The sequence below is a fragment of the Lytechinus variegatus genome, chromosome 14 (genome assembly GCF_018143015.1).
Source record: "Lytechinus variegatus isolate NC3 chromosome 14, Lvar_3.0, whole genome shotgun sequence".
Classification (NCBI taxonomy): Eukaryota; Metazoa; Echinodermata; class Echinoidea; order Temnopleuroida; family Toxopneustidae; genus Lytechinus; species Lytechinus variegatus.
In genome coordinates this window covers 29,811,177-29,883,265 of record NC_054753.1, presented here as the reverse complement: position 1 = coordinate 29,883,265, position 72,089 = coordinate 29,811,177, and the positions used below count along the sequence as shown (strand labels likewise).

The 72,089-nt window shown below is 36.4% G+C and overlaps 4 protein-coding genes across 6 annotated transcripts; 3 read left to right on the top strand and 1 right to left on the bottom strand.

The window, feature by feature from the left end:
- Positions 1–2,340: 2,340 nt before the first annotated feature.
- LOC121427300 lies at positions 2,341–4,768 on the top strand (the record flags this gene model as incomplete). The annotated part of the gene is made up of 3 exons (XM_041623638.1): positions 2,341–2,584; positions 3,094–3,309; positions 3,894–4,768. Coding segments are annotated over 3 exons (1,113 nt in total), but the record flags the coding sequence as incomplete, so codon positions are not given.
- A 4,746-nt stretch (positions 4,769–9,514) lies between these two features.
- Positions 9,515–30,324, bottom strand: LOC121427767 (lysosomal amino acid transporter 1 homolog). Of its 3 annotated transcripts, none has more exons than XM_041624319.1 (8): positions 30,156–30,324; positions 28,496–28,752; positions 25,811–25,940; positions 23,992–24,091; positions 22,446–22,684; positions 12,437–12,523; positions 11,789–11,959; positions 9,515–9,786 (listed from the first exon to the last, which is right to left on the bottom strand). In XM_041624319.1, the coding sequence occupies exons 2-8, from the start codon at positions 28,714–28,716 to the stop codon at positions 9,685–9,687; spliced, it is 1,050 nt and encodes a 349-aa protein (XP_041480253.1). In that variant the 5' UTR covers positions 28,717–28,752; positions 30,156–30,324; the 3' UTR covers positions 9,515–9,684. The 3 variants fall into 3 exon arrangements, with proteins under 3 accessions (XP_041480253.1, XP_041480254.1, XP_041480252.1); XM_041624320.1 differs by lacking the exon at positions 30,156–30,324 and adding an exon at positions 29,941–30,056 and having other exon boundaries at positions 28,496–28,756; XM_041624318.1 differs by lacking the exon at positions 30,156–30,324 and adding an exon at positions 29,941–30,056.
- A 5,280-nt stretch (positions 30,325–35,604) lies between these two features.
- Positions 35,605–48,719, top strand: LOC121427459 (coiled-coil domain-containing protein 63-like). The gene is made up of 12 exons (XM_041623858.1): positions 35,605–35,694; positions 37,288–37,411; positions 37,981–38,080; positions 39,700–39,830; positions 40,100–40,281; positions 40,765–40,878; positions 41,519–41,774; positions 42,412–42,629; positions 43,281–43,449; positions 45,531–45,706; positions 46,656–46,832; positions 47,762–48,719. The coding sequence occupies exons 2-12, from the start codon at positions 37,339–37,341 to the stop codon at positions 47,876–47,878; spliced, it is 1,713 nt and encodes a 570-aa protein (XP_041479792.1). The 5' UTR covers positions 35,605–35,694; positions 37,288–37,338; the 3' UTR covers positions 47,879–48,719.
- Positions 48,720–54,001: 5,282 nt separating this feature from the next.
- LOC121427299 (C-type mannose receptor 2-like) lies at positions 54,002–59,456 on the top strand. Its single transcript, XM_041623637.1, has 5 exons — positions 54,002–54,071; positions 55,363–55,749; positions 56,842–57,015; positions 58,388–58,609; positions 59,109–59,456. Exons 1-5 carry the CDS (start codon positions 54,002–54,004, stop codon positions 59,342–59,344), a joined length of 1,089 nt encoding a protein of 362 aa, XP_041479571.1. The 3' UTR covers positions 59,345–59,456.
- The last annotated feature ends 12,633 nt before the right edge of the window (positions 59,457–72,089 follow it).

Genomic DNA, 72,089 nt, shown 5'->3' with positions numbered 1-72,089 from the left:
TGAGACAATGCCGATGGTCAACAGGACGAAACGAGACGAAGGTCTTCTATGTGAAGGAGACTCCAAGGAGAATGTCTCCTGTGAACACATGACAGAATGTTGGAAGAAGATGCACCCCGTCATCATAGGTTGGTCTACCACCCCCCCCCCCCCTCCCCTTTCGCCCCTTCCTACTGAGAGCTAGCATGTGGTGCATCGAGGATTGACTGTAGCCCCCCCCCCCCAAAAAAAAGAGAATTGTGGGGACGTAGAGATAAATCTGAAATGAAAATAGATTGTTTGCAACCCTCCTTTCACAATTTCCAGTGTTCTGTGACGCGATTCTCACTGCAATGAAGAGATCTGCAAAGGTCATTAGTCATCTGAAATAACATTGTATACGCCACTATGATCCCTAGAGGATGATGCTTTGGTTTGTATAGTTTGTATCGCTGATTTTTTTTTTTTTTTAAGATCCTCGATCGCGAGGGAAATACAAAGAAAATTATTTCTCTCCTCTGTTTCTTTTGCTCTGTCTCCCCTTTTCTTGTGTCTATTCTGTCTTTTCTCTCATCATGCTTAATCCCCCCCCCCCCCCCCGATTCTATCGATCTTCACGACGCATAATTGCTTTGTAAAACGTTTAAGCAGATTTAAGATGGCGTAAAGATATGAATAATTATGTTTAATGTCAAAGAGAAGATGTGGAACAAATTAGAGGAAGCTAGAGGCACACACTACCAAGGTATTTGTTTGAACAGCTACGCCAAAACAAAGTAAACAGAAGGAGCCAAGCAGTATAGTTGAAAAAGGTTCTTTCGTTAGCCAGGACACACATGAAAGTGTAAGCAAGCGTCGAAAGTTAAGATAATGAAGAGTGTTTGAAGTCTGAACAGATCTGTCATTATCCATGTTACATGTCTTCTCTAAAAATTTTCAATAATCTGTTTTGCGTACAGATTATTGTCTTTGAATATTAGTAAAGACGAAGTTTGAGTCTGTATTTTTTTTATTATCTACTTGTACCCTGAAGAAGGATCTTGGGCGGAATGGTCCTCCTGGTCCACCTGTGACAATAGATGTGGTGTCGGCAACCAGACCCGGTCTCGACTCTGTGGTTCGAACCACACGGAATCAAATTCAATCCACCCCGTCAACCACCTCTGTAACGGATCCGCTGAAGAACGAAAAGAGTGTCAGGAATATGACTTTGATGAATGCTCCCTCCATGATATATTTATTCCCGGTAAGGAGCCTAACACTACAGATTAGCCTAAGACGCAGTTCGGGGTGCCGGTATTCCGTAATTTTTACTTTCAAATATAATGTACCTTATTTCAACTTAGATTTTAAGACCATTGTTTTCTCCCTTGGGTGGTCAATTTAGCCTACCCCTCTCAGATCTAAACTTGGCGGTCTCAAACGTGTAATTATGGTCAAAGGCGTTGGTACATGTGCAGTATCTCCATTTTCTTTATTTATCAAAGATATTATTACATTAATCATATTTTTTATTTTATATCCTTTGCATTGTTTGAATTCTATTCTCATATAAATAGCAAATTATTTGTTTTGACTGTGTGACTGACCAGTGAGGCTATTTTGTTATTTTGAATGTTCTATTCTATGATATGAATATTCACTGATTGCTGACCCACTATCAAAATTTGTCTTGAATCCACAGGAGAATGGACGGAGTGGTCGGACTGGACAAAGTGCCTTGATGTTTGCAAGGGATACCGTCACAGACTGAGATCATGCAATCCTCTGAATGAGACAATGCCGATGGTCAACAGGACGAAACGAGACGAAGGTCTTCTGTGTGAAGGAGACTCCAAGGAGAATGTCTCCTGTGAACACATGACAGAATGTTGGAAGAAGATGCACACCGTCATCATAGGTTGGTCTAACACCCCCCCCTCCCTTTCGCCCCTTCCTCCTGAGAGCTAGCATGTGGTGCATCGAGGATTGACTGTAGCCCCCCCCCAAAAAAAAAAAAAAAAAATAGAGATAAATATTAAATGAAAATAGATTGTTTCCAACCCTCCATTCACGATTTCCAGTGTTCTGTGACGCGATTGTCACTGCAATGAAGAGATCTGCAAAGGTCATTAGTCATCTGATATAACATTGTATACGCCATTATGATCCCTAGAGGATGACGCTTTGATTTGTATAGTTTGTATCGCTGAATTTGTTTATTTTTAATTTAAAGATCCTCGATCCCCAGGGAAATACATAACAAAATCTATTTCTCTTCCGTCTCTTTTCCTCTGTCTCCCCATTTTCTTGTATCTATTCTGTCTTTTCTCACATCATGCTTAATCTCCCCTCCCCCTTTTTTTTCTTTCACATTTAATTACATTTCCTGTATCTCCATCCCACCATTCAGCATCCTGGACAACGTGGTCACGGTGGTCCCGATGCGACAACAGATGCGGTGTTGGGAATCAAACCCGATCTCGACGATGTCAGTTGACAAATCAAACAGTAACCATGGAAATCCATCATAGTAACCACTCCTGCTTTGGCGATGCCGGTGAGAGAAGAACGTGTAGCGAGTATGACTTTGACGAATGCACACTTCACCACCTTTTCGTGCCAGGTATGAATTGAATGAATAGCTGTATCGATGTATCACAATTGTATTAAAAACATTTAGAATATTTTTTTTACAAACTTAAACAAATGAAATCATGTACGGATAAGGCAGTTGCTTATTGCAGAATTGAGACTGAAGAAATTGAGAGTGAAATAAGAAAGACATTGATTTTAACATTTTTTATGATCATTACTAATACCATGGTCACATCTGTTCTACGGCGGCCGTACGGCGAGTCGAAAACAGCCGTTTTATCAATTTTGATTCAAACCACCTACATGACCTATATGTACATGTAGTTGGATAAAAATGGTAAAACGGCTGTTTTCGACTCGCCGTACGGCCGCCGTAGAACAAATGTGACCATGGCATTAGATTATGTTGATGGGAGCTAACAAATATTTGATTTAGGTCATCCCCCATGGCTTTTGAAGATAGACCGAGCGAGTGGAAGATTGAGTAAAATTACTTGTTAAATTATCTGAAGAGAGGATGTCAAATTACAATCACAGGTTCGTGGAGCGAATGGAGCAGTTGGTCGGAGTGTTCAGATAACTGTACTGGACATCGAAATCGACATCGATTGTGCCATCCCTTGAAAGAGCATCCGTCAATAACTACGAGGATGAAACGAGACCGTGGTCTCCTCTGTGAGGGTAATTCGACACAGAATTCGTCATGTGTATCAAGCGGCTGTGAAGGGATTCTCAATACATCAATAATCACAGGTACGATGCATACCCTTGTGCTAATTGATTTGTAACATAGCTTACCCGTCAAAAAGAGTCACGTTGCATATTCAAGAAACGTCTAAATAGGCACCTTGAGAAATCTAGGCAGTTTGTTCTCCTTAATTTAGCATCATTTTTCTCTATTCTTGACATACTAACATTCATTTATTGATACACGATTTATTAATTGGGCATGGAAAAATCCGATGTGAAATCCCATATTGCAATGGGCACGATTTGTTTCAAAGAAGAACAATATTCTATCCTCCACAGATTCCACATCATGTGTACATACAAAAATAAACACATATCTCTTGTGTCTACTCAAATAAAATATGCTTAGCTTGTTTTTCAACAACATCTCTCAGTCTGATATGTGTCCCTTTACACTCATGTTTATCCTGTTGTTTCTCTACAATTTGAGTCCCTTTATATAAACAATATCTTATTTAGTTTCCGAATCTATGATTATAGGATTTAGGCCTGGGGTTTTTTTCGATTATGGACATATGTCAGATTTAGCGTTACCATGGGCCAACAATTCAGAAAATAACACTGATTTAATTTTGTATCTATTGTAGCACATGACGAACACCACCACCATCATCATCATCATGAAGAGGGACAGGGCACGAGTTCAGCTGTCATTCTATTACTATCTATGATTGGATTTATCCTGGTCGTCGTCGCAATCATATGGTACTTCGTAACGTCACATCAAAGACGACGAAAGAAGCCCTATCGGACGAATCGAGGCAACAGCACCCAGAGCGTCTTCCAAACCAAACGATCTTCGAGCGGAGAAAGTCGCCAGTCTTCGTCAACAAGATCGTTTCTTAGCTGGCGAAGCAAGAGCCAGGAGTCCGCCAGGTTTTCCGATCAGCAGTCAGAGGAGTCTGCAAGGCTCCTAGACGATGAGCAGATGCCTCCAGAGACATCTCCCTTCCGTCCGTACCGGCAACCATCGCGATCGACCAAGGATGATATCTCTGCGGAATGGCTCTGGCCTTGGGAGACGGAAGGTGATGATTGGGCTGCATTGGACTTTGAGGCAGACACTGCTTCTACTATGCACTTTGATGTTTACATGGAGGTGGATGAATCGGAAGAACCGCGGATTGCTTCACCCGAACGTGCTCCCTCAGCAGTTGGTGAATCGACCGAAGATCTACAAGAGTCTACAGAGAACAAGATGGTTGAATTGGAGAAATCAGCCGAGGCCTGGTTTGATTGAATTGATAATCCATTTCCAAAAACATCTAGGATACAATAGAGCATGGCAATAGAGTCGCAATGCATTATATTCCTATCTGAACCATACTCTAGCTGTAGACTGCTATGACGATCAGTCAAATTTTCTTGCTTCATTGAATAGGCTGGATAGAGTAGATGATAGGATGTCTTCGAGCTTTGTTTCCTTATCAGAGTTGACAATGTATTGATCACACCTGCTCTGCAATCGGATGTTACGAAGGTCTATGAGAGTATGGATGGCAAAAAAATGCCAATGTAGCGAATTCAGGAAATTCGCCAGTACTCATTAAATTTTAGAGGAAGTTAATGAACAGATTCCTGTTTCCACTCCACGACATCTACTAGTGAGGTTAACAAAATCACGATTCTTTCTATTTAAGATGGTTTGTCTATATTTTTCCCCCGATACTTGCTCAAGATTTCATAACTTGTAGTCCTTTTTAATATATGACTACGAATGAATAGACTAATTAATCAAAAAGGACATTCTGATACAATTTCTTTGTTGGTCATTAATATAGTACCTAAATACATTACAATGGATTGGCATGTTGCTGATATTAAGGAAACAAAATACTACGAATAAATGAACTTTAAAGTTACTACTGTGTTGGGAAACAGGACAGATTCTTGTATGGTTTGAAAAAATATTTTTTATTTTGTTTTTGTCTTTTCCATCATTAAAATTCATTTTACCAGATACCAGTCCACTTTCATTAGATAATACAATCTCTCATCTTCTTGCTCCTCTTCTTCTCTCTCCTCTCTTTCTCTCTCCAGCCCCCTCTACTCTCCCACTTCAGATCACATCAAACAAATCAATCAAAGATTAAAGATGAGTTGTCTCATCACAACCATGTACCGCTGGGCAATACCAAAAATGATCAACTTTTGTACATCCAACCAACATTTTCGTCTCCATCCTCTTACTTTACTCCATGAACTCATACGAAGTTGACAACTATAGTGACAAATCGTTGAAAGGACGGTGTTACAAATAAAGGGCCATATGGTATGGCCCTGCTGTGATCAAGTGAATAACTCATTAATTAGTTTTCTTTCACACGAAACATAACTGAAAGCAGCAAAACAGTTGTTTAAATAAAATATTTTTGGTTTAATTCTTTATATCATTAAATAATGAAATATAGATTCTGTATATAAGCCCCTGCACCGTAGGTATTGACAGCAATTGCACTGGCAGTGCAGTAAAGCATTGTAATATAGATAAGTCCATCATCTACATCAAGAATGTGAAAAATAACAACGCAATAATTCAGTACAAGATTCCTCAATATTTTGGACTTTTTCAAATTAGCAGTGATTAGTCACAGTTAACCACAACATTATTTTCATAATGATAATTCAGGTAAGATATTTCATTTGCGTAAGGTACAAAATCAATATTTTTAAGTACAATTGGTGGCAAACATGTAATTTTTCTTTGTTACTATATTTTTTTCGCCAACTAGGCATGTGACTCCTGTCTCCTTATCATAACAGGGGCCGTTTCATAAAGAGTTACAACTTTGTCATCATGGCAACTACCATGGTAACTTTGATTTTGATTGGCTGCTGAGCCCGTTGCCATGGTAGTTGCCATAAGGGCTAAAGCCTGTCTAAGACTATGCAATCTTGTGCAACGCAATTTTTCAAGAAATCGCACTTTGCATTTAAATATAAAAGTTCCAAGAAGTAAAATTATTTTATTTCTAAGTTTGGCATATTGTTAGGAAAACTAAAACCACCTTTTTACTTTGGGGCAAGACCTATGGTCAGAGTAAAGTCCAAATCGGCTTCAAGTCGAACCCGATGATGACGTCATTGCGATTTGGAATTGTATTTGTTTAGGGAGGCTCTAACAGGATCGAATTTTGATTTCAGTACCAGTAGTCCTACCACTATTCTGAACTCTGATTCGTAATATTTTATTGGTTTGAATATCCATATAGAATGTTTTTCCTTAATTTGACATTCGGATCACAACAGATCGCATAGTGTGAGACAGGCTTTAGTTAAAACAATTGCAACTCTTTATGAAATGTGCCCATGGATATCATATTTGCAGCCATTTGCCACCCTAACGGCAACACTTTATAACATGTTCTTTGATAAGTTGCACCTATTCTTCATGTCTCTGTGTACCTAAAGACACACTCATTTAACCAACCGATTGTATGGTGCTAAATATATATCATATCATAATTTTTTTTCTTCAATATTGTATACATGTATGTGCAAAAAGCCTGTACTTTTGGAAGAGGCAAATGCCCTATGATATGAATATACACTAAAAATGTACAAATATTACAACACTGACCAGTACAAAAATTATTGTATCAATACTGCATTGAAATTCACACACTTTCTCTTTCAAAATGTTCAGCTATTTATCGTTGATGTTTGAACAGACGCCTTAAAAAGGGATGTGGTACGAGATATTTCTTTCTCACACTTCCCCCCTAACTTTTTTCCCCTTTTTCTTGTTCTACATGTATCATTCATCTCCTCCCTCTTCTTCTCTTTTTATTTTTACATCTTCTTCTTCCTCCTCCTCCTTCTTCTTCTTCTCCTCCTCCTCCTCCTCTTCTCCATTTTCACAAAATTTCTTTTTACTACATTCCCTCCTCTCCATCCTTTTCTCTTTCCTTCATACTAATGTATGAAATATAAATTCCTATTCCTATTTTGTCATAATTCCTACAGCATTTTTTATTTTCTTATTAAGATTCCTCAATAATTAAATACATGTATATTCCTTCATTAAAACTACTGTTTAGTAAAGATAAACATTACATCTTGGATAAATATTTCTACATCATCATAACATATTACAAAAACTAACTGGAATGCATTATTAATGGTAACCCTACCTCAAGTATATAAATTATTATTTTGCACTTGCTCCTACATGTACCAATACCATTCCACTCTCAACATACATGTCAACATGTATGTTTACATTTTTTTTCGGAATGTCACTTTACTATGCCTTCCATATATGAGGTTGTTCCATAAAGCTGTTGGTATGTTAGGCATGTCAGTACACATGACTGGTGACCTCATCCTTGTGCTAATTGATATGCTTTGAAGTGAAATTTCCCCTTTCAACATAATGGGAGTGCATTTTCTGTGACCCTTGACAACTTTGAACAATACTGAAGTCACATGGGCATCATTGGGAGTAGATTGTATGCTGGCCCATGACTTTGCAAAAAGCATTGGAAAGACCTGTAACAGAGACATCTCACTTTAGGGTACCCACGAGAAATTCCTTGGCAAAGCCTGCTTATCCTCTGGCAACATTCAGGCTAGGGAGAGTGAGGCTATGAATTTGCTATGAGGCAATTGCCAGTGTCATTACATATTGTCCGCTGGTTATAAATCATGTTCTACTATGCATGATTTAATATTCATATCCGAATCACTGGCGGATCCGGGGGGGGGGGCATGGGTTGACTGTGCCCTTTAAAGAGGCACAATTCAAATTTGTAATGTAGAAGTGCTGTAAAAACAGAAGCCCCCCCTTTTGAAAGTGAAGACACTTTTTTTTTCGCTTGTCAATTTCTTTCATGGACGAAATGTCCTTACTTTTGGGGTTGAAAACCTTTTTTTCTTTGTTTGCTTGTCCAATTATTGAGGATGAAATGTCCTTATTTTGGGGTTGAAAACTTTTTTTTTTTTTAATTGTCAAATTTTTCCTCCAGAAAATATGCCCCCTCCCCCTTTCGGAAAATCCTGGATCTGCCCCTGATCCTAATGCTGTCAAATTCTGTATTAAAACACACTATGTATCAATTATTGTGCTACACTCCTAGTCAAGATGAATGAGTACCAGGTAGCTAAAGCTGTAAGATGATGTTTCACAAGAATCTATGTAAGAGTCGTACTGAAATGCCTAGTTGCGTGTGGGATAAAAGGCATAACCGCATTGGTCAGATCATGTCTAGAGGACGCGTACTACTGCGTATTGATCAATAAGATTGCGCGTTGCATATCATGTACGGGTGAAAATTTAAGTGCGAATTTAGTCATAATTAGACCTTCGTGAAACATCCCCTGGAGTAATAATAACAGTGTGTCTCAGAAAAGACTATATTATCTAGAAAGGCAGCCCTTTATAAATACATTTTATTAATTGATGTTGATTTTGGAAGACCGTGAAAATCAGTCAAACCTAGCTCTAAAACATAATTGGGGTTTACAAACATGTAAAAAGCCATTCTCACTCCCAATGCAGCTGTCAATATTGGACTGGAAATTCCCAAACAGGGGTCCGTTGCAGAAAAAGTTACACAAGTCTAAATATCAATTGCAAATCCCCAATGCGCGCTGTTAATTGGTTGAAAATCAAGTTGCGCAAGATTTTTAGAGTTGCGATTGATTGCAACTCTTTCTGGAACGGGCCCCAGGTCAACTTCTCATTTGAGACAACTCAACCCCGCCAATATATGAGGTGCCGAGTTGTCCATCAAAAAGCCTTTCCCTGACCCTATGGTAAGATTGATAACAGAATCCAAGAAGTTAATTGAAATCATAGTAGAAAACATTACAATTAATTCAGATTCCATACAAACATTTCGTCACACGCACCACGAACCGTCCTCTCTGCGCACTTGGATGCGAAAGTTATTTTGCAGAGAACGCATTTAAAAACAGGTTTTTTAAAACAAGCAATAAGTGCACCTACAAGGAGAGCAAATCATTTACCGGTGTCTTTGTTCGATAGTTCAGGTTCCAAAGTTTCATCCCGTATCTTTACATTTTCTTGAAGTGAATTATTTATGCCGCAGTGGGCATCGTAACAGAGGACGATTCGTGGTGAAATCGCGAGGCGCAATAGCACACTGTATCTGCGCAGAGAGGACGGTTCCTGGTGCGTGCGACGATATGTCAACAAAATAGTGAACCCATAATGGACAACTCGTCACCAAATTTTTTGGCAGGGCCGAGTTGTCGCAATTCTTGAGTTAGCTGGCACCCACCAAACAGCCATCATTTCTTTAGACTTTCCTATGCAGACAAGCCTAGAGGTCATGTTACTGAATATTTGTAGGCTTGTAGCATCCTTTCAGCTCTCATGGGATACAGGCAGTAGGCAGATAATAAGGGCATTCCTCATAATGCTCCATTGAGAAGCTTTCGTGTATCCTCCTCTTCATCAGCTGCTCTGAGACTAGCTGATCGGCAATACCTGAAGCGAGCAAACTGAGTAAGCATCTGATAGAAGGTCAGTCAAGGAAATACAATGATCAGATCAGTAGAAACAGAGAAGTAACTTCAACAAAACCAAGAAGGATACAGAATCATATTTCCAAGACAGAATTTACCCCTTTATAGTAAAAGTTACCAACTACAAGTTTCATAAAGTTCACCAATTGAAATATAGTGACACAGAATTGTTTATAGAACCCAAGTAGGCTGAAAAGATAGTGGCAGGTGGCATTTTGCCCCAGCTCCTTCCTCCCCCCCCTCAGAAAAAAAAAGAGCAAATTTTTTTTCAATTCTACAAGGTCAGACAGACTGTTTGGGGTTAACTACTACGTGATGATCAGAGGGAAAGGCAAGGCAGATCATAGTACACAAACATGTGGAACGCCTCTGGCAGTCTCGCCTGCATTACGCGATTTGATATACATTGTACATGTAGCAGCAGTGCTGACTTTAAAAACAGACATTGAATAATCATTCACACAAGAAAAAAATTCATATGATCATAAAATACTATGTTCATTGACCCAAAATGACCTTTGATCATGATCATTGGATCTAAGATGTGTGCAAAAAAACATTTTTACTTGATTACCCTTATGTCTATGTTTCATGAACTAGATCCATAAACTTTCTAAGTTATGATGCCAATCGACAAATACCCCCAAACACGACCAAAGTTTATTGACCCGTTATGACCTTTGACCTTGGTCATGTAACCTGAAACTCCTGCAGGATGTTCAGTGATACTTGATTACTCCTATGTCCTGAAGAAATTGAAATTCAACAAATACCCCTAATATGCCCCAAGTTCACTGACCTTAAAGGACCTTTGTTTCAGGTCATGTGACCTGAAACTCAGGTAGGATGTTCAGTACTACTTCAAAACCCTTTTGTGTAAGATTTGTGAACTAGGTCCATACACTTGTGATGATATTTCAAAAACATAACCTTGGTTAAGATTTCGATATTGATTCCCCCAACATGGTCCAAGTTCATTGACCCTAAATGACCATTGGCCTTGATCATGTGACCTGAAACCAATGCAAAATGTTCAGTATTACACGATAACCCTTATGTAAAGGTTTCATGAACTAGGTCCATATACTTTCTTAGTTATGATGTCATTTAAAAGACTCAAACTTATGTTAAGATTTGATGTTGACACTGACGCCATCGGAAAAGCGGCACCTATATAGTCTTGCTTTGCTATGCAGGCAAGACAAAAATCTAGATGATAGGGCCCCCCCACTCATAAAATAGGCTAATCGCTGTTATCATGAATATCTGAACTTTTAGCAAAGGTCAAAGTACTATAGCACTTATAAGACACATATTTGACAAGCCAATATTTACTCTTGTATTGACATTGATATCTGTATACAAAGCTAATGGCCAAGGCCTACGTGCACGAGATACATTGCAGAAAATAGGAATCTTGATATCAATTTATCAATGAAAATCTATAGGTTATTTGATATTTTGTTGAATAGGACATATATTGGATCTGTCAGTGGGAGTTTATCATGTCAAACTGCAAAGATTAAGAATTCTACAGAAGTCAATGCCATCATGCAATGTAGGTTAAAGAGGGTACCATTATACACTGATCCAAATTTATTTAAATATCACTGCTAATGCCCATTGATCTGAATCGATTTATAAACCAAGAAATGGAATTTTGATGCTCACAAGTAATAATACAAATACAACGTATATAAATTATGCAAAAATCATGATAATTAATGTATCCAATCATATGAGCAAAATGATGGTTCGATCAAATCAATAAATTTTCCTACAATTGAATTGAATGCTTCAGTGCACCATCCAAAACTTAAAACTTGCCTTTGATTTTTTTTTTTGCACCACCTTGAATGCAACCTAAAATAATTCCTGTAACCTTACATGCAGATACATGCAGAGAGAGAGAGCACTATGAAGGGCAAAATGATATCTTTGACATTTATTACAGAATTAAGTTAGCCATCTTTTGATGATAAAAGGATACAATACAGTCGAATAAGAGTGTCCCAAGACTGCCGACAAGCCAGGGTAAATGCCTGATGAGAAAGACTATCGACGTATCCTCCATGAGCACCGATGCACCATAGAAGACATTACCGGTCACCGTTAAGATGAACATCAAGATGGATACGCCCTCTACCGACTGTCTTCGATACTGTGGGAGGCAACGATTGGAGATTACATTGTAAAAGTACTGGAATACATTAACGAATAGGATAGTCAACCAGTGTTACTTCTAGTACACATGCATACTTTATAGAGACCCTGACCGGACCCCAGTGAAACTGACATATCACATACCAGTTGACAGTTTATTATATATAACTACAAAACAATGCAAGGTTGACATATGTTGACCTCTTGCATGATGGGTATTTTGCACCCCTCCCCCCCAAAAAAAAACAACAACAACACCACAGCAGCAACAATGTGTCATTTTTCTAACTTTCCCAAAAGTTTGTCCCTACTTGAGAAGTTTGGAAACATTTCGTACATGTATATAAATTAAAGTTCACGGATTGTACACATTTGACATTTTGAATGGCTTTACAATAAGACCTACCGATCTCTAAGACATCACAACTAAAAATTAGCTCAAAAATACCAACCACAGCAAGCAAATCACACTTACATTCTGTACCAGTTGAGGTATCCTAGATCCCACATAGAATACACCCGACAGACAGCCACACACGTACCCAAAAATATCTATTGAATCCTGGAAGAATGAATGGAAGAGAACAGATAAGGGATTATTCAACAATGTAAGTTTATGAATCCTTTTTCAGATCCAACACAGAATGCAAATGATTATGTAATAATAATAATCCGCTTTTATATAGCGCTTAATCCATCGGAACGACGTTTCTAAGTGCTTTACAGATATATTATTACCCCGGTCATCGGATTCAATTATGTACTCCCACATAGAATCCAATGATCATTGTAAAAAAATGGGAGAAATAAGCAAAAGTAAAGAATTATAAAGAGAGATAAAATACAAGTTACTTGATATTAGATGTCAGTAAATCTTTAATGAAGTTGATGTATTCATGAACTTTGATAGCTTTCAATGCAAACAAGTGGAATGCCTCTGGCCGTCTCCCCTGCATCACGCAATTCAACATAGCAGCAGTGCTCACTTTGAATACTACTCTAACTCGCACAAGATGTTTAGTGATACTTGGTTACTCTCATTTCCACGTTTCATGAACTAGACCAATACACTTACAGAGATTCAACAAATACCCCCAATGTGGCCAAAGTTCTTTGAACTTGATCATGTGACCTGAAACTTGCACAGGATATTCAGTGATACTTGATTACGCTTACATGTATGTCCAAGTTTCACAAGTCAGATCAATAAACATGCAAAGTTATGATGGTAATTCAACAGATACCCTCATTATGGCCAAAGTTCATTGACCTTTGACCTTGATCATGTGACCTAAAATGCGCACAGGATGTTCAGTGATACTTGATTACTCTTATGTCCAAGTTTTATGAACTAGACCAACATACTTTCAAAGTTATGATGGTAATTCAACAAATACCCCCAATTCGGCCAAAGTTTATTGACCCTAAATGATCTTTGACCTTGATCATGTGACCTGAAACTTGCACAGGATGTTCAGTGATACTTGATTACTATTATGTCCAAGTTTCATGAATCAGATCCAAAAACTTTCAAAGTTTTGATTGTAATTCAATAGATACCCCCAAATCGGCCAAAGTTCATTGACCCCAAATGACCTTTGACCTTGGTCATGTGACGTGAAACTCATGCAGGATGTTTGGTGATACTTGATTAACCTTATGTCCAAGTTTAATGACCTAGGTCCATATATTTCCTAAGTTATGATGACATTTCAAAAACTTAACCTCAGGTTAAGATTTTGATGTTGATTCCCCCAACATGGTCTAAGTTCATTGACCCTAAATGACCTTTGACCTTGGTCATGTGACATGAAACTCTAATAGGATGTTCAGTAATACTTGATTAACCTTATGGCCAAGTTTCATGAACTAGGTCCATATACTTTCTAAGTTATGATGTCATTTCAAAAACTTAACCTCAGGTTAAGATTTGATGTTGACGCCGCCGCCGTCGGAAAAGCGGCGCCTATAGTCTCACTCTGCTATGCAGGTGAGACAAAAATATGATTTTGCAATCGACTATGCCACCGGAATGGGGCAAAGTCAGATGACTACCGGTACACTACTAGCTTAAGTTCCAGCTAGGAAATGTTTGTTTGTTTGGTATATTATGTTGTTCTTGTTCTATAAAATGATCCTTTTTCTAGTTCTTGCTTTGCTTGCTTGATTACAATTCCAGCCCCCCCCCCTTATTTTTTCTTAATCCTGTATCCTGCTCTGATACACACTTCACATAATAAACTTTCACTTTCTAAATACCGCTACCCTCAGATCTTGCGTGCCTAACAGCTGAATTAAAAGTACTTACAAGCAAGTGGTTATATTGATTCATTGACAACTACTGAAGATGAATATATGCTTCCTTTATTTTTCATGTGATCTCTTTACGATTGTTCTAGAAAAAAGACACTTTCTCGTTCTTTAGTAGTATGATGCTTTACAGAAGACAAAAGGCATGATGAAGGACTCTTGTTTCTGAATAGATATTTTGGTGAGAATTCAAGAAATCCTTTCCTAGAAAAAAGTATGTACATATTCTAAAGTTTTATTGAAATCATATTTGTTATCATTTATGTATCTTTTGAAAAATACTACTACTAACAATAAAACAAACATGCTTATAATAGCACATATCACTGCCAAGTGTGTCCCCAAGTGGGCTAAATTGGATATTATTACCCTGGCCTTAGCCCCGCAGCCTTTTATAGCGCGTTAGCATTTCAAGGAATAAATTCATGCCAGTCACCCATTTACTTCACCTGGGTCGAGTGCAGCACAATGTGGATAAATTTCTTGCCGAAGGGAATAATGCCATGGCTGGGATTCCACCCCATGGCCCTCTGTTTCAAAGTCAGAAGACTAAATCAACTGGGCCACAACGCTCCACACTTGGTATACTATTAACATCCCAAAGAACAATTTTCACATGGCTCACAAATGCATTAAAGGGGAAGTTCACCCTGAAGAGAACTTTGTTGTAAAAATAGCAGAAAAAATAGTAAAAAATATTGGTGAAGGTTTGAGGAAAATCCGTTAAACAGTAAGAAAGTTATTAGAGTTCAAAGTTTTGGATTTGTGACGTCATACACGAGCAGCTGCCCCATGTGTTATGTAATATAAAATGCATGAATTTCAAATTTTGTATGGTTCCTGATGACTGAATTTTGTTTTCTTTTCATGATCAGGTGTGAATTGATTTGTCTATAGATATACAAAAGGTACAGTGAACACCATTTTCAATTTTCTGAGAAAATGACATTTCTTTTATATTTTACCATTCGCTATGTAGGAATGCTGCTGTGACATCACAAATCAAATAATTGAAATTCTAATAACTTTTTAATTATTTGATGAATTTTTCTCAAACCTTCGGCAATATTTGTATTACTTTTTCTGCTATTTTTACAATAAACTTTTTGTCAGGGTGAACTTCCCCTTTAACAAAGGTTTTGCAAGGCCCCGAGTCTACATGTAAATGGCAAAGTCTAACATTTGTATTTCATGCGACAATAGGGTGCAAAACGTGCATTTTAAAATTAAGGGACATTTGTTACTTTTACGTGCTTCCACATAGGGATGCCAGTTGGGATTGATCAGAGGGCCTGAAAATCACCTAGAATACAATATTTTTTACACAAAAATGCTAAAAATATAGCCTGAAAATAAATTGCCAGAGCCTGAATTCAGGATTTTGCCTGAAAACTGGCATCCCTCAAAACTGGCATCCCTGTTCCACAACACTAATGTTGAGATTTTTACCAAAAAGGCGGACAAAGTTCTCTAATGCAGTCTTGCTATTACATGTATCTTCCCCATATTCTAAAAATGTACCAAGAAATTCTGGATTCTCCACAATCCTGTGTGTCCCTCAACTATTTGTTTTTTCTTTCTTTCACAACTAAAACCCTTCAAAATCTTCAATTACTCAGACTAAAACACTTGAAGCAACATCCTATTCATATTCATACAGTTTTACTTTCATTGATTTGAGTGATTTTGTAAAGAGGATATGCTTCATGAAGTCAAGGGTATCAAATTATAGTTCATTACTAACATGTATTATAGTACATTATGATGTTGTAAAATCCGGCAGGTAATTTTAAATTGCTGAAACAAGGCCAAGTTTGCATAAAACGGGTAAACTTCATCTTCCCTCCCTCATTTGTTTAAAGCATGAATAAATTGTAAGACTCTTTTATAATGAATGCTGTAGTGTTGTTAACACTGTACTTCAATAGCTAAATCAAGGTGTACATCTACATGTACATGTGCCTAACAGCAGGGTTGGCGGATTTAAATCACGTTGATTTAAATCGTGATTTAAATCGCGATTTAAATCACCATGATTTTTTTTTTTAAATCATTGATTTAAATCACTTCCATTGAAAAATGTACAAATCATGGACAAAGTATTTGTTCAATGCAGTTTTAATTCTTCAAGTCAACTGAAAAACTTTGAATTAACTTTGTATCAATAAAAGATCAACAAAGTCTTCATATCTACTTAAAACAAATTAAAATCAAATTAATAAAATCAGGTAATTCCTTAAAAACTACAGATGTATGTTGTCAATAGGTACTCATTTTTTGTAAATTATGTCGAGTTTTTCTTCTGAAATTTTACATTCTTTGTCAGTTATTATTAGTCAATTTCTTTCTTAACATAAAGTTTTCACATAATCCAAAGACTTTTCAGAGAGCAGTTTGTAAAAAAAAAATATATAATATATAAGTCAATGAGAAAAGGTTTGTTGGCAGTTTTCCAGTTTTGATCCTTCGCCTACACATAACTACATGTACTTCTGTCATGTAAAATAAAAAAAATGATACCTGCATGTAATCAACATATTTAACATGCCTCTTATTTCGTATTGTTACATTTATCATACATTTGATGTTTTAAATAACATAATTATAAAAATCACATTAACATAATGTAGTACAGTCATAATTTGACTGTTGAGAAAAGCTTTCTCTTATAAACCTTTTAAATCACTGCAGCCCATTTTATGTTCAGTGCTACAAATAATGGAAGTTTTGTTTCTGCATGTAATAATGGAAAGAGCTCTATAACAACAATTTGCAAAACTCAGAATAAACATTTAACACTGCATTTTAATGTTAAGATGCAGGCACTTCAGTTACAATCATTGGCAGTTGTAAGCTGTGTCTCATTATAATAAAATACTTCTTTTTGTAATACATATGTTGTAATTTAAGCAGTTTTGCAGTTTTTATCCTTTAAGTTAAAAGTAAGTAGATTCTTTTTCATACTTCATGGATCAAACAGATTTTTTTGTAGAGAATATGGGAATAAAAATTGTAGATTAATGTAAAAAAAAATCACAGTAACAGAATGTAGTATAGTCACCCTTTGACTAAGCTATCTCCTATATTGTTCTCTAAAACTGAGAGTTTTTTTTCTATATCTGTAGCAAGAGAAGAGCTTTTTATCAAAAATATCCTAAACATATACTGTTGTAGTCTCTCTTTGACTATTGTAAAGCTGTGACTAATTGAAAAAAATCATTGATTTGAATTATTTCTCTTACAATATACATGAATACTAGTAATTGGCAAAGGGTTTGTTGGCAGTTTTGATAAGGGATTTTTTCTCTTGGATTTTTTAAATATTTGAATGAAAAATCCCAGAGGGGAATTTTCTCTTCTCACTGGGAATTCCCTCATAGGCCTATGTATGATAGAATTAAGTTCAGATACATGATTCCTCAAATTTATTTTTAATTGTCCATTTTTACTGGATTTTAATTACAAAATATGTGGTTAAGAACAATATTAGGGGTGAAATGTATAACATCAATATTGATGTCATTGTAAGAATAAGGGGGGATAAGTACCCTTTTTTTCAAAGGAACTTTTAAAAAGTAAAAAAAATCTTATTTAAATCAAATAAATCCGATTTTTTTTGTTTTTTAAAAAAAATCAAAAAAATCGCCAACCCTGCCTAACAGTACATGTATGCCTCCTTGGTAAATGTTGGGTGAGACTCTGACACTTTTTCAACCAGAATCAGACCCTGTGATCTGTAATTGTGTTCATGTAAATGTTTCTCTTTCCTTCATTGAGTGGGTTTACATGTACATGGATATTGTTTTACAGTTATGTTTAAGTCATTGGTTGATCCACCTCGTATGTAAATAATACCTTAGTCACATTTGCTCTATGGCAAGTCCAAAAAAAAACATACCCTAAATACGTTTGACCCTGCAATTGACCATTGACCAATCTTTCAATACTACCTTTTTTTTTCTAAATCGGTGTTTTTGATATCCTTAACAAGTGCACGCGCAGCCCAGGTCCAAAACTGGAAAAAAACACCCCTTTAAATGCATGTGAACAACAATATATTTGATTGCCCCCTCCCCCCCCCCCCCCCCCCCCCCCCGGTTTCACCATGGCTAACACTGCATTTAACATTACGATCATAAATTCTTTGTGAAACTGGCCCGAGCAAATCAGAATCCTTGTACGTTCATGGTCAAGTGTATAGTGCACATTTCAGGCAAGCTGATTGCTGGCACCATCTCAATTGGCATAAGATACAGCTCTTCACATTGTTTTACAGTATACAAATAATGAATGTTTATGAGTGCAATGGCCAGAATACATGTACTTCATGACTTGAAAGATGAAAAGATCCATTCAATGAGGCGTAGCGGAGTTGATTTGATCATTCATTTAATCTTTAACTGAATGAAGTATTCTGTCTATTGCATGAATGAAGGAGCATTCATTATTTGGTTTATATGACACTTCAAACTATATTAGTTTTCACAGGAAATTTATCAGTTTTGATGCAAAATATGTTCATGCAGTGTGAGCTCGGTCTGTTGATTGTCGCGTATGTCGCGTACAATGTCCGCATGCAATTAACAAAATCATATGGATCCAAAATTGCACAATGAATAGATCCTAAATTGAACAGTCAATGAGGTCATTGTAAAATGGTCCGAATGATCGATATCAAACAACTAATCAAATTGAGGATATACATGTAGGTGTCATATAATTAAAGGTCAAGTCCACCCCAGAAAAATGTTGATTTGAATGAATAGAGAAAAATCAAAGTAGCAAAACGCTAAAAATTTCATCAAAATCAGATGTAAAATAAGAGAGTTATGACACTTTAAAGTTTTGCTTATTTTTCACAAAACAGTGATACAGGCTGTATGCACAACTCAAATGACAAAGTTGATGATGTCCCTCACTCACTATTTGTTTCATTTTTTATTTCATTTTTTTATACATTTGACAATGAGGACCAACTTGACTGAATCATTTAGTATTAAACAATGCTCATTCCACATGTTCAGGGAGGAATAAATCGTTGTTTCACTAGACAAGGTGGAGAAAAATAGAATATTCCCTATTTCATATAATAAAATACAAAAGAAATAGTGAGTGGATGATGTCATCAGTCTCCTCATTTGCATACCAATCAGGATGTGCATATAACTATTTTGTGAAATTAAGCAAAACTTTAAAATGTCATAACTTTCTTAATATTTTACATCCGATTTTGATGAAATTTTCAGTGTTTATATGTTTGTTGGATTTTTCTCTTTTTATTTAAATCAACTTTTCGTTGGGGTGGACTTGTTCTTTAAAAATAACTGGTGTAAACTAATATTAATGGATGATAATGCAATGCAAGTTGGATGGCTGAAGAAAAAACGTCATCATCATCATTGTTAACTAGTATGGGATGAAGGCATGAGCCTTGACTCCCGCTTGCTTCTTGTGGGGCTATTGTTGTTGGAGATTAGTCCTATGAGCTTGTGTGAGGTTTCATCAGTTTCAAGAACCACCAAAACTGTCAATTTTGACTTACATATTACAAATGAAGGGAATTACTATTTTGTCCTGTGTTTTCGCCTAATACTACCCATATCTGATCATGGCCAAAATCCAAATAATAACCCTCACATCCAGAGTTCTTCCGAGGACATACATATATGTATATGCAGGTACATCCACACCTTGAGTACAAGGTCCATGTGTGTTTGCTAGGGCATTCAAACATGTGGCTTGACAATGGATATTGAGACAATGGATGTTGATATGACATATCACATGTGGGTTTGTAAACTAATGAAGATAACAAATGGGGAAATGATGACACATTCATAGGTCACCTGACTTCACACCCCTTTTTATACTGCAGACATTTTCTTACCACTGTACATGCACATATTCAACTTAATTTTACTCTCTTTTTACCCTTTCATTTCTTACATGAGGTTCTGAAGGATTTATAATGGTGTTCATGACTAACTTCATGTTAATGGTCAGTTTGGGTCCAGGTTGTCCTTAACCCTTCCCCCCCCCTGAAGTTTCCTTTTTGTCTACGGTTCTCATTTCACACTCCTTACATTATAGGCCTATGCATTTATGATACTTTTTTTTAGTGTTATGAGTGAGTGTATACATGTACATGTATATATATTCAAATGTTTCATTATAATTACATATACATTATCTTATTTTTGTTTGTAAATCTGTAAACAGTCACATTTATGAGTCTCCTACAATGTAACTGCTTTGGATTGTGTACATGCACAGTATGTTTGATAGTTTTATTGTAATCACAGGGAGGTCGGGGTTCAAACCCCAGCCACGTCGGACCAAAAGATATTAAAAGATGGGAGTTGATGCTACCCTGTTTGGCGTTCCAACGATATAAAGGGATAGAGCCTTGTTTATCTGGCCCTGCACAGTGGCTGCCGGGCCCACGATCAATTGGGCAAAGCAAATTTTTGGAGTATTTATTTCATGACTACCGTATTTGGATTTTCATCTATAAAATAAAATCAACATATATTCATTTAATATAGGTTTATAGAGCTTCTGTGGTCCTAGATACAATACATGTAGGCCCTGTCATAGTAAATCATAAAGAACCATTAAAGGGATGGTCCATGCTGGAGATATATATATATATCTCAATAAATGAGTAAAATTCACTAAGCAAAATGCTGAAAATTTGATCAAAATTGGATAACAAATAACAAAGACATTGAATTTTAAAGATTTGCATTTTTTCGGTGAAACAGTTCTAAAATGTCTTTATGAATATTCAATATAATGTAGGTGGGCTGATGATGTCATATCCCCACTTGTTCTTTTGTACATTTTATTATATGAAATTAGGTTTATTCAAAAATTTTCTACTAAGAACTACAGTATTACAATCGGATTGACATCTGATCAAGTGTGCATTAGTTAATATTTACTGCTGCAACTTATTTCATCATAATGGAGACACATCATTTACACATGTACATGTATAAACACAATGACACATTTATGATTTCATGTTATAACATAAGAAAAAGGAGAGTGGAGATGTGATGTCATCAGCCCACCTAATGAATATTCATGACGGTGTGCATGTAACTCCTTTTATAAAATATTGATAATCTTTACATTCAATAACTTTGTTATCTGAATTTGATGAAATTTTCAGGATTTTGCTTTGTGAATTTTACTCTACTTATTGAGATATAAATATCTCCGGCCTGGACCATCTCTTTAAAAAGATAGCTGTCAGCTCTTCAAGACCTATTTTCAAAAGGAAATCCTACAGTATACAGTACTTTGTTAGCTTTGGTTTAATCCCAAACTTTTGTTTCCATGTACATGTAATAGCTTGCTCTAATAGGGCTTCCTATTCCTTATTAGAATAATGAAATTTTGTTTTTCTATGTGTTTTGTAATTTAAATTGTATGTAATAAATTCCTTGTGTTGGGTTAAAAAAAAGAGGAAAAAAATCTATATATATGAATGAGTTCCGGTGGAAAAATCAATTTCTACCATTACACATGTCTCATTATATTTTTTTCCTGAATTGGTAATGACTCTTTACTTCCTGCAATTTGACCACCTATTATACATATCAAGTACAAAATAGATCTATAGTGTACTTTATTTCTTCTAAATGCCTTTGTTACTATCAGCTGATAAGATGAAGGTAAAAGGGAAATGACATATTACTTCCTCTGGAATGACCTGAGCAGACAAATGGTACCGACATGCAACTGGTTTCCTTGTAATTTACATGTCATGTGAGAATGTGTCGGAATATCGATCTAGATATTGATAATCATATCTCCTTCAAACCCAATACAGAGAATAAAGAAAAGGCACTAAAATAATCAATAAGTTGTTTATCATATTTTTTTTTTCAAATGCAAGGCAAGACAATGAATGAATGAATGAATGAATGAATGAAAATAAAATGAAATGAAAATAAGCAAATAAAGGAATAAACAACCAAAAATATAAATATATCAATAAAAACAATTTTGAATAACTAAATGCAAAACAATAACACAATATATATATTACCTACAATGAAAAGAAAGCACATGGGCATTGCACAAAGTGAGGATAAAAACAAGTGGCAACTCACTAGTAAATCATATTAAATTTCCAACCGAATGTACTCTAAGTTCATACTCACAATGAAAACACAATATTGCGTCTGCTTGTAGTACAATAAGCATGATATATCGGTACTGTTGCCGTTGGTGACCGACAGGAGAGACCTGCCCACAGAGCTCGACCTGTAAGATGACCCTTGACCTTGTTGCCATGGTAACGAGATAAGCAGTGAGGTTGAGAGGAGGAAAGTACAGCAGTAGATAATGTGAGAATGATCTTGATTCCCGTTTTGGATGGATGGACGAGCTTGCGATGAATCTAGGGAGAAGAATGAAGACATTTAAATTTTATTTGTTCAAAATAATGGAGATTTTATTTTAAAAAGGTACATGTAAATAAGCACAAAAAAAAATTGAGCAATATTTATAAATAACAAGTGGAGTATCTCTGGCAGTCTCGCCTGCATTATGCAATTCAAAATAGCAGCAGTGTTGACTTTGAAAATAACTATAAAATAATTATTCAAAAAAACACCATTCATGTAACAATATGCTTCTAGCGAATAGGCATGAGTGCGATGGTACGAGATTTCGCATGAGGTGAAAGAAAGTTGCTCTATTCAACGAGGCGTTAGCCGAGTTGAATAGAGCGTTTCTTTCACCGAATGCGAAATCTCGCACCATTGCACGAATAACAATATTCGCTATTTGTGTTGTACAACGCCTCGGTAATTTCTAGCGAAAATATGAAAAAACAAGAGTTTTTCCCTGCAGTAATCTATGAAAAGGGAGCAAAAATATCGAAAGCGAAAAGCAAAATCCCACAAGCCGGGCCCACAAGCGCGCATGATCTTGGACAGCATTGCGCATTTAGCCAGCGGGCTGTACGCGCATTGTCACCTTATTCAATGAAATCGCATTGTGACGTCACCTCCTAAAGCCGTGCAATGGTACATTTTGGACGGTACATGTAGGATGGTACGTCTTGTGTGCAACGGTACGAATGTGTGACATTCAGCCTCCCATTTGATCGCGTACAACAAGCTAAGTAGGCGTTGTACAATATGCTTCTACGTTCATTGACCCTAACGTTTCACCTTGATCAAGTGACCTAGTTTTCAGCAAATAAAAATTGAAGACTGTCTGTAAACTTACTGAGAATTGACTGATATCTCATCTCCAAAGCACTGCTTTCTATCAATGATACATGTAATGTACATGTATCTTATTTGGACCATAAAATAAAGGAAGCGAAGCCAAAAGTTAATGTAATCAGCGGCTGCAGTATCAGGAGGGGGGTGTGGAAGATGGCTGGGTGGGCTTCAGCCCTCCCCCAAAAAAACTTTTTTCAAACCATGTACAAAAACGTAAAATAAGACCATCTGACTGTAAGATTTTGCAAGGCCAGCCCATCCCCCTCCCTTTTAAAATCGTTCCACGGCCCTTGGTAAATAGCTTAATACCATACAGATGACATACATGAATGTACATGAACATTATAAAATACAGATGAAAAATTCATCAGTGTAAAAATGTCAACCGAGACAGAACTACTCATGAAAATAATGAACAGGGACCCATAAATCACATTCAACGATATCAGACAGAGCTTGTCCACATTCATACCTAAAACGTGGACCTTCTTCTTTTTATTCTTGACATAATAATATGTGAACTGTGAAATGATGAGGGCGTCCATGATCAAGTAGTAAACGGCAGTCGCAAACTGAAAAGAAAAAGAACAACTTATCAAGGAAACTTTCTTACATGTACATCATCTTGAATGCTTTTAGAGAAAAAACGTAAACATTTCTGACACGCCCCCCCAAAAAAAAAAAAATAAGGTTCTTAATGTACATAATGTACAAAAAAAGTTTGTTTTTTATTTACATCAGGCTTATTTAACAATTTAGTACAAATTCCAAAATAGAAGCATCACTCCTATTTTGCTACTCCCAGGATATTAAAGACAAGTATAAAGGAGGTGTACATGTAGCTCTAGACACTGGGGCCATTTCATGAAGATAGTCAGTTACATGTACGCACAACATTACACATGACTAGAGTACCTTCTTGTGCTAAGTGTGAGATAAAATGTAAATTTCCTCTGTCCACGCCTTAAATTTATTTTTATGACAAGTTACATGTATCTTTTAAAGGCATTTTTTACATACAGTATCATACAGGGCATTAACACCCTCCAATGCCAGCATTCATAAGCTTATTTTTTATGTCATAAGCTTATTTATTTATATAATTTGGTCATACTTGTATCTTTCTCACAGCTTTGATCTCAGAAAGAGTTCCATATGCACCTAGCCAGGTGGCTCCTAGAGAGTAAAAATCATGAACGGAGCCAGGGATTCCCTCCCATCCATCTGCATGTACCAGAAAAAAAAACCTGAAACTTTTGCCCCCAAGATTTCTACTTTCCTTCTATAAAAAAGATCTAGCCTTAAATTATATAAGTGGGAAACAACTTCATTTTCGACATTTCTACGGCATCGATTTCATTTTCAAACACGATTACATAAAAATAATGAGGAAAAATATTATGAAAAGACGGGGGAGACTTGCCCAATGTTTACCGGTACACCGCCATCTTGTTTCTTATTGTTCTTTGCCAACGTTGCGGACGCTTGGGAGCGAAAGTTTCATGGTTTTTTGGCGGTACACGCAGATGAATGGTATGGAATCCCTGTCTCCGTTGAGAGTAAGTAAATTAATTTACTCTCTACATGTAGGACGCTTGGGAGCGAAAGTTTCAGGGTTTTTTGGCGGTACACGCAGATGAATGGGATGGAATCCCTGTCTCCGTTGAGAGTAAGTAAATTAATTTACTCTCTAGGAGCTTGGGAGCGAAAGTTTCAGGGTTTTTTGGCGGTACACGCAGATGAATGGGATGGAATCCCTGTCTCCGTTGAGAGTAAGTAAATTAATTTACTCTCTAGGAGCCTCCTGGCTATATGCAAACAACAAAAGATTGTTGAGACTTCCGGTTCGTTCACTTCAGACTTTTCTATCATTTTTTTACTGTTGCTGTTTTACCTTAGTCGGGACTCGAAATCATCTCGTTTTATCTGCAGTCAAGACCTCTTCCAGCTATGCTAGCGAGAAGCGCTCATACCGGAAGGGGTATTTTAACGATTATCAGCAGATAGTTCGACTAGTCTTGACTCACAGACCCTTTACTGACTAAATAAACCGATGTCTATGGACAATTACACGCACTAGATCCTGCTCGAAATTTGACGGAATAAAGCCATATAGTGGTATGTATTTATAATTTCCACTCCCCGATCATACATGTTATGTTCTATATTAGGGCTAGATATATTAATCTGAACCTTCTCCATGTTTTTATTTCCAATTTTGTGCATATGGAACTCTTGCCACGATCTCCAAGGGAAAAGTTTTAAATTCTTAGCATGGCTATGATATTTACCTGTGTTGGAAGTTGAGAAGTCAGAATACACCCTACAAGATTAGCTAAATCACCAAACATCCAGAGAATGAGGAAAGCCGGGGCGATCGCTTCGTCCATTTTACCTCGTTTGTAGTTCTCATAGAATTGCCTGGATTGGAGAGTGATTGTTAACAAATCTTAATAGAACCAAGAGAATGAACTAAAGAAAAAGTAGATTTTTAACATTTTACCATCTTTTAGGATATTTGTCAAAAAAATAAACATAAAATATCCGTTCCAAATATATGTACATCATATAGCTCACATGGTTGTCCTAGAGGGCACACGTACATTACTTTCTGAATCATCAGGCTCAACAAATGAAATTGGAATACCTGACAGATTCATTTAAGTGCTAGTCATTTATCGTCATCACTGACAATTACCTACCTCAAGAGAAGTTCGTGCAGGCTCACTATGCTCCACCTACCCGAATTTCGGGACGGTGAACTCGATCGGATATTCCGAGTGACAAAGGTGGGATCAAAAAGTGGTTTGTAAAAATTAAAGAAAAAAATATAACGAGAAAGAAAAATACCTTAATTTCTTACTCTTCACCCTTATTTCACTCTGTGTCCATCCTCCGGTTATCCACAAAATTGGTGATTTGGGGCCAGTATCAAATTCCTCACACGTATTATTCACGGCCGATTTCAAAATATTGCATGCAATCGATCGCAGGTCAAACAGCATAAATATTTATATTATAATTGGATGGCTCAGAAATATTCCAAGAGTTTGGGAAAATATTCTAAGAATCAGTGGAATAGGTAGGGGAAGGCGGGGTAAGTTGAGCATAGGGGCAAGTTGAGCCACCAGCCCCAGGCCAATAACGAATAAGTCAGACATTGTGGTGGTGTCATGTATTGATGACCCATAGCATAACCCCTAACCCCACCACATTGTTTTCAACTTTGAAACAAAAAGTAGTTTTTTAGAGGGAAAAATATGAATTTCAGCCCAAAAAGTAAAAAAGAGTGTGAAATAGATAAGTGCTTTATAAACACACACATCTTTAAATATAATAGAGACATGATAACAACATTATTAGTCCAGGTATGGATCTTCATTCTTGTCATAGTCTTTTATATGATGGATGCATAATAAATGTGTGGATACAAAATTATCACACTAAGTTCGGACTGGGGTAAGTTGAGCCAAACAGCATGGGGCAAGTTGAGCCATGGTAATTCCTATGGTAATGTATCTTAAAAAACAAACAAACCATAAAAATCGATTGAAATGCTGGCTGAAAGGAGCAAATTTACATGACTGCTCTTTTCCTTTTAAAGGATGTTGGTATTTATAGAGAATTAGCAAGTGAAAAGACTTTAAAGAAAAAATTGACATGCTGGTTCTCCCCTCATACATTTTGTACATAGTTTTTGTGGCTCAACTTACCCCAGAAGGTGGCTCAAACTTACCCCATATATGGGGCAAGTTGAGCCATTTGACATCGTTTTTTTCAAAGGTCACGATGACTTTCAGTGTGGGGATAGAAAGTTATATATAGGTGGAAAATATTTCAGAAGAATTAAATTTCAAGGCAAGGTACTTATTTCGACAAGATTATTAATCATATCAATTCTAACATGCAAAAAGCAAAAACTGTCACAACTTACCCCGCCTTCCCCTACATGTAGTTGGAGCGTAGTGTAGTGGTAGTGAAGTGGAGCCTGCACGAACTTCATCAGAGGTAACAATTACCAGGCTTCCACCATAACTATCATCATTATCATCACCATTCTTTACAACATAATTTTTTTCCCTCATCATCGGTATCATCATTGTCACCGTCACTATCATCACAATTATCAATATCACTTCCATTATCATCATCGTCATCACTGACAAGTGACAACCCCACCACCTCATCATTATCATCATCACCACTTCCTCCTCATCATATAATAATTACCATCCTCATCATCATCATCAAGTATCATTATCCTCATCACAATGATCAATAGCCTCATGCCCTCATCATAATCCTCAGTCATAACCACCATCTGGATACATGTCATGTACCGTAAACCCACCTTCATTATGATCTTAATCATTATCAATGATTTTTTAACATCGTCTTCACCAAAAACATGTACCCACCACCATATTAATTATCATCAATCGAAGCATTTTCTTCATCATCATAATCCGCACTACCTTCACCATCACGGCAATCATGATCAGGATCAGTTTATCATGATTATAGGCACTCATTCAATGAACAAGGTTATGATATAACCTTGTTCTTAGTTACATCTCTATGTGTGGCAAAATAAGGTTGACAATGTTTGGCTTACTATTTTCTCTTTTTCTTTTGGACAAATGCTTGATTTTTTTACACTGTCAGTTTCCATTAAAAAAAAATTTAAAAAATTACTGCCATATTACTTTCTACCAACAGAGGGCGTATAGAAAAATATGCCCAAAATTCAAGTTTTTGAGCGCTCTGGTCAATACAAAAATTATTCTATGTTACTAATGAAAATTGAATTCCAACTGTATGGAAATTAATAATTTTGGTAATAAAAGTGAAATTTTAGTGATTTTTTTTAAGTGTGTGCTCAATACAGCATTGGCATACCATAGTCCTACCTGTAGAGTCCCCACAGGCAGGATGGTAGCAGTGAGGCAGTGAACCAGTGATTATATGCTACTCACGGGAACATGACAATAATCCAGCAAATAATCTGTAGGAGTCCTAGGATGAACCCTGTGTACTCGACAGCATCCGTCACGCATTCATGGAACCCATTCCAAATCCAAGGTACGTAGCCAGGCTCGGCAGTACAGTTGACATGTCTCTGGCCATAGTCGTAGAGCTCATAGTTGGATCCTTTCGCAACGGAAAGAAGCTTCATCGGCGAGAGGTGGATTGCCATCTTCTTTGATCTTTCTTAACGCTGCACTGCAAGAATCTGCCAAATCGAAAAAAACATTTGGATAGAATTGTTATGGTGAATACAAATACCTAGACTATGAAGTCTACATTCAAGCATTGTGACTAAGCTACAAAAAGATAGTCAAGTCCTAGGACTCGTCTAACAACAAGCTCGTCTGTTCAGAGGCCTCAATCCTGGGGGGCAGGAGGGCGATCACCCCACCAATGAAAATATTGGGGGGGGCAAACATATCGTTCCCCCCCATGATTCCTCATGTGCAAAAAATAAAACAAGATTGTAATGTTACACAGAAATCCGCAAGCGAGATTGAGATACACAACTCGTTCTTTATTTTATAACGTGTTCAAAAGTTCCGTTTTTCAGATTGGAATATATCAGCTCGCGCTTCGCGCCCGCAGCATTTCTGTAGCAAATAAAAACCCATATTTTTCATGATTAAATAGGTGAATAGAATGTCCCGTTTTCAGTTCTAAACCTCAAAAGAACTCCCGCTGCGATTTGCAATAATCTTTTGTTGGATATATATCATGTTCTTTATTAAAACATCCATTAAACTGTCTTTTTTTTTAATCGAAATATCATAATTTTCAGCTTGTGCTTCGCGCACGCATCTATTGTTTTCTAGATACCCATCTTAATCACTGGTACCAAAAATGCTTAGAATATCAAGCTTTCAGGTCAGAATATAAAGAAATTTCACCTCGCTCTCAGCACTTGCATTATCTGTGTAATGACTAAGTGAGATATGTATCCTCCTCTGAGTTTATATATACTAAAAAATTTCAGCTACATGTACATGTAGATTGGTTTATAGACAGCTGGCAGCCGTCTGTTTCGAGGAGTTTTTTAACATGTACCGTAATTTTTTTATTTCTCCTCATACACAGTATTTGGTGAGTGAAGTCAACGGAGTTCAGCTGAACAACCAACATAACAGAGACTGAAGCTTTAATTGGTCTAATTGGTTTATTTAATACTTGAATAAGAATAGTGCCAACTGGTGCTAATGCAGTTTTGCTCCAGCCAACTACGAGCAAATTTCATTAATTTTCCAACCAGTATTTGTTCACAAATGTCATACTATTTACAGACAGTATTTTTGAGAGCACTGGCAGTGCATGGCTATGGCAAGTGGAAAAATTTGCTCGAAGTCGGCTGGTATGAAACTGCATTAGCGCCGTGGCAGTGCCAAATTTTTCTCACTGAAAATTAACAAATTAATGGAGATCCAACTGCTGCAGCTGCACTAAGCACGGCTCAGCTCAGTAAGGGCCGGGCCGGTCTTCCGTGTTCCTCGCAGCTGCACTGCCACACTCCCACAGACCGGCGACTGCACTGCCACTCGCTTGCCGCTTTCCAAGACCCCGTCCCCAAGACTGTCAAGATTAGAATGAGGTTCCTGAATTTGATTAACGTACTAAATCATTGAATTCCCTGTGCACTTGACCAAAGTCGCTCGGTCGTTGGAAAAGTGATGGTTACGCCGATCCTTTATCCCGAATTCATCTATTTCAAACAAATCACAATAGACTTAATCTCCAAGATTTGTGCAGAATGCAGTTAAGGAGGGAGCAATCATGAATCACAATCGCTTTTGTGTACACTGCACTGACTGCTGTACTGTATAACCAAATCAATATCATGTGACCATGATTTGGTCACGAGATCAAAAAGCTGATTGACTAGGCCTAGTCTAAAGTCAAAACCCGGTATGGTTGAATCTATTTGTTGTTCTATTTAATGAAATCACAGCTGGATTTCACTCAAAAGAATTTAGCTTATAACGAAAAAAAGTGCCAAACAAAAAAAATAGTGATTGGGAATATTTCATCAGCTCCCTCGATATGCCAACCAGTGAGGATGGGGGTATTTAATGTAGGCCTATATGATAATAAAGTATTAGTTTTTTTAGGCCCGTACCATGCATAGCTGTTGTATTTCTATTTTTAACTATAATAGTAAAACTTTTAGATATCATAACTTTCTACCACTGGCAGATCCAGGGGGGCATCCCTCGAGATACAATTAAAATTTATATTGTAACAATGCAGTTAAAATACAAGTGTAGTACCCCACCCCCCCCCCCCCCCCTGGAAAGTGATGAAATGTCCTTAATTTTTGGCCCGTTAAAATAAAAAAAACAAATATTTTTCCATGGGAATTGTGCCCCCGCCCCTCCTTGGAAAATCCTGGATCCCCCTTTGCTTTAATTCTACATCCGATTTTTATGCCATCCTCATATATGCTTGTTGAATTGTCCTCTCTTTTTCTTATTTCAAGTCAACTTTGACTTGAGTAAAAATATAGATAAGCCAGAGGTAATCGGCCGGGAAAGAAAGGAAAATGCAAAGTATTGTGGTCCATCAGCAAGGTTACACCCGGGTTACTCACACTATAGTTGGACTCGATCCTTTAATTGTGACCGGGGGCGGATCCAGCTTTCGCCAATAGGGGAGCCGACAAATATTTTCATCAACATTTTTCTCGATTGGCCGCTATAAATCTATTTTTTAGGGAGTAGTCCTAACTAAAGACTGAAGCAGTGGCGTAACTACGGGGGGCATGGGGGGCACGTGCCCCCCTCCCTCCCCCAATCGGCTGGCCAAAAAAAAAACGAGGAAAAGGAGAAAAAGAGGGAGAAAGAAAGAAAAACGTAGTGGGGGATAAAGAAATTATTGTTTACTATTATACTATGTTATAATATATATCATATTATATTACATAAGAAATGTTTTTCATAACTTTATGAAACAAAATTTGCTTAGGGCCAATGTGTTCATCATTCCTGGTGCTCGCATTGTCCGTTTAATTCCGGTGTATTAAAACATCCCGCTTTCAAGTCAATATACACCAAATAGGCCTATAGTTCCAGCTATCATCGTTTCATGTCGTAGCATGATATTATGCTTCTTTATAATGATTACCTAACGCAATTGCTCCCTTTTAATGTCTGAATATAACACATTTCCAATCCGTACTTACGTTCGAGTTAGTGGATTGGTATATATGTTAGCTCTTCATGAATTCTAAAAAACAATTCTTAAAATGTCAATTTTTCTAGTCTGAATATCGAAAATTTTCAGCTCGCGCTTCGCGCTCGCATCATTTGTATGTTGAAATACATATGGTCTTAGTTAATTCCTACGAGCAAACATTAGAATGCCCCTCTTAAAGTTTGAATTTTTAAATTTATTAGCTTGCGCTTCGCGCTCGCAATATTTGATTAGTGATATACGTATCATGTTCATGATTACCATTACTACAAAAAGTGTTTAAATGTAATTCTAACAAAAGAAGTATGCACTTGGTGCTCGCATTTGATGGCTGTGGTGAGATACGTATGCTCTTCATGAATTTCTAAAAAAAAAATCCTGTCCCTGTTTGGGGATCAATATATGCAAACAAAAATCAGCTCGCGCTTCGCGCTCGCATTGTTTGTTTAGTGAGACAGGTATGTATCATGGTGGTAAAAAAACTAGCTTATTATCTCTTTTTTAGGACTGAATATAAACAATTTCAGCTCGCGCTTGGCGCTCGCATTAATTGATCAGTGAGACACATATCCGCTTAATGACACAATCCTTAAAATTTATCTTTTAGGTCAGTATAGGCTTATACCTGGCAATTGAGCGCGCTTTGCGCGCCCACTTAATGACTCAAAATTTTTGCTGGTGCCCCCCCCCCCCATGCCGTGACCCACGGTACGCCACTGGACTGAAGTTTTAGTTTTGATTGTTATAAACAAGATAAGGTATCTCATTTGGTCTTAATATATATTGTGATCGAGCGTGAAGCGCGAGCTCAAATTCTTTGATGTCCTTAGACTTGAAGATTCTGAGCAGTTTTTATAATCATGAACAAAGATAAGTATCCAACTTATCAATACGGGCGCGAAGCGCGAGCCGAAAATTCAATATAGTTACGTAGAAAGGGACTGAGTTAAGATCGACTGTTTTCAGTGATTAATGAAGAGGATACAAGAATCACCAATTAAATAACGAGAGTGCGCAGCGCGAGCTCAAATTTTTTTATATTCCGACCTGAAAACTGGTCAGTCTAATAAGCGCGTTTTTATTTAAACAAAGAACAAGCTGCATGTGTGTCTAAAGCAATTGAATGCGAGCACGAAGCACGAGCTTAAATTTTTGATATACTGACATGATAAAGGGGCATTTTGAGAAATTTTGGTAAGAATTTCCAAAGAGGTTAAGTATCTCACAAATAAAACAATGCAAGCGCGCAGCGCGAGCTGAAAATTTTGATATATATGAAATCTTGATATGCGAGCTAAAATATTGTGTGCAAATTGATTTCAGAACTGTGCCATTTAATCCTCTTGAATGGGATTCATTTCACAGGCAATTGATGCGAGTGCGAAGAGCGAATGATTTTTTTTAATATAAAGTCTATTTTCCAATTCTTCCCCTTGTTTCCTTTCGGGGTAGAGGCTGTAAATTACATTGGGTATAATACATCTTTCTTACTTTTCTTTCTGTTTTTCATAGTTTCTATCAAGTAAAAGAGTACACTTTTTCTGCAGGTTGCAAAAAAATAGTGGGCGGGGCCGGCTCGGCCCCTTCCTGGATCCGCACCTGATTACGACATTGGGCAAGATTCATGAAAGGTCAAGCTGTTTTACCCGACAGTGTCCATAACAGTTAGAGCAGACACATGGGCCCTGTCTCACAATAAGAATTACTACTGATCCAATCAATTAACCTTAACTATAGGACAGCCACCAACGTCAACATCTAAAATGCAGACTAATTGCCCAAAATATTTTCTAGATATGACATGTTTTCTTGACAATTTCAGTATGCTTTACTTTTCAAATTTGATATACAATAACATATTGATCGATAGAGGGGTGATCGGATCAATCGTAACTCTTTGTAAGACGAGGACCTAGTCTTTGTGCTTATACCACAGCCAATTAAAACCAAGACAAGTTGTCTGATCAGGGCCCCGTCTTACAAAGAATGATCCGATCAATCGTAATTATGAAAAGGCAGCAATGGTAACATCTAAAATGCATGTTCAAGATATTTTCTGGAAAATGATGTATATCATATTCAGACATTTATTGTCTTCTTGACAATCATTCAGGCTTCTCTTTGTTTTCAAATGATATTGAGCCAATTAATTTCCTTTATTATGACATTGATGGAAGTTTCCATATACTTGACATTGATTGGATCAATCGTAACCACTTGTGTACTTACGGGGGCCCCTGACGAGTCACAACCCATGCAAGGAACCTATCCCCCCCCCCCCAATGCTTTGTCTCCTCCGGGTCACGGTCCGCTACTGCCCCCCCCCCCCCCGACGAGAAGTTGACTTTTTTCTTTGTTTTTGCTTGTCAATATTTTTTCTATCACGAAATCCTTTATTTGTGGTTGAACACCTTTTTTTTTGCGAACGATTTTGCCCCCCCCCCCTGTGGAAAATCCTAGTTACGCTACTGATCGTAACTCTGTGTAAGACGGGGCCCTGTGGGTATGACAGACAGTTAGGCCTATAATATTAAAGCGTTCAAAGAGACCTATTCAAAGATCGAGGAACTTTTAAATTAATCAGGACCCTGTCTTACAGGAAATTGCACAATCTCCTTAAAATAAACAAAGAGAATTAAACTTAATCTTCAAGAGAATGATGAATGTATACATCACAATATCCAGAAAAAGATTTGAATATTAATAATAATAATAGGCATAATGTACGCGCCATCTATTTAGAAACAATCTTTTCCCGCGAGGCACGTTATAGATTTGTAATTATTATTAACCCCTGGCTTAAGCTCGAGCTGCCTTTCGGCGCTCGTGCATTCGCAAGAAATTCATCCTGCCGGGTATACCATTCACCTCACCTGGGTCGAGTGCAGTGCAGCACAGCGTGGATACATTTCTTGCTGAAGAAAACGGCATGCCATGGCGATCTAGGATTCGAATCGTCGACCGTCATGTTTAGTGTCAGAACCAATAGACCACGAGCTGCCAGCTGCAGGCATTGTCGAAAGTTGGTGGACCGGAACAGCACATTGTCTTGAGATATATGTGAATAATTATGTAGTTTTCCAGAGTCCAGGAGAGCGTGTACATTTTAGTTGGGGGGGGGGGGTCAAAGCCAAAATGGGCATTTTGCTACAAACGGATATTTTCACCATTTATTATCATCTTCCTGAAGTAGTTGTGTGTTTTGTAGTATTTAAGTTGAACAAAACATTTTGAAGTGATTGATTCTGATTGCCTGTAATATTTTTTTTCGAGTGGAAAAAAATCAAATCTAAATTAGCTAAAAGGGCACTCATTTTTTCTAGATGAAGCACGAGCTCTAACTTTTGGACATTCCGAGCAGTTGAAATGAAAAAAATGAGAAGGGACCAACTGTAGAATTAACGTGAGCGCGAAGTGCAAGCTGACGTTTAATTTCAACGTCCTGACCAGCAAATCTTTCTGAGGAAAATTTTGACCCCCCCCCCCCCCCCCCCCCCCCCCGTTTTCAACGACAATTAATTTAAGGATATTGGGTACCCGAACAAAAATTGACAAGCAAAAAAAGAAAACTGGAAAGAAAGAAAAGATCTTCAATTTCAAAACTGTTTTCATGGCATTTTTACTTTACACATTTTTAATTTTGCTTCACTAAAGGGGGGGGGCACGCGCCCCCTGTGTACCCCCCCCCCTGGATCCGCGCCTGATAATGATATACTAGTAACACAAAGTTAGAGTCGGCCTGCCAGTGATTTTACGTCAAGCAGCGGCGCGCGCGGCAGCCCATTCCCAGCCGACAGTACCGTACCGGCCGTAGAGAGCGCATTTGTCGCCAAGGAAACGTCGTCGTATACAATTTACACAACAACAATTCGGCACTGCACACTGTTGTGCTGCTGTACTGTTAATTTTCGCTGGCTGAGCTGAAGTGCGTTGCGTTTACTGCAATTCGACATCGAAACTAAAGGTGAGTACACATACTTAGGCCCTATGTATTGATAATTCAGGAATACTGTACGGGCATTCGTATGATACACTTTTGTTTGAAAAAATATTTTAGTGTTTTAATGCTGATTTTCTACATAACTTTAGAAATGAAGCAGCAGTGGCTCGAAATTTTCCCAGTGTATGTGCAGTCCCAGGTATTCACTTTAACGTTGTGTGGGAGTTCCGTCATGTGCGAGTAACTTAAGTTAAGTTAAACTTCCCGAAATTAGAACACTTAATGAAATTGAAACTGAAATGAAAATTTTAAACGAAAATGAGTCTGATTCCATCCTAAGTAAATTAACTCAATGTATGAACATTTTGAAATGATTCTCCATTAAAATGTTCTTTTTGAAAGCAAATGATGAAAACATTTTTTTTTTCAAAATCTTGGAAGGTGGAGGGGGGGGGGGGAGATGGATATGGGTTGAGAACTAGAGACTATGACTATGTCATATTGAATTATTTTTATTTGACATCCCTCCTCTGGGGCCAGGCGAGATTGACCCTCCCCATTAAACATTAATCATGGTTTGCTGCACTTGTTCACTGCATGCTACCATCTGGCCTGTGGAGAATCTACAGGTAGGACTATGGTATGCCAATGCTAGAGCACACACTCTAAAAAAATCATTAAAATATCACTTTTGTGACCAAAATTACTAATTTTCATACAGTTTTAATTTATTTATCATTAGTAATGTGGGAATAATTTTTTTATTCACCAGAGCACTCAAAAACTTGAATTTTGGGCATATTTTTGTGTACGCCCTCTATTGGTGGAAAGTAATATGGCAAGAAAATTTTCATTTTTTGATCTCTATTTTTAATTAAGAAAAAATGATATAAAGAATCAAATTTAAATAAGAGCCAAGCAGTATGAATTAACAGGTTTAATGGAAACTGTCAGTGTAAAAAAATCAAGCATTTGCCCCAAAGAAAAAGAGAAAATAAGCCAAACATTGCCACCCTTATTTTGTCACACATGAAGATATAACTGAGAACAAGGTTATATTATAACCTTGTTCATTGAATGAGTGGTTTGTTGGACCATCGCATAGACCTATCAAATTTATGCATGCAAAAAATGAATGGAGGCTATGGTAAAAATTAGGCTGATCTACTTCATCAGTGATGAAAATTCAGAGCCCAGCTGAGGCTGAGGCAACTGAAAATCAACTGAGAGAGCTGCCTACTCGTGAATTTTGTATTTTTTTTTGGCTTGTCAAAGAAATTAATGCCAAGAAAAATAATCTAGATGATAGATCTATCTAACGTTCAGATTCTAACGTTACATGTTGGTCTAGTAGTGGTGGAAATCTTTTTTTCATTTTGCTTTAGTTATTTATATTAGTTTGTCAAAACTAAAATTAAAAATGCGAAGATGTAGTCGATAGATCTATGTATTAATTATTAAATACAAATTTTGCACTGAGTATAAATGAGACTGCAATGGTGAAATATCCAAGTCAGAGTGATTTGATTTGATCTACATGTACACAATGATGTATGACTATATGACTCTATGTGATGGAATTAAATAACAAATTATTTCAATGTTTTGTCTTTTCAGGACTTTTGAAAATATTTGTGGAGCTTGAATAAATTCAATTAGACTGACATCATGCCTCGTGGTGCCCCTCGATCTGCGAGCCGTCGCTCAGACATCAGCGATGTTGATGCTGATCAACAGTTGGGTAAGAATAATAGTTCATTTATTTCTTTTTTTTGGGGGGTGAAAGCTGAAAACTTTTATTGCATTGGATCCTTTTACTGTATTCTTCTCGAATTCCAAGAGAGAACTTGTCATCTTTCCCATGACTGGAGTTCCCTTTGATATTTGATTCACCTTATATAAATATCTGTAATATTTATTGATACCATGAAGTTAAAAGAAGTAGTGATAACAGAATTTTCTGCACTAAGAAACAAACATGAAGATATTAATTAGCATTATGAAACACAGTTGCAATAATGTATGGTGCTGCCTGGTGCACTATAAATCCTGTAATACATATTTTCTAGATTTAATGAAGCTAGAAAAATCATATTAGAATTTTCTACAATAAGAAACGTGATTAAAATTCTACAATAAGAAACGTGATTACAATTCTACAATAAGTAACATCATTAAATTGATTAGCATTAAGAAACAGAAAAAAAAATACAATAAAAATGCATGGTGTACTATTAATCATGTTTATATTACTATATGATTATGAAGGATCTTAATGAAATAGATTTTCATTTGTTGGTGTGTTTTTAGCTGAATCTGAGCTGAGCAAGCTTCAGCGGCAGTACCGTATCATGGAAGGCGATCGCAATGCTTACAACATTGAATCCCAAGACCTTATAAGGCGCCAACTGTAAGTGATCTCACTCTTTCTTTTTCTTTTTTTTATTAAAGATTTTATTGCTTTAAAATCAAATCACATTGTACATGAATAATAGCAGCAATATAATAAATCATATACATCAGTAGAAAATGTTTTACAATTCAGCAAGAACATCTTGTGGATTTTTTAATGGATTCCATTCATCAAGGTAAACTGAAAGTCTTACTGCGATTGCCTGCTCTACGTACTTTTTCTATTAACAAAATGTCATTTTGAAAGTGTTTGTAGACCAGCATTTTTTCATCATATTTTAGTTTATATATATAGAATGTTGCATAAAATATTATGGTATTGATAAAGACTATATTTTCCATTTGATTCCAAAACAAATATCTCACTCTTGCTGTTTTCATGTATGTTTGAACGTTTATGATCTGGGATGGAGGGTGTCGCATCATTACCTCAAGAAAAGCACCCTTAATGGAATTGCACATCCATCATTTGCTATAAAACTACATGTAGAAGGAGGAATTCCATCTCACATGCTTTGCATTGCATTTGAACACCTTACTAGCGTTTTCTGCTCAGTTTCTTACTACTTGTCTGTGTCTGATTTTGTCTAAATGCTATACCTGTATAATCAGTTGTCTATTTCTTTTTTCATTCTTGTTTGACAAACTTTGATATTATCTAATAGGATGAAATTGAAAATATGAATGAGGCTATGACATCATCAACTTGTTCATTATATATTCATGAAGACAGTAGCACTGTTTCACAGAAATATTGCAAAGCTTTAAAATGTAATGTCTTTCTTATTCCTTGTCCGATTCTCATGAAATTTTAATTTTTTTGTTTGTCTGATTTTACTGTTTGAAATCATATGATCCTCAGCCTGGAGTACCCGCTTTAAATCTTAACACTTTTAATGAAAGTTGTTTTAATATTAATGCAATTTAAAATCCCGGTAGCCAAGGAGAAGTTGATGAAAGATGTCATACTGTTCAAAAGTCGGTCTAAAATGTCAAATTACAATTGACAGTATACATTGCTTACTCTACTCAAGGTTCCCACCGTCATGGAAAATCTTCGAAAAAATTGTGGTCAGGGAAAAGTCTTGGAATTGCATTTACCTCTTGGCTATGGCAGCTTTCCAGTGTGTTGTGTCTCACAACTCTCATACTCTGTGATTATACTCTGCTACATGTATTATAATTGGTGTTCATTAGGGGAGGTGGAGGGTGGAGGCCATCATAACGTGTCTGATTTGGAAACCATGCCGGAGAAGAAGTCATGGAAAGCAGCAATTCAGTCATGGAATTCTGTTTTCAAAATTTGTGTGGGAACCCTGTGTAACGTAAAGTGTATGAGCCATGTTTTTAGGCCAAGATTCATCCCATTATCAGTATTGTGGAGCCTTGTGGCCCAGTGGATTAGTCTTCGGACTTTGAAACCCAGGTGAGGTAAATGGGTACCGGTAGGAAGTAATTCCTTAAGAAGCTGTGTGCGCTATGAACGCCTAGCTTAGCCGGGTAATATAGGAGCGCCTTGAGCACCTAACAAGGTGGATATGTGCGCAATATAAATATCCTATATTATTATTATTTAGTATTGACCATAAATCTGTATAATGAATTTTGCATTTACAGTAATGAGATCAAGACTTTGGAAGCAGAGAAAGAGGAGTTGATGAAAGATTTCAAATTATCCGACAGCCAGACCAACCAGTCAAGAGATGGAGGCAATGTTGATAAGCTTAATGCCCTTCTGGATGAAAGAGGTGATTATATTTTTTTGCATGAAATAAAATTTACACAAAAAAAGTTTCAAACAACTTACATTTACCCCCCCCCCCATCCTTAAATTTGATGTGTTAATTCATATAATTGTGTTTGTTCTAAGATATATCATTATATTTTTGTTAGAAATTAATGGATTTGAATTTGAGTATATTGGTCAAAGCAAAGTCCCGGAAAGTCGGTACTACGCAATGCATCATTCACCATGTTATCATGTTGCATAACATTTTCTTTTATCAACCCTACTCAGATAATTTCATGCAGCAAGTGAAGGACGAGAAGGATAAGCAGGCGGAACTGGACACCAAGATCCGCAAGAAGGAGAAGGATATTCGTGAGCAGCACAAGTGCATGGGAGGTGTGCATGCGAGTCAACATCATACGCAGAAAACCATCAAAGCTATCAGAGTCAAGGAGAACAGATTGCACCAGGTGAGGGCAGCAAACATTTGTTAAATAACATTTTTTTTTATCATCGAAAAGCCTCATCTGATGGTTGGATGTTAGAGACAAGTTTTTTTTTGTTTATGGAATTGAGAAAATTAGGTAGATTATCTTGTGAGATTGTTGCCTACTTTGTGACCGTAGTCTAGTTTAAATGGCTACTGTTGTGATTGGCTGGACATGATTGTGTTTGAGTGCCACAACCTTGTCTTTGACCAATACCTGCAAATCAGAAGCTAATCAGAGCAGTTGATGTCTGATGAAGCCAACATCAGTATTTTTAAGAGGTGAAACATTTTCCCTTTTCAGTGCCTGTTAGTCTGTTGCTTTGATTCAGATATAGATTTCTTTAAATAGGTACTTGTCACATTTTGATAATGGTGATGACTATTAAAGTGATGGTAATGATTACTGAAATATAGACATCACAATGACAACCTGTTTTTATCCACTGCATATTGTGTTTGATAGGCCAATGAGAAGTTCAATGCCATGCTGACGGAGAATGCCAGCCTTCGTGAGGAGATCGACAGCTTTAGAGTGGAGCGTACTCGTTATGAAAACATCCGCAAGAAGCTTGACAAGGTAAGGATATTCTGTCATGATTTTGAAATGAAACTTAGCTGTCTCTGATATGTTTAGTCTAGGGGCCAGAGATAAAAAGGTGCAGAGGCACCATCCCCCCCCCCTCTGATTTTTCAAAGTAGTAAAAAAAAGGGGGACTGAAGAGTAGAAACCATAAAATTTTAGTCTTCTAACTCTATAGTCCCACTCAAATCAACTGTTGAGGGTACTGGCCGAGTGGATTAGTCTCCGGACTCTGAAACAGAGGGTCGTGGGTTCAAATCCCAACCATGGCGTTAATTTCCTTCAGCAAGAAATTGATCCACAATGTGCTGCAATCAACCCAGGTGATGTAAATGGGTACCTGGTAGGAATTTATTCCTTGAAACGCAGCGCGCGTAACAGCTGCACTGCTACAGCCAGGGTAATTATGCTGCATATACTGTAGAGCGCTTAGAGACTTCTGACAAAGTAAGTATTATGCACTATATAAGCAAGTATAATTGTTATTATTATTGAGAAAAGTAATTTGGAAGAAACCAATTAAAGCTATTTATGTCGGTAAGTGGACGGAGATTCTGTCATTTGAATATAAAACCTGAACCTTCATGAATCTGGATTTTACATATATTATCCATTCCCCTCATTTGACCTTCCATAGGAGAAGTCTGACTTGAGACAGGAGATTGGCGAGGTGATTGACCAGTCGACCCAGGCCTACGACTCCAGGGACGAAGCCCAGGCCAAGATGATCCTCCTGAAGGAGAAAGCCGATAAGGACATGGCCCAGCATCAGCAGGAGATGAAGGAGCTCCAGCGGATCATCGACCACGACAAGAAGCTCCGGGAGTTCATGAACATCAAGGGCAAGGAGAGGGAAGAGGATGACTACCTCAAGGCATGGAGACAGAAGAAAGGTTAGTTCATCCACTGCTTCAAAGCATGAACACAGGCATGATGTTTTCCCAACGAAAATCAGAATTCCAATATTTTTTTGATTGTTTTTCGTTTTAGATTAATTTATTTATTTACCTAAAATCCTTTAATTGCCCAAGAACATTCTCATGCTGTTTTTCACTGCTTTTTTAAAGTCAAATGATTAAACTATTATGCAGACTCACCTTGGAAAATCACTTTCGATTTTTTTACTATGCAAGAGCTTGTAACTCTGACTGAGGCGCCTCGGACTTCGACAGGGACTTAGTGACCCTTGGCTTTTTTAAAGATTTTTTTTCAGAGGGAATATCATGTCTGCATGAAGAAATATAAGATAATACTTTTTGGGGGAAATATGAATGCAAGAATAACAACATTATCACCAGAATATACCAAGTAAATATAATGATCATACATGTAGTTATTAGCAGAAGATTCTATATTTGCTTAACAAATAGAAACAAAAAATTGACTGAAGGGAAAAGAAGAGAATAATAATTCGCATAATTTAGCCCTTTAATATACAATTATTTAGATTCATTTCATCAGTTGTTAGATTTTGTAATCATTTTGTTTTTGATAGAGTGCAATAATAAAGTCCCTTTTTGCTATCTCTAGAATTGGAAGCTGCAGACAAGCGTCGCCGTGAGCGACAGGAAGACTCTATCGAGGCGTACGAGGCTGCCTTTGAGCGCATCTCGGAGATCACCAAGGAGGATGACCTGGCTCTCTTGGTCAACAAGTTCATTGAGACGGAGGACAGGAACTTTGCTCTCTTCAACTTCGTCAATGAGAAGAACAATGAGATGGAGATGCTTTCGGACCAGATTGAAGAGGTATGTCATTTTCTTTTTTTTTTGGGGGGGGGGGGGAGATAATCCAGGGGGTTGTTTCAGGAGGAATTGCTCTTAAACACACCTCAGAAAATATTGTTGCAGCAGAGAAAAGGAGTGTGTATAAACATGTCTTAGAAATACATGTTATACGCAAGACCTAATTGCATGCCTCAGATTGAAATTCAAGTGTTGTTTTAATTTTTGTTGGTTATGTTTGATCAAAATACTTTTGCTGACAGGCCTCCTGAGATAATCATGTATTTTGTTTTAGGTAAAATTTAATTTACCTTAAGTAGAATAATGTTGAATAAAATGAATCATATTGAATTTGAAAATTTATCTGTTTAATTAATTGTGTACATTTGTATAATGCAGTACTTTTAAATCAGAATGATATATTCATAATCTTTAAGGACTGTTCCATAAAAACCTATGTAATCAAATTAAATAATGTTCATGTACTCATAAAATAAACAATGTTTTGTTTACATTACTGTGTAAACTCAGAAAAAAATGGATGCTTCAATACACTTCAATGAAATGATTATGATTGCAGTACATGTATTTGCTACTATAATGCTGATATATAATAGGCATGCAATATACAAACTCTTATTTTTCTTATGTCTATCATTGTCTTGTTTTGATTAGATTAAGGCAGAGATGCGCGAGTTTGAACACCAAGGATCTGAGATGGAAGCCGAGCGTAAGGCAATCTTGAAGGACCTAGAGGAGAGGCAGGTTGCTGCCACCAAGAATGCCGATGAAAATGATGCCAAGGCAAAGAGTGTTAACAAGATCTTAGACCAGCTCAAAGGAGGTAATATGCTTTCCTAAATAGACCTGGGGCCCGTTGCAGAAAGAGTTGCAATCAATCGCAACTCTGAAAATCAGGCGCAACTTGATTTTCAACCAATCAACAGCACGCATTTGGGACTTGCAATTGATTTTTTGACTTGCGTTTAAACGCAACTCTTTCTTCAACGGGCCCCAGTTCGTAGTTACTTCATGATCAATTTTGGCTCTGTCAAATGACCTTTCATTTCTTTCATTATGATAGGCAGATTTCAAAGCAAGATATTACGTAAGCTTGCCTTACATAGCAGGATGAAGAAATAGAATAGAGCAGGTGACTAGAATAGCACACCAATGAACACTTAGTGAAGGTATTTGTTGCATTCCTACTTTGATTGCATATCATAGCATGTTGCACAATGTACTTGGCAAAATGTGAAATACCAGTCGTTCGTGGATGCACTGTTGTTTTGAGGGAATGTAATGAAAACCACAATTCGAAAGAATATATGAATAATCTAGACATCAAAGTTGGTGCTCATCTCATTAGATTTTAGACCACCATGTCACTTTAGTACAAATAACCTTCCTCTGATCATGCGTAGCTAATCTTTCGATCATACACAGTAAGGAAGTATGAACTGGCTTATTGTCTGATATTTCATTTCAATGCCGTAAAATGGTCTACCTTTTGTATGTCCGAACCCCATTGTCTGCTTTCTTTTTTCAGTCGTGATGAATTTAAAACCTAAAATTTTCATATGAACTAGGAAGCAGAAAGATTATTTCAAGAAGGTTTCTACGTGTTTGGGTGCCTGTTGTAAAAAAAAAGAAGAAATAAAGAAATAAATATTCAAAATGTATCAATATATTCATAATGATCTGAGCAGTGTGCACTTATTATGATCTCTGTAGATATGCAAATGTTCATTGTGCCCTTTGGAGAGCTGCCAAGTAGTACTGATTTTCCGTATTTAGTACTGAAAATAGAGAAGAATACTAATTTCTAAAGTTTCAGTTTATGTGTTGACCTATGGTACTCCTGTGAAAATACTAATTTCCTCACCAAAATACTGATTTTCAGCCTGAAATGTTCTTGTTCAGAATGGCAGGTCTGCCTTTGTGGGCCAAAAAAAAAAAACGCTCAAATTGGAAACATATGCAGTATCCAATTAGACCAGCTGGAGCTAGGTATTGCATTTTAATTCACACTTCCAAGTGATTGATTGTTCATCCTTCTTTGAGAGTAACTGTTCTTTGCCTCTGTCAAAAAAGATAGAGCACTCATCCGAGCAGAGTTTGACCTTCTATAAGGAAAATAATCGCCCAAGCCGAAGCAGTTTTTCAGACCAGGGGCCCGTCTTACAAAGAATGATGATTGATCCGATCAACCTCAACTATATGGAAAGCCATCCACATCATAATTTTTTTCTGCAAGAAATTTGCACAATGTCATTTTGTAAAGAAGAGAAGCTCACTATGGCTGTAATAGTATACATCATATCTGGAAAACATGTTAAATAAACATGCATTTTGTATGTTGTCTTTGCTGGCTTTCCATAGTTGCAGTTGATCGGATCAATCACAACTCTGTGTAAGACTGGCCCCATATGCAGCAAACCATGCGTTATTTTCATCTTTTCATTCACATTTTGCCCAAGTGGAACATATCTATATGGTCCCGGGAGATTTGACATACCAATAGGCATTATGACAGTCAGTATGTGTTTATGAATGATTGAATTTATTATTTGTATTATCCATTTCAACGATAATACCAATTTACAAGTTTACAGACAATCAGTTATGCATACATAGAAAAGCAAGGATAATAGGAACCAGAAAATATCATGAATGCTAGTCAAGTCTGGCCCCTTCTAGTCTAGATAGATAGAAACAAGTTTCTTAACTTTTTATTTAAGAATAAACAATCTTGAGTCTACTAAATATACTCTACTTACGTGCCCTTTGAGCATTATATGCATTTTCTCTTATTCCGTTCATACAATTTCATTCTGTTAAAGTGATTTATGATTCTGATAGTTGATTTTATATATCATGCGCATCTCAGCTCATACCATAGTACACCCTCACCTTCTCTCACAGGTGTGAACTCACTATTCACCAAGACGAACTGCGACAGTTCAATGATCACCAGTATGCTCGGCAGTGCAGCGGGAGTTACTGACGATACCATCATGCAGTATCTTGGGTTGGTTGAACAGAGGACCAACGAACTCCTCACTGTCAGCATCTACCAAGATGGCAAGAATGCTGATCAGGTATGCCTTCAACGTCTTATTACGCCCATCATATTTGGTTTCATGACATTAGCTCGGGCTATAATTGCTCCGATGAAGAATCTGCATGTTAAGCCAGACATGAAACCTATCTTCCAAAATTAAATAAACACTAATCCTTATCTACACATCATTCTGAAACAAAAACTCCCAATCCTTACTTAAAACCTATGCCCTCTGGGATAGGAAGTCCGGAGCAAATGTTGTGTCACCTGTGTGCCATATGATACCGAGTTACTGTTACAAAAAAGTACTATTTCTTATGAAAATACTTCAGAAATATCAGAAAAAGTATGAAAGATTATTAAAAAAGATGACTTTGGGATGGAAAAAGGGCTAAAAGACCACCATAGTAGAAACATATATGATACCAAATATGTATTATGTACCTAATGAGTCTGCTCAAGATGGAGTGCCTGACTTACGTGGTGAGAATGGGTGGGTGTTCCATAAAGTTGTTTGTTAAGTAAATGCACAACATTACACACAACTAGAACATGCTGGAACAAGGCCAACACTGACATCAGGCAATCTGCTCATGATGCTGGTATTGTCTGTTAACACATGATGTTAATCATTTTAAAGGAATGTTAATTTCCCATGTGAAATAAAGGTATATGTGTGGAAATGTGTTTGTGTTCTGTTTCTTTAATATTATAATTATTTTCTATCATTTTATTGAATGCAGAAAGATTTTCCATCAAATATACATGTTTATTGGGGCTTTTTTTAATATTGAAATTTGTGTTTATATGATTTTCAAACAGAATAAAATAAGTTTAATGGTGACATTGAATTTGATATAATATAATCATACAAACCTGAGATATGTTCATATTTGTACCATGAGTAAACATAACATCAATTTATATGCAGATATCTAAATTAGATATGAATGAATAATAAGAGCATTTTTTTTACCATTTGACAGGTTGAGTCCAAGGTACCAGGCCTTCTTGGTAAGGGCCCCATCGCAGCTCCTGCTCAGCTCAACATTCTACCGCCCTCTACAGGCGACGAGTATGACAGCGATCAAGGATCTGAAATGAGCGACGATGATAATAGACCGCTCACGCAAAATGAACTCAAGCAGAAGATCATGAAAGGGGTATGTCACTGCTTCTCAAATCCCCCCCCCCCCACTTGTGTCAAGATAATATAATACCCTCCACTGGCCTAAAACCCACAATAATACACTAAAAAAAAAAAATTATTCCATTCAGATTTTAAAAGCAGATCTATTGGTACAGTGACTGAAGATAATGTTAGATGTTGTGTTACCTCTCCCCGCCCCTCCCTTGCTGAAATCTCTACTTAAAACTGAAATGCAAACATAATTTTAGGATAGTATTCGTATTGCATGTGACACTGCACATCAATAGGGGTTATTGATATCAGTGTCATAACAATTCAAAACATTAGAAATCAGATTAACTATTCATTGTGGGTTGAATATTTTTTATAATAGAAATTGGATGTTGGAACTGGTGATGAGAAATTCAAGTAATTCAGGCGGCATACTTAATTGGCTGTAGCACAGCCAATCAAAATTTTGAGATGCTTTTGTGATGGAAAGTTTGGAATGTATGGATGTGAATTCTAACTTGGTCTAATTCCACTCTGTCAAATATTTTTTTTGTCTTATCTCACATTGGCTTATTTCCTTTTGCAAAAAATATAGTTCATCAATTAAGCATTTTGTGTTCAATTCTTAGACTCTTTGCCATTTTGTCATCTTTGTGAAATCTTAGTTGAAAAACTGATAATTCTGATAACTGACACAAAAAATGTACATGCGGGACAATGTATTAAACTTGCTTGGAAAAATACCCGTCATTTTTTGAAAGTTTGTGCTTATTTTGCCCAATTCTCAGCAATCGCACATTATTTTTTCCAGTGCCAATTTTTTTTTGTTTATACATACTTGGGTAGTCATTTTACTGGATTTTGGTTTGAACTCATTTTGAGATCGTTACCACAACTGGTATTTTTCTTTAACCACTTACAATGTATTACTCCTCATTTGTTTACAAACAGGTTCTGAAGCGAGAGGAAGCCGCCAAGAAGAAGGGCTTTCAGTATGACCTGTCAGGAGCCAAGGAGTTAAAGCAAAAACAAGCCATCCCAGACAAGAAGAGAGGGCCCAAACATTAAGAGTATAGTTTGTATTAAACATGAATATGGAGATGATTTATATATTGCACACTTGGTCTTCTAGCTGATGGTCTAATTCTTAGATCGTCCAAGGCCCTCCGCACAACTTACGACTGGTCCCCAGTCTGATTTGGAGCAAATTGCATTTTGCTTATTCCATAATCGGGTCGCAGACCGATCATAACGTACGATGGCCTTAAATTGATCATGGCTTACCCTAGTCCCTTTATTTTCAATTTTGGTCCAACTTAGTTCAACTGTATCACTTCTCATTTAGTCTAATGCCTAAAATGGTCTAATTTCCATCCCGTCTACTAGTTATTTTGCACCTTGTCTGATGAAATGTTGGTTGAAGAGCAAGTTCATCTAATCAGACAGATTTATGGAGTGTTGGAAGAAACTTGCAATCACTTGCAAGTCAATTTTGGATGCCAAAATGAATCATAACTCCCTGGAACTTAATTGCAGGTTTGCACTCAATTGCTGGTGTGCTTTTTTAAACAAGAAGTTTGTTTACTCTAATTTATTTACTCTATCGCTTGTGAGTTTGCAACAAATATTTGCAGTTTATGTCAAATATTTTCGTTTAACACACCATAAGTGATGTTAGAGCAAGTGGATGTTAGACGAAATGGGTGTACCCTTACTAGAAATTAGAAAAATTGGTAAATAGGCTGAATGGCAATTAGACCAAATGGTTGGTTGGGTAGACAAACTAGGAATAGACAATATGATGGATGAGATGAAATGGGTAGTAGACAACAGTGGAAGTAGACCAAGTGGCAATTTACCTTTTAAAGGCGACCGCACACCTTACGATTGGTCGGCGACCCGGTTTCAGAATAAAATGTAGAAGATTTTTATGCTAATATTGAGACTTGGAATATCTTACTGTGTAATGTTCTAAATCATCGTACGGATACCTGTGTTCATATCTGTGACTATGCTATCATCCTTCTTAGAAAAAAGCAAATTTAATGTCTAGTCATGATGACGTTATAGCAGTCGTACAATTGGCTACGATTTGAAACTAATTTGGTCTTTTACTCCAAAAGAAAGGCTTGTAATCTTTCAAAATGGTTATATTAGTATTCTTTCAATTTATTTTAACCTCAAATAAAATGACATGTTCCATTCACATTTTCAGAAAATGAGCGAAATGCGATTTGTTTAAAAATCGGATCGCGAACAGTGGTAAGGTGTGCGATGGCCTTATTATATTTAAGGTAGGCATCCTACATGTTTTTTAGGTTTCAAATGAATAAAATGGTATTATCAAGGTAGAATCTTATATCAGATTTAAGGTAAATAAAATAGGACTAATATATTTCCTTGTAAGAAAGGGGGTGGGTGTATCACAAGAGTTAATCAAGACTCGACCATAAAATGATGATAATAATATGCAACATTTATATAGCGCTTAATACAAGACATAAGTGATTCAGCCCCAACCCCCCACTTACATGGGCCAGTCTCATAAAAATTTGCAATGATTCAAATTGGGATCGGTCTCAAGTTGTGTAAAGAAGAGATAGTGGAGCGTTGTGGCCCAGTGGATTAGTCTTCTGACTTGGAAACAAAGGGTCATGGCGTAATTTCCTTCAGCGAGAAATTTTTTCACATTGTGCTGCACTCAACCCATGTGGGGTGGATGGGTACCCGGCAGGATTAATTCCTTGAATGCATGAGTGCTGAAAGGCAGCTCATGCTAAAGCCGGGGTTATACTAATAATAACGCGCCTCGGAATATAATATTTCTAGATAGATGTCGCTATATAAATGCCTATTATTATAGTATTTGATATTAACTCAATTTGAGAATGATTTGAATTCATATGTTGCAAATCTTTGTGTAACTGTGCCCCGAAGTCCAATAAAAAAAATAAGACTTAAAAGACACTCTATCAAATGCCAGAGCCACTTACGTCTTGCGGGAATCTGCAAGGTTTTTCATTTCAAGTCATCACAGTCCCCATTGACAAAATAATGGAGACTGCAGGAAAGCTGCAATGAATCGATGCGTAGACTCAGTAAGGCTTCTTTTGTTTTTTTTTTATAGTCTTTCCATGATTAAAACTGAGATTTATAAGATGTAGATACCCTTAGCCATTTTTCATAACAATAAATCCTTCAGCTTTGTAATTAAAACGTAACAAACTATGGTTCCAGAATTGTATTCTCTAAATTATTAAGTTGTTTCTTATTCATAAATGTATGTACGATATATATTTATCATTGTTCAAAAGAGAAATTTCTTATTCATTTTGTTTGATTATGTATTCCATTTTTGCTTTTATCATGATTACTTTTGTACAAAACTTTAATGACTGTGTTGAATTGACATTTTTAGAATGTTTGAATTGTCAAAATCATTTCATCACCAAATTCATGTGTTATTAAAAAGTTGTACATACCATAATTCTACTTTGAATATTTCATGTGTGTGTTGTATCAATGCCTAAGGGCCCAGTCTTCCAAGTCTCCCTGATTATGAGGGAGACTGAAAATTGAGCGACTTTATTTTAGTGATTTGAATTAAATTTATTGATAAACTTCATTCACTTGACAATAATATTTTTTTTTACAATAATAATAATAATAATAATTAGACCATTTATATAGCGCAGTCACTATGTAAATATACTCTACTGCGCTGTAGTGTAACAGAGCTCCCAACAATGCTACTGCTCAAACAAATTAAACAATTATGCATATAATACAATTAACCAAAAACTTCTGAAAAAAGATGGGTCTTCAATAAATGTTTGAAGATGGTAACAGTTGGTGCTTTTCGTATTTCCAGGGGTAATTTGTTCCAAAGCTTTGGAGCAGCACAACTGAAAGCACGATCCCCAAGAGTTACTTTTGTTCTCAAGTGAGGTAGCTTTAGAAGCAGCTTATCCTGTGTACTTCTTAAGTTATATGCATATGAATGTGACCTAAATGATATTAACAAGTAATTCGGAGCTTGACCATTCAGTGCTTTGTAAACAAGCAAAAGTATCTGAAATGCAATTCTCTGCCTTATTGGCAACCAATGAAATTGAATCAGAACAGGTGTAATACAATAATAATACAATAATAACATGACCAAAAAAAGATAATTATAACAGTAAATTGTATAATTGGTAAATCAGTAATACATCAATAATTGCAATACAATTTCCAAAGATTTCCAATTAATTGAAGAAAAAATTCTACATCTATGTACAAAAAGAAATAAAGGACTGAAATTTAACATAATGAAAGTATGTAATAACCTATAATGCAATTTACATGTATAATCAGAGAGAAAGAGAGAGATAGGGAGATAGATTAATAGATAGAGAGAGAGGGGGAGAAAGAAAGAGAAAATAAAATAAGGAGATCTTGTAAAGTTGAGTAAAAACGAAAAGTTAAGGGATAGGGTAATGTACGGACCCATAACCACCCCCCACCCCCTAACTCATAGGGGCGCTTATGCAGTCCTAAGCGCCCTAGATTGAACAAAAATGAAATCAAATTCTAAAAATATATCTCATTGAATATTTTGAACGACCGCAATTCTATATCTGAATATCTACGGTTGAATTGCCTTGGATTCGATTCGTAAGGCCCTAACCCTCAATTCCAAGGCCATAGGCCTTTAAAAATTGGCCGGGCCCTAAGGCACCTTTAGATAGCGGTAAAGCATTAAAGCACGACAACGCTCTCAAAAAATATGGCCACTGACTCCTTATTTTATTCGAAGATTTTTTGATCTATTAATGAGCTGATCCATCAATTACATTGCTTGTATGCCGTGTCACTTTTCTCAACTCTGAAAAGAAAGGGGGCAGAAAAGTGCATAAAGCGAATACATGATTATTATGTATCATGTTTGAACAAAATTAGGGATAATCGGTGGAGTTCCCTTTTTTAAGGAGGACATATCATAAACATCCTCGCCGACCGAATTTTATCAGATTTAATGAGGTAAATAAGAGCATGAATATATATTTTTAAGTATGTGTAGTACACTTTTTAGCATGCAATTGCCCCCTAAATTCCAAATTTTAATTTAAAAATTTGGCACGTTCTATTTTTCAGGAAGGGGAAAGAGAGGGGAAAGGGGGGGGAGAAGGTAGTTTGAAAGAAAACACACATGCCAATAGCGCTGTTAGTGAATGATTGATTAAAGACTATGACTACCCGCATCGATTTGGAGCGAAGAGAATGTGAATAATTGATCATTTATTGGAGAGGTTTGTTATTGTCCATTAAATAGTTTTATTTAAAGACGGTACTCTTACCTAGTGGTGAAATACGTTGTGGCATTGAAAACAAATGGAGATTTCAAAATTTAGCTAGCATTCCGTTTCTCTAGGAATGATAGAGAAATAAAATGTTTTTTGTTTAATTTAATCAGTATACGTAGGCACTGGCGGCGGAAGCCAACAAATTTAGGGGGAGGGGCCACCAAATTTTTTTGACAAGCAAAAAAAGATACAAAATAAACCCTACCGAAATTTTAGGGGGTCCAACAAATTTTTAGACAAGCAAGCAAAAAAATTATCAACCTAAATTCTAGGGGGGGAACCATACAAATTTTAGGGGGGTCCACCAAAATTTAGGGGGACGCAGGAAATTCATTGACAAGCCAAAAAAAGGTTATAAACAAAAAATTTAGGGGCAGTCCCTCCCCCCTCCTTCGTCTTTAATTCATATGTATAGGCCTTATTTATTTAATCAGAACAATTGAAGTTTCCCCACGCAAGGTCACAACGACTCTCCATTTAACTTTTACATATTGTTCTGGCTGTTTCTTTGCTTGCTTTTTTTTTGGGGGGGGGGGGTGCACGCTCCCGATATTTGTGTGTGTGATGGGGGTGTGCGTGTGAAGATGTGTGTGTTTGTCCGTGTGACCAGTGTGGTAAATAGTGTTTGTTTGTTTTTTCATTTTGTTATTGATCTAAAATGAAGGTTTGTCAATTTTGCTTGTATTTACCTATACTTATTTTAATGAAAACCTTAATTAAAAAATGTTGAAAAAAGTGTGAGTGAGATGTGTGTTCTTTTGGTCTTATTGTTTTGCAGCTCAAATATTTAGTTTTATTTGACACATATAGCCAAGAACGAACGCTTAACAGAATTCAAACTACCCAAAGATAAAGAGGGGTGGGAGGCGGCATTTATAGTGGGAAAGCGGGACTTGAAAGTGATAAAGGACAGAAAAAGAGAGAGAGAAAATAAGGAGGCAGCGACCCCCCCCCCCTCCCCTACAATCACGATATAAAATAAAGACGAGGAAGGAAGAGACAGAAAAACGTGGGTCTATTGCAAAACTACATACTGCCCAATTAGCGTGTTTGTTTGTTGTTGTTTTTTTGCAATGAGAACAAATATACACTCTTTCGCCGTTCCCTATCAATTAATAGACTGGCACATCCCCCCCCCCCCCCGGGAAGGCCTTTCGGATAAAAATCTACAAACATGTCCCTTTTCCCAGGAAAACAAAATCATTGAAGAATTCATCGAGATGTCACGTACACGCGTGATCGAAATCAATAATGACTTGTGGCAAATCGTTAATAACAAATAAGAGTTGAATAATTTATTAAATGAATTGTGTAAAAGATTGAGTGTTACCCTTTTATTTTGATATTTAGATATCTTCACCCTATTTTCATGGTTGTTATAATGCTTTGTCGTTTTTGCTAAATTTAATTTCTGACTGCGCTTATAGATCACTGTCTGTGTGAGCCTATTTTTATCTCGGAGTTCTTTTTTTTTTAGAGTGTATGGATATATTTTACTCAATCATCAATTGATACTTGAGACCTATAGTTAATTTTTAAAGAATTAGTTTAAATCAATATTTCTGAGTAACCTACGATCCGTTTATGTTTATTTTTTCCAGAAGGCACGGTAGTTCGTGTTCATTAGACACTAACCTAAAACTTTTCTCACTTACCGACATGTGTTTGATATAAAATACTTAGCATGGTTATATGGTGTAGGCTATATCGCCATTCACAAGTGACAGTATGTCTTTTCCAATTCAACCACTGATCAACGACCATTGATGGTACAGAAAACAATTTTAAGGATGGAGTTTAGTGTTTTCTTTTGTTTTGTCTGATGGCTACTGGATTCAATAAAAATATGTTTGGGTTTTCACCGCAGCTCTTGGGATTACTTTTATCACTGTCAGTATGTAGTGATGCCAACCAAGGTACGTATGAGAAAATTATTTCATATCAATCATTACTTTTACAATTATTCTCAATATTTTTTTTTCTGATTATCTTGAACGATTGATTATGCTTATTATTGTATAGGCCCCATGCAATAATTAAGTTTCATATGTTCTACGCGCCAATGATCTTCTTGTATAAACGTCATGGATGTAGGCTTTTAAACATCGATTAAGTTTTCATATTTCCATACTTAAATTATTTGAGGCGCCCGTGGGAAAAATTGATATCATATCTAAAGGGATTCTGTCCTTTGAAATGACTATTTTTCGTCTTTTTTATTTCCTTCTCCCTCATCTGCCCTCTAGCTATTTCCCTTCCTTCCTATTGTTCCTGGTACCCCTTGGGTTACTTCTCCCATGGGAGTGCTGGTTTACTGACGATATCCAGAGTAGTGGGGTGTATCCCCCCCCCATGAGCCCCTTAATTCTTGCCCTGCTTCAGCAATAGTGTATTTTAGCATCCTCTTCCCATACGCTTTCTGTAACGTTCAAAATCTATTCCCGTCAAATGACAATGGACAAATTAGAGGTCATTGTCGAAACTTGGCGGACCAGGACAGCCCGTCTTATATAATATTATTAGGATTCGGACCAGACCCCCCAAATGCCAATATGTCGTTTGTCCAGAGTCCAGGGGGCCGTTTCATCAATATTTTTGTCCGACAAGTTGTCAGATCTGACAACTTTCCTGGATTCTGATTGGTTAAAAAGCACTGTTACTATAGTAACTGTCGGATAAAACAGGACTTGTCGGATAAAACGTCCGACAAGTCCTTTCATGAAACGCTCCCGAGGAAGACACTGCTGTTTTGATTCACTGATTTTCGACAAAGGCTGTTTTGTTTGTTTGTGGAGAGTTGTGGCCTAGTGGATAAGTCTTCTGATTTTTAAAACAGAAGGTCGTGGGTTCGAATCCCAGCCATGGTGTAATTTCCTTCAGCAAGAAATGTATCCACATTGTGCTGCACTCGACCCAGGTGAGGTAAATGGGTACCCGGCAGGATTAATTCCTTGAATGCATGAGCGCTGAGAGGCAGCTCGAGCTAAAGCCGGGGTAATAATAATAAGAACAACGCGCCTCGGAATAGAATATTTCTAGATAGATGGCGCTATATGAATGTTTATTATTATTATTATTATTATTATTATTGTTGTTTTGAAGGGCTTTTGACAAAATATTCTCTGCGTTATATAAAGGGGTGTGCGAAGTGATTGCTAAAATATTGACAACTAAAATGGTTTTCCTATGTTGTTTTCTTCCATACAGCCTGTCCCACCGGTTTTTCCCGACATAGCTCATCCTGTTACTATATAAATACAACGTTGCTAAGTCGTGCCGATGCCCAGACGACGTGCGAGAGCTTCAAATCAAATCTGGTGACAATTACGTCACCCCAAGAAGACGCCTTCGTCCAATCCCTCGCGGTCGGTGAGGGCGTGGCGGTGGATTACTGGATCGGGATCAAAGGCAGGGACGTCGATTTTAAGTGGATGGACGGTTCACCTGTGGCGTTTGATTATTTTGACTGGGATGATCCATTTGGACCATTTAACGAGGGCACGGACTGTATTCGTTTGCGAGATTTCACGGCTCTCTGGAACGACATCTTCTGCGATCATCATCATCGATCAATATGCGAAGGATCTGTTGGAGGTACAGTAGCAAGGCTGCAGTAGGAGATTTTAGCTCCGCGACGCACAACGGAATCAAGAACGCAGTAAATGTATTTAAAATGCCCGTCAAAAAACGAAGATTGGCTTGGAAGTCTAGGTCAAGAATTGGTAAAATGGAACTGCGGTTTTGTCATAAGCTTCTGAGCTAAAGAAAAATTGCAAACAGGACCTTATGTCGTTTGTCCAGACTCCAGGGCGAAGCTGCTGTGTTGATTCACCAATTTTAGTCAAAGACTTCTTGATGGTCCTTTGTCATGAAGGAAATTTCAGAAATATGAGAACTCGAATTATTTCACCTTACAAAATATGATTTTGAATTTAGACTTAGGCAGATAATGCGATATTATACACAATAACATAAACATGATAAAAAAAAGAAATGCACATATCAAATAAAATGAGTCTAATCAAATTAGCAGGGGTAAAAAGAAGGGGAGAAACATGATATACCGTGCAATAACAATGTTCGCTTTCAAGTTACAAGTAGAAGTGGGCATATAATTTGTTGTGCTTTCATTAATATTCTCTTATAAGATTGTGGACCGTCAAAGCTTCAGCGCTTCGCGTAGTACACAGAATACGCTATCGAGAGAGGACCACCGCGAGTTTATTGCTGTGCTGCATGGCGCGACCACATGGATGGTGGCTTTTCAAGGTAATGATAAACATCAATCATGACAATGATTCTTGTGTCGGCGTACTACTAGCCGATCAAGCATTGATATTTAATTAATATACCAGATGGTCCGAAATCTAAATTTAACCTGGCCAAAACTTATCAATCCGTAAGTCAACCCCAGCCAACTCCAACATAGCATATCCTCGCTATTTCTTTATTTTATTTTATTTTATCTTTATTTATTTATTCATTTTTTATTATTGTTTTTTTTTTTGGGGGGGGGCATATTCCCCAGCTCCCCCATCTGTACACCAACACCAATGCGCTATGGTGGAATTAAAGGTTATCGAACAGAAGCACTGCATGCAGCAAACGTGATGTAAATGGGTCACCAAAATTTCGTTGTTGTGAAAAAAACCCAAGATTGCTGCCCTTCTTTTTCCATTTTTATAGATCTGTTCTGCAACGGAGTGAGTGATGTTTTCGGGTCATCCTGCTACACGAAGATCTTGACAACGATGACTCGAGATGCAGCGAGGGTCAATTGCGAGAGCGATGGCGGTCATCTTGTCTACATTGAAACAGAAGAGGAACACAATTATCTACTCACAAATGGGATCTCTGGAGGTAGGTTCTATATGCATCTTTATAACTATGAAATAATAATTACAGTAAATATTTCAGGTTTTTAAGTGCTTAATACTGCAAAAACTCCGGTGTTGATTTAAGACCAGCCCGGAATCTACATCCACACCAAAGAAATATTGAAACAACACCAGTTTGGAATAAAACCACTGCTGTTTAATACTAAATGGTATTGTATAAACACCTTTCTAGTGTTAGACCAAAACGAAAATGGTGTTGTTTAACACTTCTCTGGTGTGGACATATAAAGATTTCGGGCTGGTGTTAAATCAACACCGGAGTTTTTGCAGTGTACGTAATTGGGCAAAACTTCCGTAAAATAATATTTCTTATAGATCCGACCCCTATTTTTCTAAAGTTTTACTTCACTTCATATAGTGACCAAGTCATGCATATGGTCATTTGACAGCATTAAAGAATTTTCATAACCAAAAATGATAGACAGAAAATTACATGAACGTCTCACATAGATGGGGTCGGACGTACATATTTGAATTTGGAATTGCCCAATGATTTTTATCCACGGTCATCGGATCCTGGTATATCCGCACACAACGTATTCACTTTCTCCACTCCCCTGTGAGCATTCTGATGAGAGTTTTGAGACTAAATTGCTGGGCATGAGACGTGCTTTCGCATCCTATCATATCAACACATTAAATCCTCAATAATTTTCAAGATGTCTTCTGTTTCCTTTTGTCTTAGGGCAGTGTTGGGTGTGTATTTCTTCCATTTCCTGTCAAATTACAATGGACTTTTCCTGTAACATGTTTAATAGCTATTGTTTCATTTTGGTCTCTTTGTAGTTTGTTTCGTCATGAATTCAACCAATTCATTAATATTTTGGTCTTCCTAAATCTGATTATAATAGACCTTATGCATATGACGTCATAATGTCATATCGCCTTCCCTCAGAGGATTTAGGAATAGATGCGCCTTCTGCACATCTCCAACACATAGAAGACAATTGCTTCAGCCTCTAAGATCGTGGCGCGGTGTCGTTAATGCATAAGGTCCATTGATTTCGATCATTGCATGATTATTTTCTTTATTGAGTAGTTTTTATTGACAACTTAAATTCATATTCAAAATAAAATATATATAACAAATAGAACTTTGATGTCTTAACAAAACCTTGGCAACTCATAAATTTAACATAATTTTTTTTAATGAATGTTACAATAAAACACAATGTCAGACATCTTCCAATACATAACATTGATGATAATTATATGCATCAAGAAGAAACTTCTACAGTAAATTCAACATATTGATGATGTTTTTTGTCATCGATCGTAACTAATCTTCGGTCTTTTCTTTTTTTCATTGCTCGCCATTACACCATTGTTTATAGATGAAGGAAAGTATTGGATTGGCCTTACTAAACGTGTCTCGGGGAACAACGATGACCTATTGATGTGGATGAGCGGCGAACCTTTGAGATATACCAATTTCGGTTATATTGGCGGAGGAACCGAATGCTTTCAGCTTGCCGGTACAGACGAATACTCGGTATGGCGTACTGAGGGATGTGCTTCATGGACGACCAATGGTTTTATATGCGAGTTTAAGAGAGGTAAGGTGTGCATTTACAGGGCCCGGCCCCACAAGTGTGTGTGTGGGGGGGGGGGGCGACGACCGCCTAGAGTAATTTGAAGAAAAAAAACAAGAGGAGGGGGGAAATCAAATATTGTAAATAAAGAAGGAAGTATACAGATGAGAGGTCTTGGGCGTTTAACTTTATTCTATCGAGAAAAAAATTACGGCGCGTTTAGTGGCGCCTGATATGGATATAGCGCCCCATTAAATTATGTAGCGCTATGTGCGTTTGCAGTGGGGGGGCAGGGGTAGCCCCCCTCCCCCCTTGAATTAAAAAAAAACACATAGGCCTATTTTGCTACTGAAAATGTTTACCAAATTCACTAAATGTGCCCACAAAATCCTTAAATTTTACTTTAGAAATACCCCCAAGTTCGGCCGCCTCGCTTTCGAGTTTCGTTACCCTAATTTAACTTGCCCTGTTTGGAAACTTCGAAAAAAGGCCAACGTTTTTTTTATACTCCTTTTACAAACAGAACGATCCATTCAGTTGGTTGCGAAACAAGGAGAGTGGGTACCTGCCCTTAAGGATATCATCGATGACGTCATACGAAGCTCAGTCGTGAGATGCGCGTCATCATGCTTGTCAAACCTCAATTGTGAATCCTTCGCCTACACCAGGCTAAATGGGACATGTCTTCTTTCTAGCAACTCAGCCGGGACGCTTACCCAACGAGAAGGGTTTTTGTTTTATAGCATGACCAGAGATTAGGACTGTTGTGTGTAGGCTGTACATTTTTTTTTTCTGTCATGTCTGTAGGCGCTATAGCCCGACAGATAGGCTACAGATATTTCATTGAGAATTTAGTTTTGGGCAGTCGGTGTTGTAAACAGTGCCCGGTGGGGTCACTCACCCGCAGAGGGGGACACGTATGACCGTTACCACAAATGCAAGTAACCCCCTATTGCAGTCAATTTCAAGGACATTTTGTGAAATTTACCCCCCTATTTTCACGCAAAACAAGGACAAAATTGCGGTAAAATGGTACCTTGAAACACCCCTAATTATAAGATTGTAAGGACACTTTTTCCAATTTCGCAAACTTACCCCTATTTACCATATTTCAAGGACAGGGCATTTATAACCTTTACTCATTAGAGGAAATTGCAGCACAGGCGTCAGAGTGCTCAGTCCTGAAAGATGACCAAGAGCCATGTCATACTGATACAATAATCCAAAAGAACTTTGTTTTTCTTGAAAAATAAGAAAAGTAGAATTCTTTGTAAAAATAAATGTAGAGTTGTCCACATAACGATACAGAGCATGATGAGCCGCTGCGAGCCCTCTGCAGCTGGTGACTCGGCGACGGATTTTACTTAATTCCCGTGATCGTTCTCCCCTTTTTCCGGACCCCTATTTCCATCAGATCGAGGACGGTGAGCACCCCTATTTTCACTACTTCGAGGAGTGTTCTGTCCGCGGACGTTACGTGAAATTGACCCCTTTTCCCGCGATTTTGGTAACGGTCATGCGGTCCCCAAGTCATATTGAGTGACCCCACCGGGAAACAGTGTCGTATCGAGCAAGATTTTGAAAAAAAATGGACGCAACGTAAATTTTCAAAATAGAGGGAGCTTTCATTGGGGATTCTCGAAATATCGAAGGGGGGTTAACCCTTGCGCCCCTAGCTGGATCCCTGGTATTCATTCAATTGCAACCTCGGTACAGAGGCTCCATGAAACAAGTATCCAGTCAATGTCTTGAAAAAGGTGAAAGAAATATATGATTGAAACATCGGAAGATTATACGAAGACAATGAAATATTTGCTACGCTTCATTTTAGTAATTAAAATGCACATTTAAAGGTGAAAATATTTGCCGGTTTGAAGGCTTCATAATGTACAAAATTTCTGTGCAAAAATAAATTGATTCAAAAGGTTACAAAAAAGAGAAAATGGCTACAAAACGGCAAAATGCTTACTGGGATTTTTTAATACTGTTTTTTTTTTTATTATACAAAGTCTACACAATGCCTGCATCTGTTTTCATTTCTTGATTTCATTCAAATCGCGCGCCAAATTAACTCATCTTTCAATTTCTTATTTTTCATTTGACCACATTAGGGAAGAAATCATTTTTTTTTATATTTAGATATGTTTCATAATATAACATTTCAATGAAATGGGATGATATTATATTTATCTGTTGGATCATCATTGACCGTATAGAGAAAGAGCGGGGAGAAGAATCGGTATGGGGGCATAGATTATTACTTCCTTACAAACTTCTGTAGGCTATAAAACAAAGCACTTGACTGACTTTATTATTGGAAAAAAATAATCATGAAAATAAGTGAATTACACGGTCAAAAAGGACGAAGGTAAGGGGGTGAAGAGTGGGACAAACTATTAAAACCGCGATCTATCACAAATTCTGGAGTTAGTTGTCAACAATTACTTGTACATATCCAAGTATTTTATTTTGTTACTGTATGTGAAAATACAGTATATACAGTATACGCCATCAACATGATCACTATAGGGTTGCTTATGTGCTACATTATGATTTCAAAGATGTATAGAGGAATCAAACAAATTCATAAAAATATGCGTTCATTATAGTAGACCGGCCAAAACGATTTTTTATACTTTGGACGGCAAAATTTGTTAATGCTTGCTAATGCTTGGCATCCCAGCTAATAGTTTTGCAAAAATACCCAGGAATAGCGTACGGCCGGATGCCAAGCGCAATTTTGCGTGAAAGTGTCATTTTTAGCGTAAAATCTGAAAGACTGTCGAAAATCACGCATTTTGATATTTTGACGGATTATCATCATATTTTTGATTATCTTTGATATGAAATTATTTTTATTCAGAATTTCAAATTATAAGTCTACTTAATATGCATTTCAAATTTGAATATTACACACACTTATATGGCACAGGGAAACATAAAACCGCGATTTCCTCGAAATAAAAGTTTGTGAAAACTATCAATAGTTTGAAGTTTTTTTACGCAACATAAATTCTTCGATTTAAATGCGTTTATCCATCGAATGTATAGTAAATGTCCTAGTGCCACAAATATTAAAAGAATTTTCAAGTAAGATGGTAGATATCTCATTTTATGTTATCCGAAAGGAGACAATGTGCATTTTACCAGGTGCGCATTTTGAAAGAAAAATTGAAAATACCGTACATTATGTACATAATTACATGTATAAGTGTATACTAAAGCGAGTTTTTATTTACATGTATAAGTCCATAATAAAGCGAGTTTTTAATTGAATAGCACAATTTTTCAATTCCTTGCATCCCAGCCAAAAGTCTTGCGGAAATACCCAGGAATAGCGTACGGCCGGATGCCAAGCGCAATTTTGCGTGAAAGTGTCATTTTTAGCGTAAAATCTGAAAGACTGTCGAAAATCACGCATTTTGATATTTTGACGGATTATCATCATATTTTTGATTATCTTTGATATGAAATTATTTTTATTCAGAATTTCAAATTATAAGTCTACTTAATATGCATTTCAAATTTGAATATTACACACACTTATATGGCACAGGGAAACATAAAACCGCGATTTCCTCGAAATAAAAGTTTGTGAAAACTATCAATAGTTTGAAGTTTTTTTACGCAACATAAATTCTTCGATTTAAATGCGTTTATCCATCGAATGTATAGTAAATGTCCTAGTGCCACAAATATTAAAAGAATTTTCAAGTAAGATGGTAGATATCTCATTTTATGTTATCCGAAAGGAGACAATGTGCATTTTACCAGGTGCGCATTTTGAAAGAAAAATTGAAAATACCGTACATTATGTACATACATGTAATTACATGTACTAAAGCGAGTTTTTATTTACATGTATAAGTCCATAATAAAGCGAGTTTTTAATTGGATAGCACGATTTTTCAATTCCTTGCATCCCAGCCAAAAGTCTTGCGGAAATACTGAGGAATAGCGTACGGGCGGATGCCAAGTGCACTTTTGCGTGAAAGTATCATTTTTAGCGTAAAATCTGAAAGACTGTCGAAAATCACGCTTTTCGATATTTTGACGGATTATCATCATATTTTTTATTATCTTTGATATGGAATTGTTTTTATTCAGAGTTTCAAATCATAAGTCTACTAAATATGCATTTCAAATTTGAATATTACACACACATATATGGCAATATGAAATATAAAATCGTGATTTACTCAAAATAAAGGTTTGTAAAAATTATTAATGGTATAATGTTTGTGTTCCGCATCTCAATTTCGTCAAGATTTAGTGCTAACCGAATAAATACTTAATAATTGTTGTCATGTCACATATAGTGAAAACAAATACTGAAATAAGATGCAAGATGTATATCATTATATGCGAAATATAACAATGCACATTATTTTATCAGATGCGCATTTCTGATATAAAAATAAACAGCGCACAATATTACATCAATATTTCACATATCTTATAAAATATCAGTGCGATACTCGTCATGATATTATACAGGATTATGTTTGCTTTTGTAGAGTTCGATCTTCTTGCTATTTCCACGAATGAATTGGTGCTGAACTTAAATCTACCTGTGGCGATATTCAGAAATAGGTCTGATATTTAATTTGCCGTTACCATGGTAGCATTAATTTTACAGGAATATCTATATCCGAAATCATAGAAAACATACATGTATGAATAAAGCGATTGAATTAGCATTTTTAAACCACTCTGTCAATTTTCAGTGAATTCCTTTTTGGATTTTTTTTTTCTCTTTTCAATCAAATCAATTTTATGTTGGGGTGGACTTGTCCTTTAAAGTTCACTTTAAAAGTTCACATTTCAAATCTTAAAGCGCATTTCATCACAGTGTATTGCCATTTTGGGAAATGCCGTCGCACGAGCATTATGACAAACAAATCTAAAGGCTAATGACCAGCGTCCAGCGCATATATTGTAATATATAGATGGTCGTACAACTGCATTTCCCAAAAGGGCATTGGTATGTCCAGGGCTGCCCAGGGTCGGGCTGTCCGGCCCCCGTCTTAGACCAGGATATATAACAACATGGACCTGTGATAATAGCAAATGCAAAAACTTTGATGAAGTAAAATGAATTGAATGAAAATTATAATTTGCAATGCAAAGACCAAATAACATTTATTATTCATATTTTAACATAATAATTATAGCAGCAGGACATTGGAAACAACTGAAATTAATAATTCAAATAAACGCCATCCATAGCTCATCGAACCAAAATAACGTATGACCTTGATCATGTGAACTGAAATTTGTGCAAAATGATCGATGATGCTTAAATACCCTTATGTTCAAGTGTAATCTTTAACTAGATCAATAAAAATAAGAAGTTATGACATTTAAAAAAATACACCCATATGGCCAAAGTTCAGTGACTCTAAATGACTTTTGAACTTAATCATGTGATCTAAAACTTGTGCAAGACGATCAGTAATACATGAATATTAAAGTGTCATTAAAATTAAAGTGTCATTATTTTTTCCAATACGTTCAAAGTTATAATGAAATTTTGAAAAATGTAACTTTGGTTAAGATTACAAGGTTGATATGACGCTGTTATTTCAAAACTACCGTCACCTCCACCGGAGAAGTGGCTCCTTCAGTCCTGCTCTGCTATGCCGGCGAGACAAAAAATAGGTAGGGGAAGGCGGGGTAAGTTGTGACAGTTTTTGCTTTTTGCATGTTAGAATTGATATGATTAATAATCTTGTCGAAATAAGTACCTTGCCTTGAAATTTAATTCTTCTGAAATATTTTCCACCTATATATAACTTTCTATCCCCACACTGAGAGTCATCGTGACCTTTGAAAAAAACGATGTCAAATGGCTCAACTTGCCCCATATATGGGGTAAGTTTGAGCCACCTTCTGGGGTAAGTTGAGCCACAAAAACTATGTACAAAATGTATGGGGGAGAACCAGCATGTCAATTTTTTGTTTAAAGTCTTTTCACTTGCTAATTCTCTATAAATACTAACATCCTGTAAAAGGAAAAGAGCAGTCATGTAAATTTGCTCATTTCAGCCTGCATTTCAATCGATTTTTATGGTTTGTTTGTTTTTTAAGATACATTACCATATGAATTACCATGGCTCAACTTGCCCCATGCTGTTTGGCTCAACTTACCCCAGTCCGAACTTAGTGCGATAATTTCATATCCACACATTTATTATGCATCCATCATATAAAAGACTATGACAAGAATGAAGATCCATACCTGGACTAATAATGTTGTTATCATGTCTTTATTATATTTAAAGACGTGTGTGTTTATAAAACACTTATCTATTTCACACCCTTTTTTACTTTTTTGGCTGAAATTCATATTTTTCCCTCTAAAAAACTACTTTTTGTTTCAAAGTTGGAAACAATGTGGTGGGGTAAGGGGTTATGCTATGGGTCATCAATACATGACACCACCACAATGTCTGACTCATTCATTATTGGCCTGGGGCTGGTGGCTCAACTTGCCCCTATGCTCAACTTACCCCGCCTTCCCCTACTGCCGTGCAACGGCCATTTTTTTAAATGTACTTTGATAATCAAATAACTGAAGTAAAATGTAGATTGACAGAGTGGTTTAAAAATGCTAATTCAATCGCTTTATTCATACATGTATGTTTTCTATGATTTTGGATATAGATATTCCTGTAAAATTAATGCTACCATGGTAACGGCAAATTAAATAGACCTATTTCTGAATATCGCCACAGGTAGATTTAAGTTCAGCACCAATTCATTCGTGGAAATAGCAAGAAGATCGAACTCTACAAAAGCAAACATAATCCTATATAATATCATGACGAGTATCGCACTGATATAAGATATGTGCAATATTGATGTAATATTGTGCGCTGTTTATTTTTTATCAGAAATGCGCATCTGATAAAATAATGTGCATTGTTATATTTCGCATATATAACATAAAATGATATATATCTTGCATCTTATTTCAGTATTTGTTTTCACTATATGTGACATGACAACAATTATTAAGTATTTATTCGGTTAGCACTAAATCTTGACGAAATTGAGATGCGGAACACAAACATTATACCATTAATAATTTTTACAAACCTTTATTTTGAGTAAATCACGATTTTATATTTCATAGTGCCATATATGTGTGTGTAATATTCAAATTTGAAATGCATATTTAGTAGACTTATGATTTGAAACTCTGAATAAAAACAGTTCCATATCAAAGATAATCAAAAATATGATGATAATCCGTCAAAATATCGAAAAGCGTGATTTTCGACAGTCTTTCAGATTTTACGCTAAAAATGATACTTTCACGCAAAAGTGCACTTGGCATCCGCCCGTACGCTATTCCTCAGTATTTCCGCAAGACTTTTGGCTGGGATGCAAGGAATTGAAAAATTGTGCTATTCAATTAAAAACTCGCTTTATTATGGACTTATACATGTAAATAAAAACTCGCTTTAGTATGTACTTATACATGTAATTATGTGCATAATGTACGGTATTTTCAATTTTTCTTTCAAAATGCGCACCTGGTAAAATGCACATTGTCTCCTTTCGGATAACATAAAATGAGATATCTACCATCTTACTTGAAAATTCTTTTAATATTTGTGGCACTAGGACATTTACTATACATTCGATGGATAAACGCATTTAAATCGAAGAATTTATGTTGCGTAAAAAAACTTCAAACTATTGATAGTTTTCACAAACTTTTATTTCGAGGAAATCGCGGTTTTATGTTTCCCTGTGCCATATAAGTGTGTGTAATATTCAAATTTGAAATGCATATTAAGTAGACTTATAATTTGAAATTCTGAATAAAAATAATTTCATATCAAAGATAATCAAAAATATGATGATAATCCGTCAAAATATCAAAATGCGTGATTTTCGACAGTCTTTCAGATTTTACGCTAAAAATGACACTTTCACGCAAAATTGCGCTTGGCATCCGGCCGTACGCTATTCCTGGGTATTTTTGCAAGACTATTAGCTGGGATGCCAAGCATTAACAAATTTTGCCGTCGAATCCTTATCTAGAGCACTTTTTGAGGTTTGGCCGGTCTACTATAAAGGTTGGTCCGCGAGTCTACACCATTAATATTGAACATTGGCAAGTGGATTGAATTAATTAATCTAAATCTAACATATAAGATGTAAATGCCCAATTGGATAGGCTGAATTTTGTTCGATCTCCATATTTTGATCTAAATGTGATTTATAGCGTTCTATTTTAAGGGATGTACTTTTAATGATATTATTTGTTTCTAGTGTAAGCTTTGAATTTCCTTTTTTACAAGCTCTGATTTTCTTGGCAAGTCCCTCCGTTCAGATAATTTCATCTTCAATATTTGTTATGAAATGTTATAGGACTGTATGTATTATTTTGAGTATGTATTATTTTGAACATGTATTTACACTGTACTTGGATAATATCTTTTGTTTGAACGGAAATAAATAAATAAATCTAAAAAAAAATAAAATTAAAATGCATTTGATATGAATTCACAATCAATTTCTCACCTTTCACCGGTCTTCACATGGCCCTGGGAAGCGGGGGTGCCCATAGATTTCCTTGGGATGATGCGTGTATCATTATCCATATAGGCAGCACCCCTAGGAATCCTGGAAGCTGTGTTGAACATGGAATGATGTAACCAAAATGACCTTCATTTTGTAGTAAAACCTTTTGCTTTTTCTTCTTTTTTTTGAGGGGGGGGGCTTTCAAATTTACATCAGAACCCCCAGTGAAATAGTCGTTCCTAGGGCCCTGGATTTCATTTACATTCGCAATTGTTCATGAATGTTCGCCCATATGGTCGCCTTGACAAGTGATTTATTTGTTGAATAAATCTTGATACAGCACCTGTTACCACACTAGCTTGTGAAAGCCTAAAGAGTGCTCACGGATTTTTGCCCGATTGGCTTTGCTAATTGATTTTTTTGACGAATAAATGCATTAATGAAATCATGTTTTTACGTTTTGACTATTGTACGTTTCCATCATTGTGTAATTGTGCCTTAAGCTTGTATCTCTTCACAAAAGACGCCATAGAAATAATGGTATTTCTACCGCCGTGATGGGATCGACAGTCTGAAGATTGTTCCCGATGATTGCCCTTGGGCTACTTTACAATTGATCAACTTTAATGAACAAATACTTACACGTATGGAGTTATTTTGTGCGTGTGCTTTGAAACATGATCATGCTACTATCCTGAGGCTACGACACGTTTTCATCTTAAATGTATTGTGCCTTGTGTCTCTTCACAAACAAGGCGCAAAAGAAATTATAGTATTTCGACATTGTGATAGTCTGGAACAACAACGACAGTCATGAAACACTCTGGAAAAGATTGGAACTATAGGCCTTTTCACCAAGCCTTATACTTATTGAACATACCAAGGTCAAGGATACGAAAGACAACAGCATAAAAGATAAAACAATGTACATGTAGGTTCTATCTATTTTGGATCGGCTTTTCACAAATGGGGTTCAAAGTGAACTCGTTAAAAAACAAAACGGACAATATAGACACAAAGACGACGAATGTTAAAGCGATGAATGTTGTTGGTCAAAATGTGACGTCATAACTTGACCAGTTCCAGGCCTTCAACACAATAAGGAGAGGGATATCAGAGGTCATTATTTCTCTATATGATGTCCATGTGAGTGCTTGATCCTGCAAAGTCAGTATAATTTTAATATCATTTATTAATATTGTTCATTATCATTATTGTGATGATTTCGTATTTATAATTCCTCTGAAAAAACTTTACTAGGGCAACTATCTTTAATGTCCTTTGATAAAGAATACCAAATTAATTATAAATTATATTATTAAGGTATGAAAGATTGAATTTTGAAATAATTTGGTACTTATTTTAGATTTAGTGCGCATCTTTATGCAGATGACACACAGTTGCATTCCTCATTTCATCCTTCTGATCTTGAAGAGGCAAATGTAAGACATCGTATATGGAAACCTGTATATCTGTAAATGAAAACTTGGATGATTTGTAACAAATTACAGTTAAATGACGATAAGAGTGAGTGGCCTTATCATCGCGTCACGTAATCAAATGTCCAAAATTCAGCGTCGATCTTTGTATGTTGGTAATTCTCTTATTGATGCAAAGCCCAGTGTATACGGAACCTTGGCGTTCAATTTGATTCTGAAATGTCAGTGGTTTCCCATGTGAATTTGACATGCAGAAATGTGTATTTCCAATTTCTAATGTAACTTCATCTGTTAAACATCATTTCTCGTTTAGACTAAGGCGATGCATTGTTGTTCAATGCTATCTGGGGCCCGTTGCAGAAAGAGTTGCAATCAATCGCAACTCTAAAAATCATGCGCAACTTGATTTTCAACCAATCAACCGCGCGCATTTGGGACTTGCTATTGATTTTTTGACTTGCGTTTAAACGCAACTCTTTCTGCAACGGACCCCAGATCCCCAAGCTTCGGAGAGTGCGAAATGCCGCCACCCTGAGTAAAACTTCTAATGCATATAACGCCTGTTTTTAAAGAAATTCACCACTGGTTGCATGTGGTGAAGAGAATAAAGTTCAAGATTTTGTTGCTCACATGGACAGATATTATTGGTTGTGCTCCTCATTGTAATGACCTTATCTCGGAATATATACCCTCTAGGATCTAAGATCTTCAGGAACCGGGTTGTTGACAACTCGTAGAATCAAATGCTCAATTGGTGAAAAGCTTTTGCTCATAGTGCTTTAACTTAGTGGAATGCACTCTCTTCAACAAAACGCAATGCCAAGTCTATAGAGTCATTTAAAGCCAACCTTAAGACATATCTAATCTCATCATACTTTAATTTAAAGCCCCCCCCCCTCCCTTCCCAGTGTGTAACAATTCCCTCTGCGACACTGAAGAGGAAACTGGATAGAAGGCGCACTCTAAATGCTAGATAACTATATTATTATATTAAAATTACTATTGCCTCTGGTTGTATTATGAACATTGTCCTTTAAAACAAAATAATTAGAAACTGGCTTGGATAAAATATATCTGTACCATTTAAACATAAAAATTGCGGTTTCATATTTTACTGTAAAAACATCAAAATCATCTGAGTTTTGAAAATTTGTTTGTTCAGTATGAGCATATAACGTTGAATATTTTATAATTCTTAGTGCGTGTGTTTTAGAGTTAAAAGTTTCTATCCATATTTGCAAATAAAATAGTGTCCCGGACAAAAACACAAAGAATAACAATAATAATGTTGTAATTTAGTGCATAAATATTCCGTAGAAAAGAAATTTGAAAATTGCGTAATCTGTACAAAATTTCAATGATTTTTTAAAATTTGATTACAAATTAAATCAATATGAGGAGTCCATTGCAATTTACTATCTATTATAACACCGTGAAATATGACTTGTGGTGCTTATATATGTTTTGGCTTTATTTGCTTATTGCACCTACAGATTGTCAATGCATACTCTTATTTTTAAATACCTGTGTTTTAGAAATATTATAGTTTATCAATGGTTAACCCATAATTCACCTTTTTAATTCATTAGTAAATTGCAAGTGCAGATTGCAGTTTAGTAAATTTATGTTATATCAAAAATCTTTGTATTTTCTGCAAATTTTATAGATTTCAATGTCGAAGATAAATCTCACAGATCGAAGGGCCCGATGATAGATTTGGGGTACTCCACATTTTAAGTCCTTGTAATAAGATTGCTGACCATTTAAAATTACAAATTGTTGTTTTTTAAACCCCAAGATCCCCCATTTTTTCCATATTTGAATATATATTTCCATGAGTATTCTTTAAGGTCAAGTTTATCTTTGTGAGAACATTTAAAGGAAACCAAAACTTAAGACGAGAAGCAATCTTACTGGAAAGAGTAAAATGAGAGGAACAATTTAAAAAAAAGTTCATCGAAATCGGTTATGAAATATGCAAGTTATGGGAGTTTGAAAACTCTTGTTGTACTTTCTATGGGGATCCTCAAATTGGCAAACGTGCTTCAAAATGGCTGATTTTGTGGACAACTCTCCATTTGTTTTGTACACGAATTTTTAGATTTTCCTCATTATCTTTCAAATTGCATATTGCCTCCTTCTGTGCACAACATATGTCATGGGGACATGTAATTCACACCACATATGTCAAGGTCAGGAGGAGATAATGTGAAAGATGTAAAATAATGGGGAAAATATGACAATTTGTGTACAAAACAAATGGAGAGTTGTGCACAAAATCAGCCATTTTAAAGCATGTTTGCCAATTTGAGGATCCCCATAGAAAATACAACAAGACTTTTTAAACGTCCATAACTTGCTTATTTCATAACCGATTTTGATGATTTTTTTTTAACTGTTCCTCTCATTTTTCTCTTCTTGGGTTTTGGTTTCTTAAGATCACAAATTCAATACATAGGGAAACGGTCACTGATGTCATTAACAAGAACAACTGATGGTATACCATTATATACTGTATGGCAATTAGCATTTGTGAAATATTGTCAATCAACAAACATGAGTTACGTGGAAAATGACAACAAATCCAAATATATACAGTGCGTCCCAGAATAAACGAAACCGAGATTTAGCGATCATTTATCATAACTTAATCATAAATAGAATAGACAAATGACCTACCAATTTAAAGCTTAGAATCTCTTCTTTCATCTGATATTACTTAGGTTATTTTTTAGTCACTCATGAGTGAGCAAAAACAATTTGAAGAAAAGATACCAAAAACTCATTTGGCGGGGGTATCTGGGTTCAAGAAGAAAACCACATTTCTGAAAAGTTCAATATCTGCTCTTTAATTTGGTACCTCAACTGCAGAAAATGGTCAAGAAATAAAAACGTTCTGGTCATTTGAAATAAGGCTTGTATTTCCAAAATTGCACGAGATAAACGTACGTGTTTTTACCGGTTTCCCACAGAAGCTTTCGCATGGTGAACAAAAGATTTAATGCATGGCTGATCGTCAACAAAACGGAGTGTCGAGTGAGTTTGAAAGCCAGCCTGGAGAACCTCTTCATTTTATGAAATTATTGAAATTCAAGCCTTATTTCAAATGACCAGAACTTTTTTATTTCTTGATCATTTTCTGCAATTTAGATATCAAATTAAAGAGGAGATATTGAACTTTTCAAAAATGTGGTTTTCTTTTTGAAACCCAGATACCCCCGCCAAATGAGTTTTTTGATATCCTTTCTTCAAATTGTATTTGCTCACTCATGCGTGAAATTAGAAATAATCTAAGTAATATCAGATGAAAGAGGAGATTCTAAGCTTTAAATTGGTAGGTCATTTGTCTATTTTATTTATGATTAAGTAATGATAAATGATCGCTAAATCTCGGTTTCGTTTTTTATATTGCACAGTACCAACTTTGAGCATGTCAAAATTAAAATCACCAAAAACGTAGAAAACTTTAAGTTCAGAATGTACGACAAACAAAAAACCCTCAGATATATTTGATTTATTGCACAAAG

What these genes read in the sequence shown, in the direction of transcription:
- LOC121427299 (XM_041623637.1), top strand. Translation starts at nt 54,002, where the DNA reads ATGTTTGGGTTTTCACCGCAGCTCTTGGGATTACTTTTATCACTGTCA. An exon ending in ATGTAGTGATGCCAACCAAG is followed by an intron (nt 54,072 to 55,362) that starts GTACGTATGAGA and finishes TCTTCCATACAG; the next exon opens with CCTGTCCCACCGGTTTTTCC. An exon ending in TATATGCGAGTTTAAGAGAG is followed by an intron (nt 58,610 to 59,108) that starts GTAAGGTGTGCA and finishes TTTTACAAACAG; the next exon opens with AACGATCCATTCAGTTGGTT.
- LOC121427459 (XM_041623858.1), top strand. Translation starts at nt 37,339, where the DNA reads ATGCCTCGTGGTGCCCCTCGATCTGCGAGCCGTCGCTCAGACATCAGC. An exon ending in ATGGCAAGAATGCTGATCAG is followed by an intron (nt 45,707 to 46,655) that starts GTATGCCTTCAA and finishes ACCATTTGACAG; the next exon opens with GTTGAGTCCAAGGTACCAGG. An exon ending in AGCAGAAGATCATGAAAGGG is followed by an intron (nt 46,833 to 47,761) that starts GTATGTCACTGC and finishes GTTTACAAACAG; the next exon opens with GTTCTGAAGCGAGAGGAAGC.
- LOC121427767 (XM_041624319.1), bottom strand. Translation starts at nt 28,716, where the DNA reads ATGGCAATCCACCTCTCGCCGATGAAGCTTCTTTCCGTTGCGAAAGGA. An exon ending in TACCTCAACTGGTACAGAAT is followed by an intron (nt 11,960 to 12,436) that starts GTAAGTGTGATT and finishes TGCCTCCCACAG; the next exon opens with TATCGAAGACAGTCGGTAGA. An exon ending in CACTCTTATTCGACTGTATT is followed by an intron (nt 9,787 to 11,788) that starts GTATCCTTTTAT and finishes ACCTTCTATCAG; the next exon opens with ATGCTTACTCAGTTTGCTCG.